The 64,409-nt window shown below is 32.3% G+C and overlaps 6 protein-coding genes across 9 annotated transcripts; 3 read left to right on the top strand and 3 right to left on the bottom strand.

The window, feature by feature from the left end:
* Window positions 1-4,976: 4,976 nt before the first annotated feature.
* Window positions 4,977-7,873, top strand: LOC129303312 (cell division cycle 20.1, cofactor of APC complex-like). The gene is made up of 5 exons (XM_054942537.1): window positions 4,977-5,349; window positions 5,565-5,828; window positions 6,187-6,456; window positions 6,552-7,133; window positions 7,241-7,873. The coding sequence occupies exons 1-5, from the start codon at window positions 5,251-5,253 to the stop codon at window positions 7,379-7,381; spliced, it is 1,356 nt and encodes a 451-aa protein (XP_054798512.1). The 5' UTR covers window positions 4,977-5,250; the 3' UTR covers window positions 7,382-7,873.
* Window positions 7,874-11,008: 3,135 nt separating this feature from the next.
* On the top strand, window positions 11,009-13,633 carry LOC129303047 (protein ACCELERATED CELL DEATH 6-like). Its single transcript, XM_054942047.1, has 2 exons — window positions 11,009-11,707; window positions 12,545-13,633. The coding sequence occupies exons 1-2, from the start codon at window positions 11,135-11,137 to the stop codon at window positions 13,220-13,222; spliced, it is 1,251 nt and encodes a 416-aa protein (XP_054798022.1). The 5' UTR covers window positions 11,009-11,134; the 3' UTR covers window positions 13,223-13,633.
* Window positions 13,634-14,422: 789 nt separating this feature from the next.
* Window positions 14,423-16,565, bottom strand: LOC129303049 (cysteine proteinase inhibitor A-like). Its single transcript, XM_054942048.1, has 3 exons — window positions 16,402-16,565; window positions 15,864-16,071; window positions 14,423-14,843 (listed from the first exon to the last, which is right to left on the bottom strand). The coding sequence occupies exons 1-2, from the start codon at window positions 16,500-16,502 to the stop codon at window positions 15,864-15,866; spliced, it is 309 nt and encodes a 102-aa protein (XP_054798023.1). The 5' UTR covers window positions 16,503-16,565; the 3' UTR covers window positions 14,423-14,843.
* Window positions 16,566-21,838: 5,273 nt separating this feature from the next.
* Window positions 21,839-24,360, top strand: LOC129303332 (feruloyl CoA ortho-hydroxylase F6H1-3-like). 2 transcript variants are annotated; one of them, XM_054942588.1, is made up of 3 exons: window positions 21,839-21,907; window positions 22,097-22,532; window positions 23,572-24,360. In XM_054942588.1, exons 1-3 carry the CDS (start codon window positions 21,904-21,906, stop codon window positions 24,143-24,145), a joined length of 1,014 nt encoding a protein of 337 aa, XP_054798563.1. In that variant the 5' UTR covers window positions 21,839-21,903; the 3' UTR covers window positions 24,146-24,360. The 2 variants fall into 2 exon arrangements, with proteins under 2 accessions (XP_054798563.1, XP_054798562.1); XM_054942587.1 differs by having other exon boundaries at window positions 21,851-22,532.
* A 9,949-nt stretch (window positions 24,361-34,309) lies between these two features.
* LOC129302780 (uncharacterized) lies at window positions 34,310-39,229 on the bottom strand. The gene is made up of 3 exons (XM_054941664.1): window positions 38,747-39,229; window positions 37,967-38,302; window positions 34,310-34,789 (listed from the first exon to the last, which is right to left on the bottom strand). Exons 1-3 carry the CDS (start codon window positions 39,227-39,229, stop codon window positions 34,310-34,312), a joined length of 1,299 nt encoding a protein of 432 aa, XP_054797639.1.
* Window positions 39,230-45,151: 5,922 nt separating this feature from the next.
* LOC129298175 (uncharacterized) lies at window positions 45,152-47,355 on the bottom strand. 3 transcript variants are annotated; one of them, XR_008590316.1, is made up of 4 exons: window positions 46,390-47,355; window positions 45,676-46,103; window positions 45,476-45,592; window positions 45,152-45,367 (listed from the first exon to the last, which is right to left on the bottom strand). XR_008590316.1 is itself a non-coding variant. In XM_054936584.1 (3 exons), exons 1-3 carry the CDS (start codon window positions 46,705-46,707, stop codon window positions 45,333-45,335), a joined length of 981 nt encoding a protein of 326 aa, XP_054792559.1. In that variant the 5' UTR covers window positions 46,708-47,355; the 3' UTR covers window positions 45,152-45,332. The 3 variants fall into 3 exon arrangements, 2 of the variants coding, with proteins under 2 accessions (XP_054792559.1, XP_054792564.1); XM_054936584.1 differs by having other exon boundaries at window positions 45,476-46,103; XM_054936589.1 differs by having other exon boundaries at window positions 45,152-45,592.
* Window positions 47,356-64,409: the final 17,054 nt, after the last annotated feature.

The raw sequence follows: 64,409 nt of genomic DNA, 5'->3' as shown, positions 1-64,409 counted from the left end.
ACCATTAATATAATACAAGCATCAAAACACAATCTTAAGAGCCCAAATTACCTTTCATCCTACACAAAACCCAAAGTGCAAATGGATCAAGAATATATTATCCTAATTGGCAATAGCATAAACTAAATACACATAGCAACATAAAAGGAGAGAGGCCTACAGAAGTGATTATTATCACTTGGCCTAATGCTCCTTTCCTCTGTTCTTCTCAGATGAGCTAGTTCCTGTAATATGTTAAAAGAGATGGGTGAATACAACCACTCATAACCAAGTATATCTAAGTTATACAAATAAATGATAATTAATCATGAATGCAAGTGACCAATAAATTTATCAAGGTGACCATTCAAACAATCACATTAATAACATGTTAATCACATTAACATTAACTCATGTGGAATAATTTCAAGAATAAAGTTAAGTATAAAATTGCACAAATAAGCCACATATACATTATTCGTATAATTACTACATGTTCTCATTTCTACAATTACAATCATATTCTCAACATAACCATCAATCACTCAAATGGCATGATAATAATAATATGCATGATCAATCTCTTCCTTATATCCCCCCTTATTTTCCTCTGACATGAAATCCGTGGGCCAACAACCAAAAGGGATCATCCATGTGGTGAGACTACCCAAAGCCTTAATCATATCATGAGGGGCTACCGGGCCAGGTTACCTTACTCACTTATGAACACGGTTTCCCTCCAAATCACACACTATGGGTGTCATACCCAAAACTAGCTCTACCCAAAACTCCAAGTAGGCCAGTAGGGTCAAGTCCCTTAATAGGAACAATGCTACAGTACCTTACAAGGTAAGTAGTGGCTATAACCCCTAGGATTATTGGTTAATAGTCAATACCATATGAATTTTGTGCAATCGCTAACTCCTTCACTAAGGCGAACTCCCACCATATGATCATACTAATAAAAAAATACATTTTAAAAACTCATATATATAATTCATAATTTATAGTCAAGATTGTGCACATCATCATCAACATCAATCTCATTACTTATACCAAGTCACAATTAACTGGTCACAAATCATAAGGTCTCAACAAAACACATGCATTACAAACAACTATTTCAAATTTAAATATATATATATATATATATATATTCTTTTTTTCATCACCACATATTGTAATTAATTAACATACAAATGTATAAAATAGATTTCTCTCCTGGTTACCTCAACCTTTGAAAGGTCAAAGGTTAACCCCTCAAGTTACAACACTTCCAAAGCTTTCCAAATCTTGAATGGTGTCAAAAGAAAATTAATCTACAATTGATCATATCCCAATATGTCAATAATATTATTAACACAATTTTCCACTCATACTCTAACACCTAAGTATTTATTTTATTTTAGTTTATATTTATTTATTTATTTTTAAGAAATTAGTCTTAGTCTCTTGAATTCTAAAATTTAATTTCATGTATTTGAACGTATCTACTGGTTTATAGTCTCCTTCACACAATAATTTCATTCAAATATTTTCTAATATTAAAATTCTCTTTTTATTCCAAAATTCGCACATAAAAATACCCAAAAATTGCAAACTTGATTTCAAGCCTAGAATCATTATTCTATAGCCATAATAATTTATTTCTCATCTCAAATAATAATCTAAATACCAATAAATCAATTTATATTTTCAGATTTAACTAAAATTTACCCATAGAAATCTAGGAATAAACTCAAATGCCTTAAATTCTAATTCTATCAACAAAATAATACTCTAGAATATTTATTACACTACTAACAACCTCAAAATCATATTTATTCAACATAAATTCATCCCTCTTCCAAATCCTAAATTTTCTACCACCACAAAATCAAAAACCAAAGAGAAAATATGACTAAGAAAAATATTTAGAACACTTACCTAGTTTTAGAATACTTAAAAATCTCATATGAAGTATCCTATTATGGAGCTTCACCTTCTAAATCAGTCAGCCTCTCCATCAATGTCGCTCGCTCTCTTGCTCGCTCTCTGCCTCAGCTCGCGTATAGGGATGAAATGAAGAAATGAAGGAAGGAGTGATTTTATAAAAAAAATACCGCGGGTCCCACATATTTTTTTTTCTCCTCTTTCCTCTCTCTTCTTTTTTTTATTATTATATATATATGTGTCATGATTGCCGTGGGAGAGCGCCGAAAGCGATTTCTTCTTCTCCTTCTTCTTCTTTCTTTCTTTAGACATTTTCTCTTTTTTTTTAATAATAATAATAATAATTTAATATTTTTTTTAATTAATTAATTAATTATTATTATTATTTTTAAATTTTAATTTAGAATTATATCCTGATTAGATTTAATAATCATCTCCTTCTAATTTGCTTACCTCTAAATATTTTTTTAAAATTTCTATTAACCCAAATTAACTATTAAAATTTAAATTGGGATGTTACACTTCAAGTGCATGTGAAGGCTATTGAGCATCATATTCTTCAAAGTCATTTCACATTTAGGGTTTTGTGAAACTTCAATTTAAAAGAGATCAGAGTTAATGAACAATTATTGGAGGATTGGTTAAAAAAACAATTATTAGAGGAAAATAAACAATTTTAATATGAAAACCTTGTAATTTCATTTGCCATGATAACAATAATAAAAATAAAATCAAGTGAAACTATATACATAACTAACTTTTATAGAAAAATTAACTACTTTGATAAGGGAGTTGTTTATGAATATAGTTTTACTTGATTTTATTCTTAGTGTTATTATTAGGGTAAAAAGAGTTGCAAATTTTCTCATGCTAAAGTTGTTCATTTCCGACACTGAAGTGATTAATTTTCTACATGAGTTGTTTGGGCACATAACTTTACTTGATTTTATTCTTAATATTGTTATTATGATAAAAATAATTATAAATTTCTCATATTGGAGTTGTATATTTCCCATACTGAACTAGTTAATTTTTCTATAGGAGTTATTTGTATGAATAATTTTACTTAATTTTATTCTTAGTACTATTATCATTGTAAAAAGAGTTGTAAATTCTTTATATTGGAGTTATTCATTTTTCATATTGAAGTGGTTAATTTTACTACAAGAGTTGTTTTTACATAAAGCTTCACTTGATTTTATTTTTAGTGTTATTATCATGGTAAAAGGAGTTGTAAATTTCTCATACTATAATTATTTATTTTCCCTAGAGTAGTTGTTTATTTCTCTACACAACTTATTTATCTTGTTAATGATAGCTGTAAATTCTCCTACAAGAGTTGTTCAATTCCTATACTCAAGTGATTGAATAACATAAACAACTCTAGTAGAGGGAATTTATATTTCTTTTTACTATGATAACAATACTTTGAATATAAAAAAATCTCATTGTAAAGTGGGATCTTGAAGGATTGATGCACATTTTTCCTCTTCAAATTAAATCCATCATTGCCAAGAATGTACGGAACCAAAGTTCAAAGACTAGGAGAAAAATAACCAGGGAAAAAAGGACAATTAGAGACCCCATAAGGCCATTAATTACAGTTGGGGATTCTAAATTATTGAAATACTAATAATCAACTATGATCCTTATTTGAAATTAAAAAAATATGAATATTCTAAAATGTCTTATAAAAGTGACTTTAGTAAATTTTTAAGTGACAATTGTATATTCACAAGTGTTATTGAAAAGTTTTAAAAGTGAATTTTAGTTTTATATTAGGAAATCCATTTCTAACTATTGTTCCTTAATTTCCCAACTGAAATGAATAATATTCTCATCCCATGATAGTAATTTTAGTAGTTTCATTTTTCTTATTTTTCAAGAAATCTACCTATATATTAAAAAACATAAAAATTCACAAGTCATTGGGTTCATATTCAAAAATGACTTTAGTAAATTTTTAAATGACTATTGTATGTTCACAAATGCCATTGAAAAATTTCAAAAGTAAATTTTAGCTTTATATTGGAAAATAATGCATTTTCAACTATTATTTCTTGGTTTCCTAACTAAAATTAATAATATTTCTATCTCATGATAGTCATTTCAGTAGTTTCATTTCTTTATTTTTAAAGTGGAGAGAAACTTTGTAAACTTATATATGTATTTAATTTTAAGTAAGGACCATGATTAATTATTGAGATTTTTAATAATTTAGGATCCCTAATTGTAATAAATGGCATTATGGGGTCTCTAATTGTTATTTTTCCAAAAAGTTATGGTGAAGAAGATGGAAGAGATGGAGCTAGCTCAAATTGATGGAAGCTAAACTACAAAAATATGTTAGAACTTGGAGAATTGGAATTGTTGTCCATGCATGAGAGATAGAAGGGAGTGAGATTAGGTGGGGCATCAATTGCGTCAATGACAGTTTCAAATAAGAGAGGAGGAAAGGGAGAATATTTTCTTTTTAAATTTAAAACAAGGTTAAACTTGTCATTTCTTTTAACATTTTAATTTTATTTTATTATCTTTGACATACAGTGAAGTTTCATACTTTAAGGGGTTTTTTTTTTCATTATGTTTGGTTAAGGGTAGGCTAAAATGAAATTTTTTCCAAAATAACATTCTTTTCAAGATTTCCATCCCAATTTCCAATTAATTCTTTTATATAACCATATTTTATCATTAATATTATTAATATATTAAAATTTACATATCTTGATTTGATTAGATAGTATTAAATATATAAGGTTAAGTATATAAATTTTACCCAAAAGGTAAGTTGGGTTAAACAGGTTTGGAAGAATCACATATAATGTATTGTCATTTTTAAAAATTCAATTGTTAATGAATCTAAAATTAATTAATTATATTAAGTGGGATCTTATTGTAAATCTTCTTCCCTCTTTTCCCAAAGGGAAATTCCAAAACCTCCACGAGAAATTAAAAAAAAAAAAATTACACACACACACAACTGGTAACGGCTACTTCCAAACATAGCCGTTATTGCGCCTCCTGCCCTCCGAAGGCAAACCCTATTTTTTCCATCGGAAATGCAGAAACACTCGTTATTTAATCTCACTGAATCCCTCTCATCTGCCACATTCATTCTTCACTCAGCCCTCTATTCACTGCAGCGCGCTCAGCAACGATCAGCTCTCGCAATTTTTCTCATTATTCTCTTCTATTATTTCTCCTCTTATCATCGTTTTTGCAGGGACTTCTTTCAGATTCGTCATCAGTTTTTTTTATCTCTTTTTTCTTTTGCCTATTATTTTTTTCAATTGTATTTTCTGCTTTGTATTTGTTGTGTTTCGTTTTGTGTTTTGGATAATGGATGCAGGATCTTTGAGTTCCTCCGCAAATTTGAAAACACATTCTCGATGCCCTCTTCAGGAGCAGTTTAGTCAAAGAAAGAATTCCCGAGAAAATGTAAGAAACCTTCTTGCAATTTGGGGCTTCTTTCCATGTTATTTTCCGTAAATCATTTGCATTTTCTACGATCCCGAATTTTAAGCGATTAAGCTGTTGTTTCTTTCCATCACTAAGTCAAGGATTTTATTTTGAAGAAATTGGGGTTTTTTTTCGTTAAAATATAGTCTCTGATGGTTTTTATTCTGCTTCCTTGTCGATGTGAATATCACCAGTTGGATAGATTCATACCAAATCGTTCAGCCATGGACTTTGATTATGCACACTACATGCTTACAGAAGGGGCAAAAGGTAAGGAAAATCCCAATGCGAACTCGCCCTCAGCCTACAAGATGAAGCTTGCAGAAGCAATGAACATGAACCGGACGCGAATCTTAGCTTTCAAGAACAAGCCACCTGAACCAGTTGAATTTTTCCCACGCGAGTCCTCTCCAACTCTTCACAATAAATCCGCTAAGCCCCGACGGTTTATTCCTCAGGTGCATTCCTAAGATCTGATTAATCTACAATAGATTTCAATTAAGCTCGGGTGTCTTGAATAAACTCCCTTAGAAAACTTTAATTCTTTTTGAAACTCTAGCAATTTATACGACTCAATTTCACATTTCACAAGGGGTTAGGTCTTCTTTGGGCATGAGAAAAGGTATAGTTCATTACTATAGTAGTTAATCACTAATCTGGATTGTGGTTTTCACTAGGCCTCATATTTTCCCTTTATTATCTTAATTCTTATCAACTTTGTTCCGCGTTTCTGTTCGCTTTAGCGGATTTCATGGGTCCGAGTTATCTTAATCATGTTCCACGTTTCTGTTCTGATATTGATTGTTGGTTAAGCAGAGTTCCGAGAGGACATTGGATGCTCCAGATCTTGTGGATGATTACTACCTCAATTTACTTGACTGGGGAAGCAGCAATGTTCTGGCAATAGCACTTGGAAACACAGTGTACTTATGGGACGCTAGCAACGGATCTACTTCAGAACTTGTCACTGTTGATGAAGAAAATGGGCCTATCACTAGCATCAGCTGGGCTCCAGATGGAAGGCATATTGCTGTCGGCTTGAACAACTCTGAAGTGCAACTTTGGGACACCACTTCAAATCGACAGGTTTTTGTCTTATGAGAATCACACTTGTTTGGATAACAAACCCGTGTGTTATATCTGTGCTCCTTAGCCTAAATCTCACTTGTTTGTTTCTGCAGTTGAGAACTTTGAGAGGTGGTCATAGGCAGCGAGTTGGGTCTCTGGCATGGAACAATCACTTGCTTACAACAGGAGGAATGGATGGTAGAATTGTGAACAACGATGTAAGAATTAGATCACACATTGTTGAAACCTACAGAGGGCATGAACAAGAGGTTTGTGGGCTGAAATGGTCAGCCTCAGGTCAACAATTAGCCAGTGGAGGGAATGACAATCTGCTTTTCATATGGGACAGAGCTGTGGCATCTTCTAACACAGCAACACAATGGCTTCACAGACTTGAAGAACACACATCTGCTGTAAAAGCTCTTGCCTGGTGTCCTTTCCAAGGAAATTTGCTTGCCACAGGGGGAGGTAGTGGAGATCGATGCATTAAATTCTGGAACACCCACACAGGTACTTGCTTGAACTCAGTTGACACTGGGTCTCAGGTTTGTGCCTTGTTGTGGAACAAGAATGAGAAGGAGTTACTTAGCTCTCATGGATTTACCCAGAATCAGCTAACACTTTGGAAATACCCATCAATGGTGAAATTGGCTGAGCTTAATGGTCATACTTCAAGAGTTCTTTATTTAGCTCAGGTGAGTTTTATATATAATGGTTTTTTTAAGCGCAAAACTTCCTTTCATTTCATTCTTGCAAGATTATTATAGTTTTTTCTCTGATTATGTTACATTTCGACCTGTAGAGCCCAGATGGTTGTACAGTGGCATCAGCAGCAGCAGATGAAACATTGAGATTCTGGAACGTGTTTGGAGCTCCGGAAGCAACTAAACCCGCTCCAAAAGCAAGATCTGAGCCATTCTCAAATGTCAATCGAATTCGTTGAGTTTCTCAATCATGCACCAAAGTGCTCGCCATCCAAGGAGCACGTATACAGAGACACAGCACAAGATGCAAAAATGAACAACGACATTGCAAATACAACATGATCCGCTTCTTCACTGGGTGTGAATGCTTTATAGTTTGAAGATACAATTTCGTACAGCTGTTATGAATTTTGATGTACTCCATTAATATTCTTTTCTGTTAATAATCAGTACAGGTCTAAGTTGGCAATTACAACTGTTTGTTGTGTGTCATGTGATGAGAGGAAAGCCAAATGAATGTAATAAGGTTGGCTAAATTTGTGTACATCCTTGTGTAACTTTGACTGTGGGTGTGTTCACTCATGTTTGAAACTTCTGCGTATCTTGTAAATCTTGTTATTCAAGGAAATTTGGAAGGTTTCATACTCACAGCAAGAATCTTTCAGTAGTGATCAGCGATCACCTTAAACTCTGCTAGCTTACAAAATGTATTTAGTATTTCTTGTTGTGGACTGGTGAGTGTTTCTTACTGTTAGCTAGCTAAGGTGCTTTAATATTACTATTACTATTATTAGGATTATTTTCTCACTGGAGGTTTTTTTTTTGGTTGCTTGCATATAAAGTTTACGAGGGAACAAATAAGTGGGTTTTGGATTATATTCGAAATAATTTTAGAGGATTATATTCGAATCATATTTAACTGTTTAACTGTTAATTTGGATGTCTGTCTAAAACAAAAAGCTCTACAAGGCAAAACATGTTATTTTCAAAATACGATTATTTCTTGTTTTTAGGCCAGAAAAATAGGCTTGGCTAATAGATCTTAGGCCTCTTAACCCATGAGGCCAGGACCCACACTACACCATGTGTTTTGTTTCTCTCTCTCTCTCTCTCTCTCTCTCTCTCTCATTGGTCGGCTCATGTGGAAGTTTTCATCGTTCATATGAGAATGAGAAAGGAATTTCTTCTTCTCTTTCTTTGTTTCATTTTTCTTTCAATAAAAAGGAGATTCCTTAAACCTTACATCCTAAATTAAGGAAAGGAAACCCAAAGAAGGTTAATTCTAGAAATGGGCATTGGAAAATGTAGTTAATTTTTAAAAATAACCTTCATAAGATTATTTTTCGGTAGTATCTTCATGAGATTTTATACTTTTAGAATGAAATATTAATAAAAGCATTATATGTTTAAATTTTGTCCAATTCAATTATCAGATCACTCACACTGAAGAAACCCAATGGTGATTCCTGTTCAAAGGAGGGAACTGAGAGCTCAAGGAAGAGGTAGCGATTCCACTTTTCATGAAAGTGCGATTTCTTAACGGTATAATATGATATGACCTCTAAACACAAGTTTTTCAATAGGAAGATCTGCATTTACTCTATGTGAACATCTTTCTTGATAATTTTGTCCTACTACACATTATCCTTCATGTGAACAACTTTTTACATCTTGGCAATTGCTGAATGTATATTTTATCTTAGTTGAGTGATTTTGAATGCTGTCTCACTCATTTTTAATCAAGGCTGGTGAAAAGATTCTAGATACCAAGGTATTCATTTATTATTATATGTGATATTTTTTTTGTTGGATTTTCATTTGTGTCAACTGCGAATTTAGGTAACATATTATGAGGATGAACGTTTGATGCATGAGTTGGCTGAGTCTGTTGACTTATTCTTGCTCTGTATCTGTATATTTGGGTTCCCTGCCCGCGAATTGTTGATCCCGCAACAAAGTATATGTCTTTAATAATTCCTGCATTTGATGAGGAACATAGGCTTCCTGGAGCTCTTGATGAAGCTATGAAGTAAGTCAAAGCATGCCTTTTTATCAACATTATGATTTCAACAAAAGAAATTGGATTAGATTATTTTAGCTTCTTATTGGTCCACATAGGTCTTCCTGTTATTTATTTTGCTGCTATGCATGCGTTGTAAAATACAATCCACCTATCTTATGAGTCTGCTAACGTGTCTATGCTAATCAGTATTGTTGAATTGGTTTACATGTCACTTGTCACTTGATATGATATTAGTAACACATTTATTTCCTAGCCTTCCAGTCAAAAAAGCTTCAGAAAGATCAGTAAGATAGATAAGCAAAAGTAACTAACAAGGGGAGGTTTATAATTCATAGAAGATAATAAAACATTTAAATATCTATGTGCTTTCTCGATTATTTCAGATGCCTATTATGTTGCACTGGGTTTCTTCAAACATGATTACATATTTGTGTAGTTTTGTGCTTGTTAGAATGGTATGTTTTGTTATTTAAGGCACCTTATTCTGAGAAGTATTGGAGTCTCCTGTTTACAGCGATTGCAGAGAATTGCTATATGGAACTAAAGTGATATTTATGCCTTTACTTTGTAGTTATCTTCAACAACGTGCCTCGAAGGATCCTTCATTTTCATGAGGCATCACTAGTTTACGACTATCCCTGGAAGGCTGAGTTACTGACAATATCTTTTAGATAATATTGTTTGAAACTCTGAAATGGTAGGTTGAAGTGACTGATCTTACTTCTCATAACTTGAAAAAAAAATCTCTCTGCATACTGCTATTCCAGTTGGTGTATCTCACTTCTGATGCATAGTCAGTTTCATGTTTATTTTTAAAAGCTTTACCTCAGGAAGCAATTTTCTTCCAATAATGATATGTATAGTCAGTATTACCATAAGGGGTTGGACATGTGCACTGTTTAACTGTCCGCTCTCTACTCAGGAGCGGTGAGAGCATAGGGGTGGTTAATGGAAATAAAGTTCACTTTATAATAATTAATAGTGAGGACACTAGTGGTTGTGGAATGGTGTCTTGTATTATGATAGAGCTCATGATTTTACTAAGACCTACCAGAGGAATCCAAGGAAGAAGAATAGCTCAGTAGGGACAACCGTGACTGGTTCAGATGTTTATCCTTGGATCCTAGCCGTAAGAGGGAAAAAGTCATAATCTAGTGATGTGTTAAAGTCTATTTTGGGGAGTAGGAGCTGTAGGAGAGCTCTCTTTTGAGCATTAGAAGTCTTTTGTCTGAAGATGAGAAAGATAATACTTTGTGTATTGGGTGTAGTGGAGAGTGCAATCTATATAGCTGACCCATTTAATAGGATAAAGTTTGTTGTTATTGTATAGCGAGAAGAGTCTGGCCTCTCAACTGTGAAGAATAAAGTTGAAGGGTGGTTTTGACATGTGCTTGCTGAACTAACAAATACCAAAAAGTCAGTTTTCCTATAAGTTTGGCTTGTTTGTTGCATGATTGCAGAATTGACTACAACCAACGAGTCGACTGTTTTAGTAATCTAATCTGAATCTGAACATGACATCTAGAAGAGTTAAACCACTTGGTATTTTTCTTTTTCCTCAATCAGTTTGGTATTGATTTCTCCGGAAACTCTAGAAACAAAATCTTAAATGCATAATGTCAATTAAAAAAAAATCCTTTTAGGTAATTGAGAAATATGACTTTTAGGCTTTGTTTAGAATAGGAAGAAAATAGATAAATAGGGAAGAAAATTAGGGGGGAAAAAATTCACCCTTCTCTTTTCTTAATTTCTTCTAGAGAGAGGAAAAAACTAAAGGACAAAATTTTTACCGGGAAGGAAAAATGCATGTTACGCTTACTTTCTTCCTCTAATTTTCTCTTCTCCCTATTTTCTTCTCATTCAAATGAAGGGTTAACTTTCGACAAAGCTCTGGAACATCTTTGATGCCAAAGGTTATATATATACAACTCGTGCTTTAAAACATAATGCTTTTCTTTGTTTTATCCTCATGGATCCAAAATTGGTAAAATCTGCTCAATTGGGAGACACTGACGCACTTAATGAATTACTGGAAGGCGATCCCTTGATATTAGACAGAGTTGCTTTATCTCAGATTGCAGAAACTCCATTGCATATCGCTACACTTGCAGGGAGAGCCAACTATGTAAGAGAACTTCTGAGTCTAAAGCCTTCTTTCACAGAGGAGCTGAACAAAGATGGCTTTACTCCTTTGCACATAGCAGCAGCCACAGGAAACACTGAGATAGTGAGAGAGTTATTATCGTTGAAGCTTAGGCCTAACCTTTGCCTTCTCAAGGACAAGTTTGGGATGAACCCACTTCATCATGCAGCCATAAGAGGAAGGGTTGGTGTCATTCAAGAGTTGGTTTCTTGCTGTCCTGATGCGGCCAAACAAGTCACTGCTCAAGGTGAGACTGTTTTTCACCTTGCTGTGAAGAATCACCAGTTTGAAGCACTTAGGGTTTTGGTGAAGCTTTGTGATGATGATGAGATTATGACCTCTAAAGACAGAGATGGAAGAACCGTCCTAGATATTGCCATGGCTACTAAACAACTCCAAGTAAGCTTTCTGTTTCATATGCAGTTTCTAATTTTTGGGACTTATACTCTTTGGGATCAAACAAAATGAATTAAATCATTAAGAGAAATGAGATTGTGATTTAAATAAAAGGTATAGATTCTAAGTTTCTGTGAGCATATATAGAACTGTATTAGCAGAGCTAAGGGTTTATTGTTCAGAAAGATAGCTTCGCTTTAATACATACATATTGAATTTATCTTTTTGGCATGGATTAGATATATTGAGCTGAATTTATCTTCATGATTCTGTTTCTTTTTTCTTCTTATTCCTGTTATTCTAAATTGTCATAGCATTAACACTAAAAGAACAACTCACTGATATCTGCTTAAAGCAATCCTTGTTTTCTCACTGGGTTGACCAACGGGTGCAACTGAAAGTCAACAACTAATGGTCAATGCCTGCTAAATAAACAATCTCACACACTCGTGCGTATTTATGTACTCCCTCCGGTCAATAATATAGGGTAATTTAAAAAAAGTTAGTTGGAACCTAAATCTTTTAAAAATTTATACATCTTTGTAAGTATATCTTCAACAAATGCCTTATATGATTGTTTTAATAATAACAATTAAAATTTTAATGGACCATTTTTCTCAAAAAGAATAAATGAAGTAGGGGTAGTTGGGAAAAAAATTATAAGAAACTACTAAATGTCCTATATTTTGAACCAAGCATGATTTCTAGAGTACTCTATATTATAGACCATAGGAAGTATTTATTAACAATAACAAGTTATCAGAGAGGCCCATCTCGCTAGAGACATTCTGATTGCTAAATCTAAAACAATAATTGTGAGAAAACTTAATAATCTTGCAGGTTCTGGAGTTGTTGGGTTTCAAAGGCAAAACAGACAAAGACAGTACCACCTTAGAGGTCCTCACAGAAAACCACTTAGAGACACCTAAATCCATAACACACAATGGAAATGCGGACACAGCTCAGACTTCTCAGCAAACAGGAGAGAACTCTAATAAGGGCATATGGGAGAGTTTAGAACAAATGGTACTAGTTGTGGCCAGTTTAATAGCTACAGTCACTTACCAAGCTGGCCTTTCACCTCCACAAACAATCTGGAAGGAAGACATGAAGAACCATCCCAAGTGCATCTTCCACAGAACCAACCAATCTTATTCTTGTCCAGATATCACTTACTATCTATTCATGTCTTTCAACACATCTGGGTTTTTCGCTGCTGCCTTCCTCATATTCTTCTACAGAAACGGGTCCTATGTCAGGGTGTTGCTGCCTGTTGCTCTTGTTTCTATGATGATAACTTACATAACTCTCTCAGTTTCTATGTCACCTAATGTTTTGTCCTTGTTCATTCTTTACCTAATAACACTGGCCATTTTCCTTTACTGCATTCTGGCAATTGAAATGGTTAGGAAGCTTATTCACAAAATCTTCAATTATGCACATGACAGAGCTAGTAAGCTAGCAAAGCTAGCATATGAGAGATATAAGTCGGTTGGCAGTTCAGGAGAGCAAGCATGAGGACTTTGTCCCGTGTGAAAATTCTTATACACATACGAAGGATAACGTTTGAGGAGTGACTGGATTTTGTATGCTGCAGATTATGATTGTACATCACTATTACTATTTGGGGAAGTGTTTGTGTTAATTTAAGTTTAGCAGCAGGTTTGTTCATACAATACAAGCACGAGGACTTTGTCCCATGTGAGAATTCTTATATACATACGAAGGATAACGTTCGACGGGTGACTGAATTCTATATGCTGCAGATTATGATTGTACATCACCATTACTATTTGTGGAAGTGCTTGTGTTAATTTTAGCAGTAGGAGTGTTCATACAATCCTTGTCCCATGTGAGAATTCTTGTATACATACGAAGGATAATATTTGATGAGTGACTGAATTCTATATGCTGCAGGTTATGATTGTACGTCACTACTACTGTTTGTGGAAGTGTTTGTGCTAATTTAAGTTTAGCTGCAGGTGTATTCATACAGGGCTTGTTTGGCTTTTAAAAAGGACTTGGTTATAATTTGGCAAAAGCAACAAGTGTTTTTTTTTTTTTTGGGCAACCGCGAAAGTAAGAGTTATGTGAAATAGGGTTCGGCTCCATGCTTAGCCCGCATATCTATAATCAGTGGAAATAGGGAAATTGGATTTTACAAAGTGTGACTTGTTTAAATTGATCTTTAATATTAAATTACCAGAGAAATAAGAAAGCCAAATATTTTCATGGTAACAAATGATTGTTAAATAAATCATCTCTAAAAGAGAAACATGAGAAAAATTATATTCAAGGACCCGAACCTGACAAACAATTCAAATTATTTTCAAGGACTAGGCAGGTACCCTTAATATTTGGCCATCAATAGACAAAAATACGGACTCAGAATGTAACTTGATAATTTTTTTTATCACTTCACATCACAAAAGAATTAGAATTATTATTCCCAAATTCTAAATTTCTTGCTTCATTACTTCTCAACTCTTGAGATTAGAAAATCATAGCTTGAATTTCTCTAGGTTATAAGAACTTCAAGAATTATTACAATAAAAAATTAAGATTTTATCATAAAGACAGTATGTCTATCCATTACAAATATTAAATCCTTCAGATTTGATAAATCATTTGTTTTTAAAGATTTTTGTTATCAATTTGTTAAATTTATATCCTTAAATGTAATAGACAGTTAGTCTGAAGATTTACAAATAAAAGAGATTGAGCAATGCTGTGTGTGACTTGTACATAATATGACTTGTTACAAAATTTGAGATTACAAATGAAATACGGATATGGATTTTCCTAAAAAAAAAAAAATATACATATAATCAACACTAGAGATGATGATATGGATGGTGCCCTTTAGAAGCGGCCCCTAATATAGGCATTTTCAAGTCGTCCTCAATTTCTTGCTTCACAAGGAGCATCAGTTATAAATATTAATACATAATACACCATATTTCTTGTACTTGAATTTATAAAAAGATTACAAAAGCATCCATCTTCCATAATAAGTAAAGGCTTGAATATAAATCCAGATGGTAATCAATTAGCTACTTTTATTCCTTATATATCATACTTTTGACATCCTAATAACTCCACCTTCAAGCCAAGCTAGCCACCTAGAATCTTCATTAACCTATAAAAGTAAAAACCAAATCATATTTTTAGCAAACCTTACTAAACAAGAGGCATTAAAGGCGCATCAAACCCCAAATTCAGATGTGAAGGAGAAGTTCATTACAAAACAACCAGAAATTCTTTGTTCAATAATTAAAATTCAGATGTCAGAGATGTGACGGTAAAACCAAAATCAATATACCTGAAATGGGATTATTAAATGAAGAAAAGCAATGAAATGAGGGGAAAAAAAAAAAAGCATAACAAAAGGACAATACAACTAATATTGCTTAAAGCTAAATCATACAGGTCCTGTTAATGAGCAGCAGAAAGACATACAAAAGAATGGGTGAAGGGTGATTAAGAGCATACAATGAGATTATTCAATTTTAAGGCAGGTGTAATTGTCTAACTTGTCCTCATCAAAAGGATTCATCTTTTGGCGTAAATACTATTTCAACCTGTAATCATCAATGAGCCGTCCTTTTGGCAATCTCAAGGCCATCACAAGATCAAGTTCTAAGCTTGTCCCTGCTTTGGTACAGCAAAATCAGAAAATTACAAAAAGTGCTTATTTTCAATAACTTCTGCTCCTGCAAGTTAAAGCTCTAACGGAGCAAAGCATAATAAATGACAAGGTTATTCGTCTGGACGTCATGAACACCTAGTCAGTCCGGGGATAGAAACTTATAACAGAGGAAAAATATAGTCTACTAGCATATGGAATTGAGCTGTTCTTACTTATTCCTCATGTTCTTCAACCCTTTTTGGTTTTATTCCATTAGAATAACAGTTCCATATAACAACCGAGAATAACAATTCCATATGCTTTCGTTCTTCAAAAACGTTCTTCAAAACACTAAACATTAGAGGGCTAAAATTTGAACACTTTTAAAACAAGATTTAGAGTTCCTTTGGCTAGTTCTAAATATTAAAAACAAGCAGAAATTGTGCTCCCTCAGAAGACAAACGTGGATAACAGTGAACATTTCAAACTTTTAAATCCGACCAGAGCACATACTGCAGTGTAGTCAAATACCTAGCTAGAAGACTCAGAAGGGGCATCACCAACGAGCTTAAACTCTTGCACCTGTTTGAAGTTCTGCCATGGCTTCACCCAAATTTTGGTTTCATAAACCTTTTTCTTCCCACCATCAGTTGCCTCCAGCGTGATGTAGTACATAGTGCCAGCAACCACCTGCTCTTTTGCACCTATCACCTTTCCAAATTCCAAAAGAGTATTCTGCAATCGTACAACAAACACAATCAGAGGGGAAAAAAGACGATTATTACTCAACTAAATTGACCTGGAACAAAATAGAGAATCCCAATAGTGCTATTAGAAATGCGAACGACAAATTTAAATACCATCAATCGCGCTAGTTGGAGAATACAAGAATAATCTGGATTAAGAAATTTGATTCAACAAGAAGTTAACCTCATCAAATCAATTAATCAAAGCCGAAACACATCATCAGTGGCCAATCCAGTTCCAAAATAACTCGCATATTTAACTTTCCCCCACGAATTTCAGTAAGGCAAAACCGAATGGAAAATAGTGTAACGACGAACCTGCTTTTTTGTTGTGATCTTCAACAGCAAAGCGAGCAAGACTATCGATCTCAAGGCTGTTCTGGCTGCCTTGAACGTCCTGAATACCACCGGATAATCCCGCCATTTCTCTCCTATATCACCCTCTCGTTCTCCTTCAATTCAATACACACGCAGAGTCGATTCCATTTCCGCCTCGTTATATACTGGCGAGAGGGCAGGATCGATCGCATAATACTGGTCAAAGTCGACCCGTTGGATAGGATCGTATGATGTGGAAACATTTTAAGTCCATTACTTTGCCAGCGTGTCACCAATCAAATTTCACAATCACGATTGTCAAATGAAAAGTCCACTTTGATTCAAGCTGGATAAGCTGAGGGAGCACACAAAGTGTAATTTCCCAGCTGGATCTTTATCTTAAGCCCTAAGCATCGAAAACATGCGAGGGGCCAAGTGGTTCTAAAATCTAAAATCTAAGGAAGTTTATAATAAAAAATTGAATAATTATTTATTATATTTTTAGAAAAACAAATAACAACGTTAGATATGATGACATATCAAGTATCTTAAGACAACTTAAATTTTATTATTTTTAATGAACCGTTTTTAACATGCAAAATTTTCTTGAATTCTATCGTGACTTAATTTCTTTAAATTTTGCATGGTTATTTTTTTTTTCATGTCCTTGTAATAAAAAAAAATTTATGGATATGAAATGTTGAAAATGAGGGTATAATTCTGTGATGCACTCCCTTTGTCATTTTGTTGGCACGTGCTTTATGATCATTGGACATTAGGACGGGCAGTTGCAAATTAGGACAAAGAGGTTGCAATTGGGTATTTGTAAACCAGATTCCCTTCTGTCCTTTCCTTTGATTTATTGAATCATTTTTCACTCCAAAATAATAATAATAATAATAATAACGAAGGGGACAATGGGAGATGATTGAATACAAAGGTGATTTCAAAATACAGTGTTCGTGACAATAATAGTTTTTTAGGCATGCCCGATATGTAGAGTTTCATTATAAATGAAAGGTTTCCAAATTTCTTTATCCCAATTTGTCCAAATATAAAGATGCACCAAATAAAGAGTAGAAAATAGCTTAATTAATGGTGTAAACCTATTGAGTTACATAATTACAAAAGAAAAAATTAAAAAGAATAATTAGATCCTAAGTACAAAATGATATAAAAGATAATTGAGTTATAAAGTGTCTGAGTTGTGTTATTGTTCCTTCTTTTTACTACCTTAAACCCTATTTATACTATTCATCTAAGGTCATTATGTCTACAAAACTAAGAACTCAGATGATTCGTGCTGAAAAATCTACTCTTTTGTCATATCTCGGTACTGAGGTTATGATTGACACGTAATATGAGATAAACTCACATTCCATAAGCCATAATTAACTAAAAAATCAATTCAAAATAACAATATAAATTTACATCTAAATTTAAAATTCATAAAGTTTTAACTGTTCTATAAAATTTTTGGCAAAGTTCCTCCTCTAATTAGGACCACCAAATATTTCTACAATAATAAAACTTGTCAGCTAAATCAGACTAGGACTTAACTACGATATACGTGAAACTCTAACTTAACATCTCATAAAAAAAATTTATTTACATCAAAAGTATCTAACACATACTTCCACGATTTCAAAAAAACAACTATGCCGCTCAATGATTGATAGGAGGTGCAGGGTCAATCTCAATACTTGAGACTAAAGAAATTTTTTTCGGTGAGTAGCATCCCAATTCACAGTTAAAGGAAACAATGGAAAGCAATCAATAAGCTAATTATAAATTTACTAAAATAATCAATTAAAAATAATATAAACCAAAAATACATAAATACAAATGAAATTATTAAAATTTTAAATTCTAAATTATTAAATTTCTACACATGCTTAAACATCTTGGTGTGTATATATGATTCAATATAAAACCCACATGGAGTAAGAAAATAGTAAAAAAAAAATAAAAAAAAATATAGCAGTTTACTTCCTGAAAGCAAATTTAAAGAAAATAATTTCAAAATCCCTTCTTTAACAGGACTTAATCAAAATGATTAACAGACGTGGATGCATAGTCCATGAGGATAAGTAACATATCTGGCGTGGCAAGAAGCTACGAAAAGTAGGCGCAAGCATAAAGCTCATGAATAATAGGCGTAGATTATATCCACGAAACTACATCCTTCATTCTATGTGTGTTGGCCGGCACATGAGGCTCGCATCTCCAATGCACCCTACTAGCTAGGTGTACCATGACCCGTCAAGGGCTAACGGAATTGCTGTTAACATCCAGTGTTCTGAACTCAGTCCTTTTAATTAAATTAAGTGTGCATGGGGTCGAAACATTCATTGAAAATCATTCCTTTTAAAATATAATATTCAACTATCATATTTTTTTTTGGTTATTATCCATGCACAAATCATCATATTAACAACTGTCATATAAATTATAAAATTTAAACAATAGAAATGTTTAGAATAAATAATCGGTCAATAATGTACTGGATCCAAATATCCTTTAACAATAGCATAATTCTTGATGAAAATAAAACAAATTCTGTAATGAACCAATTAATATAAAAATTTAAATAAAGAAATTTTATAAACGCTTTGCGAGAAATTATTTGAGACACTATCCATTCACCTGAGAGTTTTTTTTTTCAACAACTCTAAAGCTTGCTTCACTTCAGTTTCTCACTTACTTCCGAGGGTGCCATTAATTTTCCTAGTAAATCAATCACAATCAAAAATTACTTATTCATTCTTTTCTTAATATAAATAAGTAAGCGTTTTAATATCCTAATAATCAACAATTAACAAAGTTTTTTATAATCTAACAAGTCCTCAAACAATTATTGACATTTAAATTAATTCCAAATAACGTCACAACTATACATGTTCACCCAACAACTTCCTTATCATATTATTAACTTAACAATAATCCCACTAGAATAATAAAAGAGCTTTCTTAATTATTTCAACAAACACTCTATGCACATCCCAAGTGAAATTAAGAAACAAGCACCTTGATATAAATAGACAGTCTCGCTGTCAAGCTCAAATGTAATTTCTTAAAGTTTCTCAACATTAACAAAATCTCTTATCTCAGAATATAATTTCCTCCTTCCCATGAATAGGTTCCAAATTAAATTATGTCAATTGGTTAACACATCACTCTTCTCATAAGCATTTAAACAAATATCTTGAGAGCATTTCCATTGCTCACTACAACCAATTCACATATATTCATTCCAACTTCTCATCATCAGTAAATTCCTAAATCAAACTTTCGAACACTACTCAAGCATCCTTAAGAACATAAAACATCTCAAATTAAATCCCAATCAAACATTTGAATCATATTAGGGAGCAACTAAAATGAGCATCTTCAACTAAAAATTCAAATATATATAGACTCATTCAACAAGCTTCTTCCTTCACTAACAGCTAGCTAAAACAATTAAAACAAAATTCCAGCTCCCTCCTTCAACAGCCACAGCAGCTCAAAGAGGAAAAAGAATGCATCCATCGGTCAAGTGAGGAAAAGAATAAGCTTACCACATACACCATGAAACCTCCAGTAGCTAGGAAGGAAAATAAATTGAAGCTCACACACTCACAAACCATACACGCCGACAATGAAGCAAGAGAAGATAAAAAATGAAGCAGGGCAAGTAAGAACAGAAAATCCAACAACTCCACTTCACCGAGGCAAATCGACGCTAGCTGTAGAAGGATGGCGGACGACCTATGATAGCGAAAAGGGCAGTCGACAGTGAGGAACAGAAACGCAGACCAACGGTGAAGAATCAAAAGAGCTTATGTCGATGAAGAGAAGGAAGAAAATGAACCGAAATGGAATGCTCTGTTTCACGCAACAGCTGAAAAAATTCTGAACAAAAAGAAAAACTGTGAAAACTACAAAAATTGACACAAGAAAAATTACAAGACAGAGCACAAAGTTTTTCTATAATTTAAAACAAAATAAAACTAAACTTTTACTTAATAAAATTCTAACTCTGGACCTTCAAATAAGTTATTAGCATAAGTTTTTCTAAACTACCATCCTTCACTTGTTATAAATTTAATTTAAATAAAATATCAATTAAAAAATTTTAATTTAATTTAAATTTAAAATTTAGAGTTATTATATCTTTTAAGCACGGTCTTGCAAAATTTGGGAAAATAATCCCATGTCTAAGTAATGGTTTTCCTGACTCAATCTTTTCAAGTGTTAAGGGTCAGGTTCTCTTCATAAATCAGTATTTACTTAGTTCGGAAGATATATTATAAATGAACCAAATCCCTCTTCATTATCATACCTAACTTTTCACTTTCCATCATTTTGAATTTTTATCTAAATGTAAACATTTTCTGGCAACCACAAGTTCATTTTTATCCGAGAATAATATTTGGATAGCTTGTTGCTAGGCTCTAGTAACTAGACGACTACCAAAACCCAATCATTTGCTACTATCGCTAGCTAACAAGTCTCCAACAATCGGCTGGTTTCCAATGACGAGTCTTCGAAGAGGACATTTTTGGTAATGAAAAATATTTTTAATTACAATTAAGTATGAAAAAAATTATATATAGATCCCATAAAAAATTATTTATAAATAAGTTCTACAAAATTCAAAAACTATAGCAAAATTCTTGAGGATTTGAATGTAATTTTAAATTAGAGTTAAAAGACAATAATGCCCTTGTTAGAAATACATTATATCAATTAAATAATTTATAACTATTTCATTAGTAATTTATAACTATCACTTTAACTTTTTACTTCACATATTTAATAGTTTGTTAAACCAATCATGCATTATTAAAAAGTTTAATAATAATTATTTACAATTATTTCATCATTAATTTATAACTATCATTTTAACTTTTTATAACTGTAACTTCACCTATTTAATAATTAAAAAGTTTGAATATTTGATATAAAAAATTAAAGTTATAATTGTAAAAAATGAAAGTGATAATTGTAAATTATTGATAAAATAATTATAAATTATTTAATTAATGTGATATATTTTTAATAGGGGCATTATTATTTTTTATTTTAATTTTAAATTACACTCAAGTCTCAATAAATTTAGTTGTAATTTTTAAATTGTGTAAGATTTATTTATAAATAAGTGTGTTTCATAAGATTTACACATAATTTTCCCTTGTTTATTTTAATTAAACCTTAATTCGAGGTGCTAGGTTGTAACTGTGATTTTCATGTGGTCATTATTTGTCAGTTTCCCTTTCCTTTTCTTAACTGACCACGATGGAAAGTCAATTCCATTTGGTATACTGGCTCAGATTTAGATTCGTTAATTATAAATATTGAATAACTGCGTCATTTAAATTATTAAAATTTATATCACTAATTTAAATAAATTCATTATTTATTCATTAGAATATGAATTTAAAAGCCAGAGTTTCCAATGTCGTAGTCGCTGTATCCAAATCCCGTTGGCGCTGACTTGAGGGAGCAGACTATGTGATAGATTTATGGGTTTGCTTCTTCTATCCGCTCTCTACCATTGAAACATCTGGAAATGATGTTCAATGGTTTTACTTTTACAGCTTTTACCAGATCATCTTCTTAAACTTGCTACTTATTATTTTTCCAAATTATAAATTAAACTGTTGGTTCCAACGATGTCCATCCCCTCCAATCTAATCGATTTCGTTGTCAATCAAGGCCATGGAGTGAAGGGTCTTTCTGATTTGGGCATACAAGCTGTTCCCAATCAATATATCCAACCCCTCGAACAAAGATTCGACAATCGCAAAGTGGTCACCAAGGAATCCATACCCGTTATCGATATCAAGAACTGGGATGATCCGTATGTCGCAGAATCAATTTCCAATGCTGCAATCAAGTGGGGGTTCTTTCAAATCGTTAATCATGGAATACCCATGAAGGTTATTGAGAACCTGAAAGCTTCGGTTCATAGATTCTTTGAATTGCCAGCGGAAGAGAAGAAGCATATCAAAGAGAACTCTCCAAGTGAAGTTGTGCGATTGGCTACTAGTTTTAGTCCTCACGCTGAGTCAGTCTTGGAATGGAAGGATTATCTGCAACTTGTGTATGCTTCGGAGGAGCAAATTCAGGCATACTGGCCTGCCATATGCAAGTAAGTAAGAGACAGTTATAATAATCCCTGATCTTTGAAGCATCAGATACATGTTAAATCCTGAATGCATGTGATACATTCTGATAGAGATAGACATTCTTGGAGGTATGAGAGAGATGGAGAGAAAAGAGAGTAGAAGTACAGTAATATGATGTTATTGATGTGAACCTCAGAGATATTTACATTCTTTTGAATTTTGAATATCTTTGTCAGCAGGCGTGAGTGAATGTGTGTGCCGTGTGGGGATTCAATTTGGTTGAACACTCGGTAAAATATAATGTGGCTCTTTAAATTACATGTGAATCAGTGCTGCATAGTGTGCGGTTTTCATGCTTCTTAATTTCCTATTTATTTGGGGCGTGGCTTGATTTCGCAAGGTATTCTGAGTTCAAAGAAAGCTCAAATTATTTAGTCAGAATTTCACGTTTTGTGCTGGATATCAGATTCACAGGGTGGAATGGAATTTTTAGGAGTAAAAGATGGACGTAGTGGAACTTATTTTTATGTTCTGTTTCTGTGCGGGGTAATTTTTTGGCTATAACAAATGCTAAAGTAAATAATGAAGTTTTAATGTTTTGTTTCATCAAAAGGAATCATTTGATGTATCTTAGTCTTCCTGGACCAAGCTGACTGTGAGAATTAGTTCAAGAACTTATTGATGAAAACCATTTTGAACACCAAAAATAAACACGCTATTCATCATGATAGAAGCAAGTCTTCACGAGTTCACACATGACTCAGTGTTCTTGTCCAGGAGAGAGTAGACACTTGAGAAGCATCAACAGTGGCAATAATACAGTATGGAGTTGTGTACATGGACACAAACTGTTAACTTGTCTGTGCTACAATGGTGAAAACACAGAGTGCATTGAATACATTTTCTTTTCAAGGTTATGCATTCATAAGCATCCCAAATGTAGGTTGATGTGTTTACACGTCTCAATAGCTAATGGATAATGTTATAATTGCATAGGTTTGCTTTTACCAAGAAGTCATAACTGGTGTCTAAATCTACCTTAATTGATTATCATTCTTGCAGAGAACAATCCCTGGAATATATGAAACATGCTGAAGTTCTTATTAGAAGGTTATTAAACGTGCTCCTTAAAGGCCTAAATATCAAGCAAATGGACAATGAAAGAGAATATGCATTAATGGGTGCGATGATACTTGACTTCAACTACTATCCTCCTTGCCCTGATGCTGAAGTTGTAGCTGGTGTAGGTCGGCATTCTGATATATCATCGATCACTGTCCTACTGCAAGATGAGATTGGTGGGCTTTATGTAAGAGCCAGTGATGGTGATAACTGGATATTTGTACCTCCTGTTGATGGTGCATTGGTAATCAACATTGGAGATGTACTGCAAATAATGAGCAATGACAGGTACAAAAGCACTGAGCATCAAGCGGTTGCAAACAAAGCCAAAACCCGGATCTCAATCCCAATTTTTGTGAATCCAGCGCCCAACGCTGTTATTGGTCCTTTACCAGAAGTTCTGGAGGAGGGAGAAGAGCCAAAGTATAAGCAAGTTGTGTACTCAGACTACTTCAAGTATTTTTTCAGCAAGCCTCATGATGGGAAGAAAACTATTGAGTTTGCCAGGATATAGTCCGTGTGCTTGTTGGCATTATCCTAAAAAGGTCCTTCCACTTTTTAAATTGAGATCCTCTGGAATGAGGAGAGTTGTGCAAAGGAAATGTGTACCTCATATAGTATTATATTCATGTGTTCTCCTGTCTTCAAATGTATGACCGATATAGAATTGAATTCATTGATTTCAATTGAGTTTCTTTCTATTTAATTCACATGACGGGAAGGATATTATCTCGCTTGTCTTACTAGAACTACAAAGTTTTATGCATATCAATGAAGGAGCAAATGCATTTGATTGAATTTGATAACAGAAAAATTAGTTTCATTTGAATTGATTTTCTTATGATGATGAATGTAGATTGCTGCAAGACTTTGGTGGAGCTTAGTAGAATTCATAAACTATTTCTCTCCAAACAAAGGACGAAACATATATTGTGGATCAACTAAGGTCTCTCGAAGAATTACTTGAAAATAAGAAAGAGGAATCCTATGTTAATACCATAGAATTAGGTTTGGTCCTATTCATAGGGATTATATAAATATTTCATTCCAAAAAGAGAAAATCTGACATAATTGTGATTTTTTTTTTTAAAGATTGGCTGCCATTACCAATTCATGATCTGGCACTTTCAAGATGAAAATAAAAATTCAGTTGTTGCTTCTTCCACCATAGTACTGAGAAATTTCTGAACTCAAACCGTAATACAGTATAGAGAAATTCCTAGCTTTTTTTGGTAAATGAGAACTTCTTAGCTTTTGTTCTTAGAAGAATGTTACAAGGAAGTGGATAACGTTACTATCATCTTCCCCTGTACTTTTTCTTTTTAATCTTTCAATGGAAATCATGGGATGGGAAGCGGGATTGGGTTTTCTGCTGCATGCATTAGGTTTTGTATGCAGAGAGATGGAAACATGTTTAGTGTGGCAATAATCACTGAATTTTAACTTCACATAATCATTAATTATCATTCATCACTTTGAAACACCAACATCAATTACAATCAACATTAATATTCAATACATGTAAATATAAGAAGTGAGACTGTTGATAAGTTATGAACATTACAGTTCATTTTGAACTATATAAAAATGCACAGGTTCCACTTTATTGGTAGCCAAGCCACTCAGCAAACTCAATTAACCACTTCGAGGGATTGTTTGGATTCGCATGCATATCTGGCAAGAAATGCACCTTGTAGTACAAGGAGCTGGAATAACAGAACAAAACCACCCAGTAGAATAGCAACATCTACAGTAGAGTCAGAGGAAGCCACCAGTAACACACAGTAACTCCATGTGAGGGTTAATGTCAGTGATTGCAGTATGAATTGGAATATGGCTCCACCACGCTGGCAAAAACTCAAATTCCGAAGCAAGACACCTTGGAGGAAGATTGTGGTATTGATCCACGAGAAATAGAAAGGCAAGAAAGCTGGACACTGCTTGAGGTTGTCTGACACACCGAATGCACGACTCTCTGGTGAAGTGATCAGGAATCGAAAAATGCATTCCCATTCTATCTCTTGAGTGCCATGTTTGAAGAAGCTTGATGGAGGATTCACTAAACTTTGGTATGTCAAAGTATGGCATTCTTAAACTCATTGTTATCTTTCTTTGCTTCCTTCTCTTTACCTTTTGTCGCCTCGGGCTCATCGTCCTTCACCTCCATGGGTATACTAGTTTCCTCTTTATCCCATTCGTCTCCTCTTCTTTCCCCATTTCTAGTATTACCTGCCACGCCACAATCATATGCATTCACCACAAACACATTGCGATACTATCAAAATTCAGTCATGAACGTATGTAGATGCTGCAAAACTGGTAGTGTTCTTATCAAGTTTCTCTAATGCCCCTTTCACTTTCCGATTTTTCCCCTTTTTTGTTGTTATTCTTTTTTTTTTTAATCCAAAGCTTATAAATGAAAAAAGAGAGGACATTTTGGAGTCTGTAGTCATACAAATAAGAAAGAAAATATAAGAAAAACTGTACTGTTGCATAATTGCAGTACTCCAGAATTTCTATGTTTTTATCAACAAGATTAGGTTAAAAACACAAGGAGGGAACAAAAATAAAAGAGAAGGAGAGTTAGAGAGTATCAGAGAATGGGGCATTAGAAAACCCAAACTGATTTCTTTTCGTTGGTGGTTTCCCAGAACTGTTTCTTTGCAGTTGCAAGATCATAGACGGTCTTGCCTTTCTTGTCCTTTGCTCTAAGAAGTGTCTAGAAATTTGGAAGCCTTTTGGTGCTCCCAAATATCAATGTTAGAGCTTCAAATTGGTTAGCCTTCATTGCTAAATGAAGTACTGTCTCTCCTTTTCCTGTGGCTTCTTCCACCCACTCAGGACAGTATCTAATTAACTCTGCAACCACACCAACTCTTCCTCTAGAAACTGCATAATGTAGGGCAGCTCGACGTTCATCGTCCTTCACAAGGCACTGGTTCATTTCATCGTCGTCGTCAGTTTCACCTTCAAGAGCTCCTCCACTGTCTCAACATGGCCTTGTGCAGAGGCCATGTGCAATGAGATCAAACCTTGCTGATCTGCATGCAAGACTAATGAAGGCATTAGGGTGATAATCTGCTTCACAAACCCTCCTCGTACTGCTATAGATGAAGTGGTGAACCTGCAGATAGTGCTAAAGAAGCTTTTTCCAGTATTTCCAATATTCTGTGCAATCTAATCACATCTCCCACTCCTGCAGCTTCAGCCAATCTCCGATCCATGTACGATTTTTTTATCGCACTTGTTTGATGTTGAACTTTTAATTTTGGAAGTTGTCCTTTCCCAACTTCCTAATATAAACAAATACAAACTGTACTATGCTGTAATCCTATTTATAAAACAAGGAGAAAATATTTATTTGATTCTATTTACTTCACCCAATCTACTTTATTAGTCATCTTCTAAAAGAGTGAAGTAGTTCACTTTATAAATCATTTGATTGATAGTGATATTTTTTTTAAATAAAATGTCTAAACTATCCTTAAAAAGTAAGAGAGAAAGAAATAAAAAATAATATTATATAATTTATTTACTTTTTGAGGGTTATGTTTGTCATTTTACTAAATTTTATTCTTTGTGCATTTTTTATATTGGTATTAATGAGGTTGGTTAGAAATGACTTATAAATAGGACTCGAGGGGAGTATAGGTTATGTTTATGATTTTTGTGTCCATATTTACTTTTTTGCCTTTATTAATGCTTGAAAAGTTATTAAATGTTGGAGCATTTTATTTTTGAAGTATATAAATTTAATAGGGATAAAGTTAAAAATTTGTTGATTTTTTAAACAAATTTAATGAGATTTAATATTTTTCTTAATTTTAGTAAAATATGTTAAAAAAAACTTATAAATATGACCAAATCATATCAAAAGTTGCCCTAGAGCTTGGTAACTCTTAAGACTTTTCTGTTCTATTTGTAGGCATATTCCTTATTCCAAGAGTAGCTGATCAATCTTTTATATATTCTCTCAATCCTCATTATAAATCATTTCTATCAATTTCATTAATATCAATACAAAAAATATATAAAATAAAAGTATATGAATTTCAACTATGCCCCATATAATAAATTTAAAAAATGATATCATGTTTCTCTCTCATAAAAAATAATTTTGAAAATACCTTTCACATATTACTTAAAAGCCGTATTATGACTTATAAATAAAATTAAATAAATATTATAGAATGTGCTTTATAAATAGGATATGAGAGAGTATACACCTTCCTCCAAGATCAATTTATTTCTTACATGATTCGAACATGCCATTCAACATGTTACGTGTGTGATTTATTACGTTCTGTTATAGCTTGTCTTTGCTCTTGAAAAAATAATTAAATATTAAAGACTTCAAGTAATGAATAGTTTTCATTATATAAAATAAAGTTCATTAAATATAACATCACTATATATAAAGAGACAATTAGCCTGCTTTTCTATAGTTTTTTAAGAACATGTGTTTTTACATAAGCGATATAATATAAGGTAGATGAACAGAATTCATGTCAAAATAAATAAAAAAGGAAAGGAAAGGAAAAGTTGTGCACATCAAGGACCAAATGATTGAAAAATTTAGAAAGAAAGGATTAAACGTTGAATATTATTATTGGATGTACATTTCATATCTGTAATTGAACCTCAAGAATTATCAAAACAAATTCTTGAAGATATCTTAAAACACGTACAACTGCAGATTTTGAAATTTTTAACGATTCTCAAAACTTAGGACCCTTTGGATTTCAACTGGTTATAATTGATTATAAAATTAATTGATTAATATGATTGATTTTAAATATAATTGATTATATTATAACGCAATTTGTTTGGATACTGAAATTAATTTTTTTATACAAATTACTATAAATGACATTGCTTTTCAAAATTAAATTATTGATAAAGTTATATTTAATATTATTAAATTTTCTAAACTTTATTTAAAAAGTAAAATATATTATTTAACAGTAAAATTGAATCTATAGACAACCTTTAAGAGGTTATTTCAAAACGTAATTCTGACTCAATACTTAATTATTAAGCTTTTTGATTGTTTGGATAACTTTCATTAAAAAATAATTTTAGCTAAAAAATTAATTTTATATCTTATCCAAACAGGCAGGTAGTCCTTCCTTTCAAATATTTCAATCATTTGTCACTTAAAAATGACATTTCAGATTTTGCTTCCCCCCCCCCCTCTCTTATAAAAAACATTTGCTTTTTGTTTGAGTATATAGATTTATCAAATATATTTTTTTAAACATTTCTAATATATTATATTTATATAATAAAAATTATAAATGATAAAAATCAATATCTTTTAAATAATAATACATTTAAAGAACTTTTAATTTTAAAAATTTAAGCAACTTTTAGTTACTAATCCAACTTTTTTAAAAATATGCAAATATAAATTTTATTACAATAATTGATTTTGTTAGATGAGCTTTTTTTTTTGTTAACCACGGGTATTTTTTTATTAGAGGCAATTAATTTTATTCGAGATATTATTAAGTACTAAATGTGGACACTTTTTTTTAACATATATTCAAATCTTAATTCATCACATTGTAAGCAACTAGCTTCTTCTTGCTCCCATTATCTCAACCTTCATTAATTATTAAATGAACTTTTGGGGGAACAGAAAACCAAACGGTCACTTCAATTGCCTTGAGCACATTCAACACCACAGGACCTTTTTCATTTCCTTAAAAAAAAAAAAACAAGAAGAAGCAGAAAAGAAAATAAAAAAGAAGAAAAAGAAAACAAATAAAGATGAAATATAATTCATGAGAAAAATTATAACGATTACATATATTTAATTAAAACAATTCACCGGAAATAACGACTCCTTAGGAGCTTCCAATATTCCTTCCCAGATATCAAGACTATGATTAAAACAGCCAAGCAACAGAGTGGAATAGCAACATAAGCAGTATAATAAGAGAAAGCCATGAGCAAGATGAAGTAACAAACAGTGAAGTACATTGTGAGACCCGTCAACAGAAATCCACGACGGCCACGCAGAGTCAAGAGCAGGACAAGGATTGAATGCAAGAAGATCAATGTGTTGAGGAACAAGAACGCAAAGGCCAGTTTAGCAGACAGTTCTTCATGTCGTTTATCAAACCTTGTTTCCTGGAAAAAAGGCATCCCCATTGTATTTCAGTTCCTTGTTTGAAGAGTGTTGATGGAGGATTCAACAAAGCTTGGTATGTCAACGTTATGATTAATGTCACCACAACTAGTATTGCATTCTCAAAATCTTCTTCCTTTTCTTTCTTTGCATCTCTTCTTGTTGCTGGTTCCCTCCATACTTCCTTGTTCTTATTTTTGGGGGCTTCAGAGTTGCTGTGCATGGTTATACTAGTTTCCTGCGTAATTGTAAACATTTTTTGTAACCCAAAAAAACAATTGTACACAAATTTTAATCATTTTCAAAACATTACGTGGATGCAATATCCAAAACTCGATTAAGACAGAAGTTCACTTGGCTTGTTGCCGGTTAGAATCTTCCGTGCCTATAAACATCAATAAGGGGCTAGCTTTTTGGGTCGCTCATTTAGGCCCTTTATTTTTATTTTTTTATTTTTTTTGAGGGCTGAACTTGGAAGAAGAGAAGAAGTTTTTGTATAAAAAGACTTAGGCCCTTTTTTAGGAGGGCTAACTTGGAAGAAAGAGTAGTTTTTGTATAAAAAGACTTAGGCCCTTGTCCTTGTAAATTTTTTCACTTTTCAATCAACTTGTGGTTGAAATTGTTGATTTAATTTTTGAATTAATATATAAAATGACACAGTTTGTTAAATTGTGTATTATAATAACTAGAAACTTAAATGAAAAAAATAAAAAAATTAGGGAGAATTACATCCAGGTTCTACACAAGAAAATTAATTACTATAAAATTCATTGATAATCAAACTAAAGAGATTGACAACTGCTTGTGTTCTCAATTTTCTTAGTTTAGTTATCACTGAATTTTATAGTAATTAATTTTTTTATGTAAATTTCATGTAATTCTCCCAAAAAATTAGGCAAGCTTTTGGTGCCCACCTTGAACCTTGACAATGAAGGTTAGTTTTGAAAAACACAATTAATTTAAAATATGTGGGCCTATAGGTTTAGGCCCTTCAAAATAAAACTAGCCTTGATTAATAACTTTACCTGTTTCCAATGACAAATGATGAGGGAGAGTATTTGTGTGTGATGCATGTCCTTGACATAGGACCCGTAACATTTTCTCATGGAATTGAAATTTTTACTGTAATTACCTTCTTGTTACGGGAATATTCTTGCTTTAGAATCTCCCATGCGTGGGTGGATGTAGTTGCTGATGCAATGAGAGGAAATATTTCATCATGTAGAGCTTGTTGAATCAAAAACAGGGCCTTTGCATCCTTCTTTCGATTCTCTCGCAATGGTTGATCAGGCTCCTCAGTTTGGTTATCTATGAATCCTTTCTCCGCCATATCCCATAGCTCTCGAGACTTGAACATGGTCTTCATTTTCAGACTCCAGAAATCATAATTTGTTCCTTTTTTCAACATTGGAACGAGGGACTGAGCTACTGGATTAGTTGCATCGCTCATAGGGGAAAAATAAGAAGAAGAAACGGATCAAAACTTGTTGGGATGAGAAATGAAGAAAGTGGAAGACGCAAGGCTTGATTTTTAGTTTCTCGAGAGAATCACAGGCTCTGATCTTTTTCTGCTGCAATGGAATCAAAGAGGCCAACTTTAGAATATGTTAGTCCCTTTCTTCTCGCCATCGTATATGTTTTGCTGGTTGGAGGGTCAACATCGACGCCTATACTACATTTAATAGAAATGTAGATGTATGTATTTGTGGCGCTGGATAAATGTTGAATTTTCGAAGAGGGTTCAGAGTCATAACTTGTCAAAGTAGATATGAAACGGCACATTGCCTCTTCCACAAGAAGAAAATCCCTATCATTGTTAGCAAGTTTTGTATAATGCGCCAAAATTTTACCCCTGGATATGCCAATGCCTTTCTTTTTCTTGGCAATTTTGGGCCAAGTTTTGTATTCTTAGGCAGTATTTGGATACATGAGAATTTATATTTAGATTTGGATTTGATTCTTCCATTCAAATATTAAAAGTTTATGAATTTGAATTTTATTCAAATTCAAATCCATATTTTATTATAATTTTAAGTTCTCTTGATTTTAATTATTTCAAATTTTAATTTTCAACTATTCTAACCTCTTCCTTTTCTTCACGCTTTCATTATTGGTGTCTCTCTTACTCTCTCCTCTTCTCTCATTCTAAGTCTCTTATTGATTAAAAAATTAAATTAAGTTCATTACTTTCAATCTTTCATTTTTATTTCAAATACTAGCTTGTATCTCTTCTTTCTTTAAAAATTTTTATACTATCCAAATAAAAAATTTTAAATGCATAATATCTAAATGTGTAATTTGAAATTTTAAATTCAAATTTAAATCCAGCCAAACACTACCTAAGCAAATGAGAATAACAAAAAAAAAAACATAGCATACTTTGAATAAAATACAATATTTAAATTGGAATTTATATTTGTTAAAGAAAAAAGTTAAATATAATGGTATGGCACTCCTCCATCCTGTAAGTTTCGGCTAAGATTTTGACACAAGGATAAGGAAACACGGCCAATAACTTAATAAGTGATCATAGCTGTACTAAATAGTCCTCATTAAATTTAAAGTTTTCGCTTGGGCTAATTGATGTCAAAAACTAATAATCCGTTTGGTTCATAAAATCAATGGTAATGTAATGTAATGACAGGAAAAATGTTGATTTCATGAGTTTGTTTGGTATGACATTTGGAAAATAATCTATTTTACTATTTAGTTAAATCCAAATAAAATTAAAAATACAAAAATACCCTTTTAAAAAAAGCCAAAAGAAAAACCTCCCCCTCTGTTATCTTCACCACCATCGCCCCCGTACAAACATAAACCATGGTTTCCTTGCATGGAAAATCAGAAATCATACGTACAGCAACAATGAAGCATTTGGATGATTGAACAAGTGTTGTTGGTTTGCGTGCAGGTCGCAAATCAGTTTTGGTTCAGATGGTGTGTTGTTGATGGCGGTTGCCGATGGTAAGAAGGAGCGAAGGTTGTCGCCGGTGAGGTTGAGGAGAGAGGCACACCAAGAAGGAGTTTTAAGTTCAGTGACGGTGGGAAGGAAGGAGGGAGAGGTTGCCGATGGTGTGTTGCGGCCATACATCTCAGCGTCCCTTGGTGGCCAAATCTAGTCCATTCAAATGGTCAAAATCTTATCAATGTACACATTACATGACTATTAAAAATACACGTAAATAATTTATTTTTAAATAGTAAAAAACATATTTTGAAATACACGGGGTAAAAGTAGGCCAATTTTAAATAAGATTTTACCTAAATAGGTTATGCCTGTTTATATAAATAAGTGTAATTATAAATTTAGGTATGATTTTTTTTGTTAAATAGACCAGGCCAAAATTTAAACAGGACAAGCTATATGTTTCTACAAGGTTATTTACTTATTTTAATAGAATCAGCTTTGTTTGTTAAATAGACTTGAATTGATCTGCAAAGACACACAGTTTATGTTATTTAAATTTTGGCCTGGTTTGTATGTTTAAGAAAAAAACCATGCTTTATAATTAAGCTTATTTATATAAATAAACTTAGCATGTTTAGTCAAAATCTTAAGCCTAACCTATTTCCACCGTATATTTTAAAATATGTTTTTTTTACTATTTTAAAAATAAATTATTCACATATATTTTTAATAGCCATGTAAGGTGTGTATTGATGGGATTTTGATAATTTGAACGGATCAGATTTAGCCAGGGACGCTGACAATTCTCGCTGCTAATAGTCAATGGCCCCACCAAACAACATGAATGAAAGGAGTGTATCAGAATTACATGTATTCTTCTTGCATTGCATTGAATTAAACGGGCCCATAAGAAAACGCTGCCTTTCTCTTGGACTATTAGTTTATTAATTACAAATTTTACGATAGGCGAAATACCCTGATTTGATTAACTTCTTAGTTTATTTGATATCTTCTCCACTTTAAGTTAATAAAATAAGCTATAAGTGCTGGATATTATAAATATTTTGAGTATTTCAAAAAAAATTATTATAAATTAATAATATTAATTATTATTTAAGTTTATTTATTATTTTATAACATATAATTTAAACAACATTATTATTTAAAATTGTTTTTTAATTATGATTAAGATGATTTTATTGCCTATGAAATCTACCTACAAAAAGCAATGTTTGCCATAGGTTTAAGGAGAGCTTTGGTACTCTTGGCCTTTCTTTCCTCTTCTATTATACTAGTTTATTGGGTAGTTACCTGAGTATATTCTGTGAATTTTTGTTGTTCTTGTCCCTACTTTTAGTAAAAAGAGTTTGTTTAATCCTGAAAAGTTGCTGTGCGATCAATCCGGTGTGGCGAAATAGCTTTTAAGGACAGTGTCCTTAAACACAACTTAGACTAAATTTCATCAGCTATTGCCAACAATAATAAATTAAAATATTCAACTTGAACGTGTAGAAATTGTAAAGTGACCCTAGCTCACATACTAATTTTTGAGTTAGTGATCCATTAATCCTATATTTAAGCTGGCCAAGTAGTAATTAGTAACACATCATTTACCCAAAACATTTTGGATATCTTCATTAAAAAAAACACATGAGTAAGATGCTGTAGCAGATTGTGAAGTATAGTGTGAGCAATCGCAGTTGAAGAGCTTGGCGGCCACGCAAAGTGGTAACCACAATCAAGATAAAAGTGAAGAAGATCAAGGTGTTCATTATCAAGAACATGAAAGCCAAGAGAGCTGGACAGTTCTTGATGAAATTGATCAAGCTACTTCTGTGATTCTTTCTCGATGAGAAATCAAAAAGGCATTCCCAATTTATTTCACTGCCTTCTTTGAAGAGGGTTGATGGAGGATCACCCAAACCTTGATATGTTAAGGTCAAAATGATGGTGGCTACTAGTAGTTTTATGTTCTGAAACTGCATTTCATTATCTTCTGCTTTTGCCCCCGATTCCTTGGGTACTTCAGTGTCAGTAATCCTCTCCACGTCCACGGTTATATAATTTTCCTCATTGATATCATTGATCTTCACATTTTTATTCGGTACCTCTGGTAGCTGCCAAATCATTGTTATATGCTTTCAATGTACCCTCTTCTCGTTGCAATGTTCTAACATACTGGAGTAGAAGACAAATTGCAATAGATTTTGTTTAAGTGTGCAAGTGTAGTAATTCGTCTACCATCAACTTGTAAATGCTGGAAATTCTTTACGGTTTTGTCCATTTTCTGACATCATTTATTCATCTATCAAAATTGTTATTAATTCGTTTTTCATTAATATTTTTCTACTGGATCTGATTTTAAAACATATATGTATGTATGTATGTGTATATATATATATATATATTCATGATCCATCTGAACTGTAAAATTTGTTATATATCCTTTTGCTTACCAAACTTTATAATCAATTTTTTCCTTGGAATAAACTACAAACCTTTCTCAATATTAGAAGTTATGTCATATAGAACTCCTCTTACTTTTAAGATTTCGTTTCATTCATCTAACCATATATAATTTGAACTTTCAATCACAATTTTAGATTAAAATATGCTTTCTAAGTTACCAAAAGTATTACTTGTAGTGCTTCTCAAAATTTCACGCAACCGTTTATGTTATTTAAGATTTAAACCCTGTTATACCAAAAATAAAATAAAAAATAAAAATACAGTGTTAATAGGTTGGGCTAAAGTATAGGTTCTCGAAATACAGAGGTGGGTTCTATAATTGAAGTGAAATGGAAGAGCTGAAATTTTGTGTATTAACATTTTTTTCTGAAAACTTTTATATCATTGTACGTGATTTATCTAATGCTTATCTCTCACCTTATACAATTACATTAATGTACTATGTTTTTTCCTATTTCCTATACATTATGGTATATGGACCTTTTGCCCTTCATTCCCAACAATAAATAAATAAATAAAACAACTATTTGTACACACACTTACCTGGAGTTGTTTCTTGTTGTCACGTCTCGAAAAATGGGAGTGACCGGCATGGGATGTGAACTATATCACACATCCCTTAAGCCTCAAATCAAAAATATTCCATTTCTCAAACATAGTTAGATTTATATTGTAATTCTGACATCCTTAAAAATATTCATTATAATAAAAGCTTCAACTTTTTTTTTTGAAGAAATTTTGACAAAAACCTCCCCCATACATAGGGTCTTCCGAAATCTATACAGCAGAAAGTATTACAACATGTATTCAATAGTTCAAAGTTACGCTCCCTAACAACAGACAGTCACATAGTAAAATAAAATTAGGATTCTTTCTATAGTTAACGTGGATCCTCTAAACCATAATTTCAAAATAAATCACATAATCGAATATTTACATCAAAGAAAAGGCATTTCAAAAAATAAAATAAGATAAAAATAAAAACAAAAACAGAAACAAACAGACATTCACCTAACATAGTTGTAGGCCCCTCAATGACAGGCAAGAGGTTCAACATCAGCTAATGAATTTGAGACCAAAATATTTTTCAGTGAATAGCATCCCCAAAAATAAACTTTAAAAGAGTAACATAATAAACTCAAATAATTAAGTAAAATAATTGAAGAGATGATAAATCAATATAATAAAATCAATAAATCTCTAAGTTTAATCATAACCATCAAATGAGAGTGAATTGAAAATTTCTTTATTTTATCTTGAAGAAATCAAATTATCTACATGTAAATCAAAGTAATAAATTCACTGACTGAAGTCATTGAAATTTCAAATATCAAATGTTAAGTAAAAATTTAAAATTTTGAGGACTTAATAGAACAAATAACAAACGTGGACACACAGTTCACGAGGATAAATCACCCAACGTGGCTTATGCCACGAAAACAAACGTGGATACACAGTCCATGAGGGTAGGTAACCAGGTGCAGCCGAAGCCACGAAACAGACGCGGACACATAGTCCACGAGGGTAACTAACCATACATGGTCAAAGCCACGAAACAGACGCAGGTACAAGACCCACGAAATAACAAACGTGAGAACAGAGCTCACAAAAATCAAACTAGCTAGTCATTGACCAAGGCGCGCCAAGGGCTAACGGAGCGACCGCTAGCAACCAGTGTTCTGTATAAAGTCCCCTTCAAATTCATTTTCAAACATGCGAGAAAATAATCACTTTTCAAAATATAAAATCATCTTTTCAGTACCAAACTCGCATGAATCAATTCAAAATAATCAATCTTCTCAATGTAAAAATTCATAACTAACATCTCATAAACTTTTCACCAGTTTCCATGATTATCTTTATTGAATAAGGAACATTAAAGTTTGTAAAAATCATTTTCGTCAATCTTTTAAGTATGTCTCTTAAGAAAAGTACTAACACAAATCATAATTTAATTAACAAAGTAACCAATATTCATCATAGTTGTTAATAAGAATAATATGCATAAAAAATGTAATAATTTCAATGAAAGACTTTTATTGACAAGTTAACTGGGATGCTATTCACTTACCTGAAGGGTTTCAAATTATAATTTGCTTCCAACTTAATCCTCTTGCAACGATACTAGATCTTTCATCTCCTAGTGTCCAAATAATATTATAGTCAATTTTTTCTACGAGTTCAATAAATTTACTTCTAACACAACATAGTTGATTCCAACAATTCACATTTTCCCAAACATCATCATTTATATCGCAAAGCTTTTCCATATGTCTTTGACCATTGCTAAATTATTAAATGGAGAGAAAATCCTCTCATAGATCTTTTAACAAACACCTAGTAGGTATCAATTTCCAGTTCATTCAATGGATCTTCCAAACCTCAATCACTGGCCCAATAATTTGCCAGCATCAATAATCAGTCCAACTTTAATTAAATTCAAAACCACATCATCATTTCATTTTTTTTATTAAAAAAATTCAGCTTAAACCAATTTCCCCTTCATACTCAAACACAGACGGTAGCACAAGGCAAGCAAAAAAAAAATAAAAAAAATAAAAATTCTACAGCCTCAATCATTACAGCGCACACACGCCCCATGGATTCAAATCTCCCAAACACTACAGCATTCCAGGAGTTAAAGGAAACACCGAAGCCCCATTGTCAGACTCAGAAATTCCATAAAGTGGAAGGGAGAAAAATTTGAATCCTCACCACAGACCAATCACGATGGAGCAGGAAGAAAAATTCAAATCTCCTTTTAATCAGTTCAGCGACAGTGAAGAAATAAAAGGGGAAAGAGTCGGTGCACCACAGAAACATACCAGAACAGGGACGACGCAGAACAGGGAGAGACCTTTGGCGAGCTGCACGAAGAGGAAAAACAGAGGAAAGAAGTCGAAGCTCCCTCCACGACGACCGCACAGCACAACGCAGCATCTAAAGAAGGAGGAGGCCTGCGATGCAGAAGGAGGAGGAAGAAGAAGACTCGATAGCAACACAGGGGCGGAGAAAAATCCATGAACTCGACAGAACTCCCTGCTGCAGACGAACGGCCACTTGCAACCACGCTGACGACGGCTGAAGCCGGAGAAGGAAGGCGAGAGAACAGAGGTGTGATCGGAGGTCTCTCTCTCTCTCTCTCTCTGTGCCACTCGGTTCTAGAAAAGTCGACAATGGGTACGAAGGAGACTGAAGTGTGCGTGCGTTTTTGTGCGTGCGTTTTTAGATATATATATATATATATATATTTTTTTTTTTTTTTTCAGAGCTGTTTTTTTTTCTAGTAATTTTTTTTTTGCCATACTAACAAAATAAAATATTTACTTTCTAAACCCATAAATAAAGACTAGGAAAGATTTTCATGAAGCTACTAGTTTAATTTATTATAACTACCCCAAAGTTTATATAGACACAATCAAAAAATATATATATTATTTTTATTATTAATTGATTAATTGATTTTATATTTTATTATTTATTATTATTATTTTAGGGCTATTACACTTGTTATCTGCAAGTTGACTGAAGGTCTTGCCGTTGTTGTCCTTGACTTGTAGAAGGAGTGTGTGGAAGTTGTAAAGCCTGATTCTTTCCTCTAGTACTCGCAGAGCTCCAAATTGGTTAGCCTTCACTGCTAAGTGAAGAACTGTCTCTCCTTTCGGTGTTGTCTCCAGCATACACTCAGGAATGTGGCTGACCAGTTCTTGAAATGCTTCAACTTTCCCTTTCCATGCTGCATAATGCAGCGGAGTCCATCCATCGTCGTCCTTGAGAAGGCACTGTTTCACTGAATCATCATCAAGCTTCACCTTCAAGAGCTCTCTCACTGTCTCATCATGGCCTTTTGCAGAAGCCATGTGCAATGGGATCAAACCTTTCTGGTTTGGCTGTGTTGCTAGTGAAGGCATTAAACTCAGAATCTGCTTCACAAAATTTGCTTTCCCTCCTAGTGCTGCAACATGAAGTGGCGATTCTCTATGATAGGCCAAAGACGCTTTGTCCAGAATCTGAGGATCCTCCTCCAACATTCTAAATAATGCAATGACATCTCCATTTCTTGAAGCTTCAACTAATCTCTGATCCATGTATTGCGCAAGAAATAATTACAAGTTTGATTCGCCAATGGAAATTTATCCGAATCAACGATCCTTATTGAAAATGGACATGTATGGCTTTGGACAAATGTAGAATTTTCAACAAGAGTTACAGTCAAATCACTTTGAATGAGTAGTTGAATGAGATTTCATTTTCAATGGCCAGAGAAAAAAGAAGGACATCACATCATTCAGTTATTGCATTCAGAGGAAATCCCTTTGTCTATCTTCACGCATGAAAGACACTGATTAAATCATTAAATGTTCATATTCACAAAATAAAATATTATCTCAATGTCTAAAATAGGAGGATGATCAATTGCTTATTAGACAAATCCAATTCCTCTCCCAAAACAAAATATTATAACTAAAGTATTTCAATTAATAAAAGAATAATAAATATTGATATTATAATGCATACATGTGAATTTATTTAACATTAAAAATATAGATAAAAAAATTGCTTATAACTTAATTAGGATACTACTCTGATATACATTTTCAAATGTATATATAACTTACTCTTGTTCAGTCTCTTCTATAATGACTTTCACTTCTTACTTTCCTAATGTACAAAGCAACACTATTATCATTCCCTTTTTCACAAAATTTATAAGAATTTAGAAATTCAGTTGGTAAAATCCGTCAGTTCACATGCTTAAGGATAACAATTTTATAACTACGATTATTAACATTCAAGTGTCAGCCCTACTTAAATCATTTAACAATGAATAACTTTCAGGAAGCCAATGAACATATTCACCATTTTAATTGTATGTCAGTTTTAAAAAAAAAAATAGAAAAGAAAGATATAAGGCATCAACCTTCCTCACATAATTTATAACATTGAATTTAATCAATAATATATCAGGAAAATCACTATAAAGGTCCCATGCAACAATTTTAAATACTCAAAAGTTCCACCAAATTTATAAATAATTCTCAAATCTTTTGGGACTTAAATGTCAATAAAATTACAACTACAATTACTAAAATCCATGAATAAAACAAAACGGACCCTGTACTGTGAAAATAACCCATGAAAAGCTCTAGCGCATGCATCTGCGTCTCCTCCGATCCGTCTCCTTCTTCCCACATAAGCAGCAAGTCAAGCGAAAAGAAGCAAGCCAGAAGGGCTAAACGCCGGCGTAAGCAATGGGGAACGAGCAACAACCAAATTCATGGGTCTACTCTGCTTGAACCCCAAATTCTTCTTTGTTCCATCCTCGCAAATGGTGGAATTCTCCGGAGTGAAGCTAGGCCTAGTGCCGAGAGCAAACGGTGAAGCCATAGGTCCGGCAAACAGCTGAGACAGAGAGAGAGAGAGAGAGCGGCAACCGGAGTCAAGGGTAGCCATCGGAGAAGAAGCTGGAGACGCGAGTCATGGGCCCATGTCTCAGACAGGGTCCACCGGTGAAGAAGGCGTCCACGGGAGGTTGCACAAGAGAGTGACTTTCGGACGATGCGGCGGTGCCACGAGGGACTGACCATTTTAGGTTGCCATTGACATTGATGGATAAGAGCAAGGAAGGAAGAGATAAAAGAGCAGTGAACCTAGCCAACTGTAACAGAGAGTTGTGTTTGGTAATCGCGTAATTAATAATTTTGTTTCGCACTACCTCTGACTCTGAGAGAGTGCAGATTCAGAGGAAAGTCCACGATGCAATGAAAATGATTTCTTACTCTTCGTTTTTTAATTAAAAATGAAATCTCTTCTATGTACTTTGTACAAAATCTCTTCCATGTGCACAGAGATAGGAGGAAGGAAACAATGGAGATGCAGATGATCGAACGCAGAGGAGGTGATCCGCTGAAGCTTTTCATGGGTTAGTTTCGGGATTGGATCTCATTTTCCTTTCTCTATTTTTCTTCTTCTCATCCTATTCTCACTTTGAATTAAGAATTGAACGGTTAAAATTTAATGTTTTTTATAAAATTATTACAATAAAAACATATAATTAAATAAATAGATCAAAACTATTAAAATCTGATCTCAACAGTTCACAACGTAACTGTAAATTATAATTAAAATAAATAAATAAATTTAATTAAATCTCAATCATTGACTTTTTAATCCAAAGGCGAGAATGGGATGAGAAGAGAAGAAAAGGAGGGAAGGAAAATGAGAGGATCCAGATGTGTTTGTTTTAGAGTGAACTCGGGCAAAGTGTGCTTTGTTCTATTTAAAATCATGGGCATTTTGGTGATTGTAACTTTAATCTTATTTACATTTAAGTCCATGGAACTCGAGAATTAATATTTATATATTTGGTGGGACTTTAAAATATTTAGAATTGTTGTATAGGATCTTATAATGATTTTTTCTTTTATATATATATATATATAAAATAACTTACTAACAATTTCAGCAACAATCAAATCAAGTATAAAAGAAAATCCCTCATTTTTCCTTTATAATTGCATCAAGATTCAATTTAGTTACCCAAAATTGACCACTGTAATACATATAATACCTTTCTAAGGTTCAACATGGGGATGAACCACCTTAATCCCACCTTTTTTTCGTTCTTAATGCATTGATTACACTAAACTATCCCATACCAACAGAAGTCGTCTTCAACACATTTTATTATGCACTTATATCCATTCTAGGACCAAGTTATAAAGCAAACATCATAGACCACAAATCAACAACAAACATCATAAGAATTGTTTAAACTTTTAAAAATAATTAAAATAAAAAACATATTTTTTATTGTTTAGGAAATTATTTTGAGTGCTTTTGAAAATAATATAATGCAATAGATAAAAGAAAGTATTTTAAAGGAGTATGACACGTGAAGATATTATAAAATTTTAACATAATAGAATAATAAATTATTTTTTATAAAACAAAATGAAGAAAAATATCATAAAATTTAAAAATAACTAATTAATAATTACTTCTTTATTATTGTAACCAAACGTAAAATAGTATCTACATTTTATAAATTTTTACAAAATAAATATCTTTTTATAAAATCTATAAATTATCTAAAAATAATTTTTTTTTAAATTTTAAACGAACAGACCCAAGGGTTTTCATACCCAAATGATTATGAATATGTGGAGCTCAATATTTAGTACAAGATCTTTTTACATCAAAGGAATTAAGGAATATGATGAAATAAGTCTTAGAAAGATTTTGGTTAATACTCTTCTGATTTTGTTTATAAGTCATTTCCAACATATTTCACAATTATCAAGAAAAATTTTAAAACTTATTAACTCTGTCTTAAAATTTCATAAGTTATTAACTTCGTCCCTATTAAATATACATATTTTAATAACATATTTTCTCTCTCTAAAATTGAATGGAGAATAAAAGAGAAAAATTTGTGATAAGCGTGACTTATAATAGTACCAAAAAAATTCTTCCCTCTATGCTCTATAAATATAGGACAAGAGAGAGTATTAGATAACAAACCATTGAGATATTGTGAATCAAAGGCTCAGGAATTATCAAGCGTTCATACTGATAACAATGTAACTTATGAAAAAAATGTTAGACATAAACATTGATAGTTCCATTTATATCTTAATTTTCCAATCCATGAGCATATTTTATCCAGTTAAACAATTTTTTTTTTAATTTGTTATCATTAAAGTCAGGTTTAACAAGTAATCCTTAGAGTCAATATATTCCACAAGCACCAAATGCCTCCTTTGTAACCACTAGCATCAATGATTTCGACCCTACTAAAATCCAACGTCTCAGTCTCAGAGACACGACCGGCTCTCTCTCCACAGCTCCTCATTTCTAGAATGGGAATGAAATCCAATTGATAATTCTTCTTAATTTGGTTAATGAGGCTCGGGAAGAGCTTCGCTCCCATTTCCAAAAGATGGAGTTCATTAAAAACCAGTCTGGGCAATATTGGGGTTGAGGCTCCCTTGTGTCCACATTCTGGGTATCCATTCCTGCATCATGAATGTGCCCTTCCACAAGCCCATTTCCCTCTTCTTTGTGACTAGCCATATTATGGCCCAAATCATCTTGGGCTGCACTTGACAAACCATCTTGGGCCCACGACCTTTATGGCCCAAGTCTGTAAATGGGTTGAAGGTAGTAACCATAGCCCTACTCATAACATCCAGGCCTTTTCTTTTTTCAGATAGTGTCCCTTGAGCCCGTGAGATATTCCCTTTGCCACGTGGCTTTCCCTAATTGAGGTCAATTATTGTTTTAGGGGGGAGAATTACATCCAATGATTACTTAAAAAAATTATTTGCAAACAATGATCAATACAAAATGTATTATTTTTAAAATAAAGATGAGACTTTTTTTAAAATGAGATTTATTATTAGTCCTTATTTGTGATTAATTTGCTTGAAAGATCCTCAAGTGTGATTCTCCTTACTTTAATTGACATCAATGCATAATATTTAATGGCTATTTAAATATATTCTTCTTGAGTAAAGTGTTAAATTATCATCTTCATATATTCAAGAAATTTAAGTTGCACTTAATTATTTTCAAATATGAAAGTAATATATTGTGTTTTATTTTTTAAAATCATAATGTAAAAGCTGCCAGTGCAACATACGAGAAAGAAAATGCTAAAACCATTGGTCATAATTCATAATAATTTTAGAACAATAAATAGTTACAATTTTATAGGACATGATTATTTATAACTAAAAAAATTATAATATGAATTTTATCACTGAAAAATTAACGAAAGCTTTAAATTTACAAAATTTTCAGTTTTGAAAGTGCTTTTTTTAAAAAAAAGTTTAAGTACTTTATTTACTGAGTATAAATTATTTTTTGGGCATGGAGAGGAAGTTATATTTTTTCAGAACATTAAACTATAAAATAACATGCAGTCTTTTTTCTTTGATGAGAAAATGCAATGCTCTTTTTATTTGTCTTTATATTCTTCTAATACTTTACTAAATTATTATAGTACAAGACATTGAATAACTCACTTGATACTTCGTTAATGAAATATAAAATGTTGACTATTATGAGTTGCTCTTTACATGCAATTAATTTAGTCAAATGCAAATAAGTTAACGCACAAAATGCCTAAAGCTACTAATTCATGACAAAAATAATGACTATAAGGCATCTTCAAGAATGATCAATGTTGTATTCTAGGAGATATTTGAGCACATTAAAAATGGACTATAATTCTTTTTTCTTTTAGTATTATACTCTACACAGATTATTTGCTTCTTCTTCTTCTTCTTCTTTTTGGCTATGGGTTACTCCTCTATTAGAATTTGCAAATTAATGTAGTCCAGCTAAAGATGACATGCTTAGTAAAAAAAAAACCTAAAGTAACACATCAATGTTGTTGTTGATTTCAATTACATGGTATGTAATAATAATAAAGATGCTCTACAATATAACTTATCCTACAAGAAAATAACTTTAAGAACATATGTAAACTAATTTAATTAAATAATATATCACCCCGTGCATTGCACAGGACATGGCACCAGTTAATTACTTAAAGAATAAATTGAAAGATAAGTCCTATCAAATTGACCTATAAGTTATATTATGATAGAATTCAAAACTAATATATAGCTAATTCTCAAAAATTTAATATGATATCATAGTTATTCCATTTAGGACAAGAGAGGAAAAAGAAGAAAAGGAAAGGAAGGAAAGAAGATTGAAAAAACAAAAAAAGAGGGGAAAAAATGAAGATCGTTGACCGCCAACAAAGCTTAATATCTATGAAATAGTTAGAAATACCTTTTCTTTTTTAGTAAATCAATTATAAATAATACATCCTACGCATACTTGCATACCTACTCTTCTCCTATAGAAAAAATGACTCCCTTACTCTAAAGGAAAGAGTAACACACACCACACCTATACACTCTCACCTCTTAACTGCACGGATGGGAGATATAACCTACAACTTCTCTCTCAAGAGGGTGCAGGGCACTATTAAACCAAAAGGCTATGGGCAAATAGTCAAAAATTCTTGACCGACCCAAATGATATGAAAATAAAGAAGAGAACAAAATCACATTTTATTCGCCTTCCTCTTTCCAGCTTAATATGTATTATTCATACTCTGTGCAGTCGTGGTTGGTCTCTTGCAGCCACCATATTGATGTTAGGGTTGAACATTCAACTCCACCATTCCCTCACGTACCTAACACATCCTTTTCAAAAGAAAGCAAATGGCGAAAATATTAAATACATTATTAAATAAAAAATTATAATTATCAATGTATATATAATATTTATTTATTTTTTTAACATCAACTTACCTCTCATGAAGCATGCCCCAAACGCCGCAAAGGGATTATTGTGGCGTCTGATTTTTAATATATCAGTTATCATCTCTCTATCCGTTGCAATTATCAGTACCGTTATTACAAAATAAGCTAAACAACAGAGAGGAATGGCAACATAAATAGCATAATTAGAGAAAGCCACTAGCAAGATGAAGTAACAAATTGTGAGGTACCATGCGAGCCCTCCCAGCAGGAATGCACGACGGCCACGCAAAGTCTTGATCAGGTGGATGATGGATTGAAAGAAGATTAGAGTGTTGAAGAACAAGAAAGCAAAAGCCAATTTAGATGGACAATTCTTCATGTCTTTTATCAAGCCATGTTTTATTCTATTGGTAAGGCATGCCCATTGTATTTCAGTACCCTCTTTGATGAGTGTTGATGGAGGATTCAACATAGCTTGGTATGACAGCGTTATGATTAAAGCCACCACAATTAATACTGCATTCTCAAAATTTGTTTTGACATCGTTCTTCTCCGCTTCTGCACCTGTTTGTTTAGGTGCTTCATGCTTACCCACATCAGAGTGATCTACCATGTTTATACAAGTTTCCTCTTCTATCTCTTTCTTCTTCTCTTCTTTCCTTGTGCCTAGTTTAACCTTCCATCCCACAAATTAATATATATTCACTTCGTGCACATTTTTTAATCTCTACCGCCTCTAATGCTCCAAATCTTAGCCCTTTTTTTAGAAAAGGCGGATAAAATTTCTCTATCCATTAGTTGAACTGAAGGACTGAGATTTTGGATATTAGAAGCAGCCAAGGGGGAGAGAGGGAGCAGTTGACACTCCATAACTGTGTAAGTGCATGTGATTTTGTGTGCAAGATGCAACAGTAGATCAATTGTTTTTTAACACAAAACTTTAATTTCACTTTAATCATTACCTTACTGTCAAATTCTTGCTTTAGAATGTCCCATGCTTTTTTGGAGGTAGTTGCTGGTGCAATGAGACGGAAACTTTCATCATCTAGGGCTTGTTGAATTGAAAACAGAGCCTTTGCATCATTGTCACGATTCCTCTGCAACTTTTTATCAGGCTTGCCAGGTTGGTTGTCTTCAAATCCATTCTCCACCAAGTTCCATAGCCTTTGAGACTTGAACATGGTCTTCATTCTCAGACTCCACAAATCATAATTTGCTCCTTTCACTTTCAACATTGGAATGAGAGGCTGAGTTACTGGATTGGTTGCGTTATTGCTCATATTGCTTGCTGTCAAAGCACTTGGGATTTATCTTCACTTTGCAGACCCAAGAAAGCTTTTTTGAGAATGACAAGGAATGGATCAAAATATTTGCATTCTGAAACCAAAGCTTCTTGGGAAAGAGAGAAGGGAAAAATTAAAAAATGTGAAAGACAGGCTTTGGTTTCGCGAGAGAATCACAAGCTCTTGAATTTAAAGAACGTCGCAAATAATTAAGAGGCAATCTTTAGAATATTTAAATCCATATTCTCTTACCAGCCCACTTGTTTTTGTGTTCGGGGTGTCAACATTGACGTCTTATTTCTGATCGCTACCACAAGTGTATCGATCATAATAATAAACTATCTAACATTTTAAAAAAAAATCAAATTGCTAATTGCATTACGAAATATGGACAAGGAATGAATATGCCTTCCCATCTCAACTACAAACCATTAATATAATGGGATATGGTGCAGTTTTATTTTTGAACTATTTTTTGAAGAGTACCTGATATTTTATATTATTTATCATAATAATTTTATTTTTAAAATAATTAAAATATAATATATTTGCTCTATCATCGTTTAATTCATTATTTGTCGGTGCTTTCATTGGTACAGGCTCTCTTAGGAGGGAATTTTGGATCGTATTTACTAACAATGATGGGGATTTTGTTTTTGTCCCGCGCCATCAAAGAAATTTTGGTTCCTTTTTTTTTTTTGGTGGAAAAGGCAATGCACCTTTTCACACAAGTGGCAACCCTGAACTCTCGTGGAAGATTCATTTATGATCCATCCTCCATAGCGATATATTTCTACATTTATGACAATGATGGCAGCCGTCAACGTTGATCCTCTCGATCGTAACAGTGACAGTTATAAAATGCTAACTGAGGCTCCAACATTAATTATTAAAAAATTAAACAATAAAGATAAAAAATATTTCATTTTAAATACTTTACAAAAAAAATTATTTTGACTAATAGTTTAAGATATAAGGTGCTTTTGAAAGAATACTTCAGAGGTAAAAATAAAAATTTATTCAAATTAAAAAGAAGTAATATAAATGTTAATTTTAAATTATAAATATATATTTTAAAGTCTAAATTCAATTTAAAAATGGAAAGTATTTTATTCTTCAATGGCAAAAAAAAAAGGACCTAAACATATTACATAAACCTAAGCACCATTTTAGAGGATTTAAAAAGACTTGGCTTAGAAGCCTGGTCACACTAAAATTTCTTGATTTTCAAGCTTGAGCACAAAAGGAAAATAGGTTTATATAAGTGGCCTACCAAGCCTAGATCAATTTAGACTTAATTTTTAAATATATATATATATATATATATAAAATAAAAGAATAATTATAAGATGTATACATTCCAAATAAAATAAATTAATTTTATCTATCTTCACATGAATTTAAATATTTAAAATTCAAAATTTTATGAAATATATAGATTTAAATTTGGATAAAATTACATAAAATCTAATATTTTTGAAAGAGAAAGATGTTCAAATCAATCAATCTTTTAAATATTTTTCTATTCAAAGTCGTGTATTTATTTTTAAATTTTACAGAATTAATCTCACTTTTTGATATTTAGTTTAATTCGGTAATTCCTTGATCTAAGTAGTATCATTAAATACTTTGGGTCAATATATAAATATTTTTGCTCCGTATAATCAAATTAATGTATTTATGCATGCTACGTTGTATAATTAATGGACCGGTATCCAATACCATTTAAAACACTTAATATTTGCTTCAAATTTGAATTATGAGCAGCTAAAAGTATATCTTCTAACTATGTACACTTAATTCAATGACTATTCATTTAAAAATATATATTCAAACTAGATATGAGAAACAAGCAAGCAAGATCAATATGGGTTCGGGCTTATAAATCTAATTATCTCAAAATCAACCTTTATTTTTTTTAAGCTCAACCCTTATTTAACGGGCTAAGGATTAGGCTCACAAATTTTAAAATTTTATATTTTTAAAAATTTAATTTTTACATTTATAATATTACATTTTTTTCTAAAATATGAATATGAATTACAAGGTTCAAAAATTAAAAATAAGTAATATAAATATTAATTTTAAAGTATAAATATGTATTCTAAAGTCTAGATTCAATTTGAAAATTGAAAGTATTTTTTTTAAGGAAAAAATAAAAATGGGTTTAAATAGTCTCCCCAGATCCTTTTACAAGGTTTAAAAGAGCTGGGTTTTAAAAGCCAGCTATGATAAAAATTTTTAATTTTCAAGCCTGAGCTTAAAAACAAAGGCTGAAACCAGTGGCCCATCAAACCTATCCATATTTCTAACTCTAATTCAAACTACCATATACCAATTCTTTTTATGTTGTCAATTTAAATCCATAAATATGCATCTTATTTAATCAAAGAATCTTACTTAGTTTGAATTTATTCAAATACATGTTTCAATTTTTAGGTCAATTTAAACTTATGTATTGATTTACAAGTGAGGTTATGTTGATTTCAGTTTAAACTTTCTATTTAAAACCCAATTAAGACTTAAAAGTAGGCTTAATAGGCCTAAGGCCTATTTAAGGTCTTAAAACTTCCTAAATAGCCCTATTTAAAAGACCTACTTTTTTATTTGCTGTTAGTGAAAAGTTAATTTGATAAAAGTCAATTTAATAAAAATTATTTGTGATAATAAAATTTGTGTTTGTATATATTTTTCAAAAATTAATTTAATAAATTAAAAGTTGTTTGAATTATATATTGAAAAGTTTTTTTGAAAGTACAATTATTGAAAAAGGACATTGATTTTCATGATTTGTAATTTTTATTATACAAATGCTTCATATTAGATTAAAATGTCTTATGAAAACAATTAGGATTATAAACTATATTCAATGAACTTCTTTGATATGTATACTTTTATAGAAAAAATGTTAAATAAACTGGGATAGGGGGAGTATGAATTAATAGATTTCATGAAATGTTTGGGATAAATTGTAAACAAATAATATAAATATTTAACATAGTAATTATTAATAACTTATTTAACTCAAACTCATTATTAATAATTTTAGTAAAGTCCATTGTTAATTCGACCTTCCCGAATTTCCTTGCCAATGTTTATAATTCTTCATATTTTAGAGATAGAGCTATAGTAGCTTCTATGTTAGTTGTTGTTAAAGAAATAAATAGATACATGTTGTCCTTGCTCCTTGAAGAGAAAGTTGTATACTTAAGCTTTGATAGTGTTATTAAAGATGATGGGACATGAATTCACTTATGCTGTGTTTGGATATACATGGATTTGGATTTGACCCAAATCTAACTCCAAGTTCTATCTCAATCTCTTATTGTAATTTAAAATCCTGTCTAAACCCCTATTATTTTAAATCCTAACTTAATCTCTTTTGTAATTTGATCCAAATCTATGAAGGATTATCGATTTGCCAAAGGCAATTAGACTGGACCATCGAAGTTGACGGAAACAAGCTGCCGCCATTGTTGAGATGGGACGGCCGACTTCTACTAGGACTAGATCGATGGCAACAACCTAGACAGGATGGTTGTTAGGACCGAATTGATGGTGGCGATTGAGATCAAACTAACAGCGACTATAGGGATGAGAAATTCTAACATTGAGACCTGACCGATGGTGATAACCGAGATTGAATTGATGACGATTACTGAGATGAGACTGTCAACTTCTACCAGGATTAGACTAATGGCGATGACGGGTACTAGACGCCTAACTTCCACTAAGACTGGACTGACGGTAACAACGGGCACCAGATGGCCAATTTTCATAGGGATTAGACTACCAGCAACCACCAAACTGGATGATTGACTTATATCAGGATCGAACCAATGGTAACCATCAAAATGGACTGCTGACTTACACAGAGATTGAACCGATAGAGACGATCAGGACCAGACGACCAATTTCAATAAGGATTGAATTGATGGCAACCACCAGATTGGATGGTCGACTTACATTGGGACCGGACCAATGGTGATGATGGGGACCGGACTATCAACTTCCATCGAGACCAAACCAACTATGACGATGAGGATTGGACGACCAACTTCCATCGGATAGCACCAATGGTGACATTGGGGACCTGATGGAAGATAGATTAGTTTTTGTATAAAAAGACTTAGGCCCTTGCCCTTGTAAATTTTTTCACTTTTCAATCAACTCGTGGTTGAAATTGTTGATTTAATTTTTGAATTAATATATAAAAATGACACAATTTGTTAAATTGTGTGTTATAATAACTAGAAACCTAAATGAAAAAAATAAAAAAAATTAGGGAGAATTACATCCAAGTTCCACACAAAAAATTAATTATCATAAGATCCATTGATAACTGAACTAAAGAGATTGAAAACTAATTGTGTTCTCAATCTCTTTAGCTTAGTTATCACTAAATCTTATAATAATTAATTTTTTTATGTAAGACTTTAATGTAATTCTCCCAAAAAATTAGGCAAGCTTTTGGTACCCACCTTGAACCCTCACAATGAAGGTTAGTTTTGAAAAACACAATTAATTTAAAATATGTGGGCCTATAGGTTTAGGCCCTTCAAAATAAAACTAACCTTTACCTGTTTTCCAATGACAAATGATGAGGGAGAGTTTATTTACACTTATAAATCACGTTTTTTGTGTGATGCATGTTCTTGACATAGGACCCGTAACATTTTCTCATGGAATTGAAATTTTTACTGTAATTACCTTCTTGTTATGGGAATATTCTTGCTTTAGAATCTCCCATGCTTGGGTGGATGTAGTTGCTGATGCAATGAGAGGAAATATTTCATCATGTAGAGCTTGTTAAATCAAAAACAGGGCCTTTGCATCCTTCTTCCGATTCTCTCGCAATAGTTGATCAGGCTCCTCAGTTTGGTTGTATATGAATCCTTTCTCCACCATATCCCATAGCTCTCGAGACTTGAACATGGGCTTCATTTTCAGACTCCAGAAATCATAATTTGCTCCTTTTTTCAACATTGGAACGAGAGACTGAGCTACTGGATTAGTTGCATCGCCCATGGGGGGAAAATGAAAAGAAGAAACGGATCAAAACTTGTTGGGAAGAGAAATGAAGAAAGTGGAAGACACAAGGCTTGATTTTTAGTTTCTTGAGAGAATCACTAGCTCTGATCTTTTTCTGCAGCAATGGAAGCAAAGAGGCCAACTTTAGAATATCTAAGTCCCTTTCTTCTCACCATCGTATATGTTTTGTTGTGGAGGGTCAACACTGACGCCTATACTACGTTTAATAGAAATGTAGATGTATGTACATGTGGCTATGGATAAATGTTGAATTTTCAAACTGAGTTCAGAGTCATAACTTGTCAAAGTAGATATGAAACGGCACATTGCCTTTTCCACAAGAAGAAAATCCCTATCATTGTTAGCAAGTTTTGTACAATGCACCAAAATTTTACCCCTGGATATGCCAATGCCTTTCTTTTTCTTGGCAATTTTGGGCCAAGTTTTGTATTCTTAGACAGTATTTGGATACATGAAAATTTAGATTTAGATTTGGATCTGATTCCCTCATTAAATATTTAAAAGTCTATGAATTTGAATTTGAATTTGATCTAGATCTAAATACGAATTCATATTTTATTATAATTTTTTTATAATTTTAAATTATTTATATTTTAATTATTTAAAATTTTAATTTTCACTGATTTTAACCTTTTCCTTTTCTTCACGTTTTCATTATTGGTATCTTTATTACTCTTACCTCTCCTCTTATCTTTCATCCTCATCTCTTGCTGATTAAGAAATATAGGTAAGCTTGATATTTCCAATCTGTTTCACATGTTAGCTTGTCTCTCTTCTTTCTATAAAATTTTTTTTATAACATCCAAATAAATAATTTTAAATACATAAAATCTAAATGTGAGATTTTAAATTTTTAAAGTTAAATTTAAATCCATCAATCCGGCCAAACACTACCTAAACAAATGAGAATAACAAAAAGGAAACATAATATTCTTTGAAAAAAATACAATATCTAAATTCATCATATCTGTTAAAAAAAAAAACTAAATATAATGGTATTGGCATGTACTCCCTCCATTCTGTAAGTGCCGGCTAAGATTTTGGCACAATGAAGGAAACACAGCCAATAACTTAATAAGTGATCGTAATTTTACTATATAGTCCTTATTAAATTTAAAAGTTTTCTCTTGGGCTAATTGATGTCATAAACTAATGACCCGTTTTGGTTCACAAATTCAATGGTAATGTAATGTAATGATAGGGAATGAAATATAATGTAATTTTAATTACAAGAGTTTATTTGGGATGACAGTTGGGAAATGGTAAAATAAAATATATTTTAATATTTAGTTAAATCCCAATAAAATAAAAAATACAAAAACACCCCATAAAAACACGAAACAAAAGAAAAACCTGCCCCCCTGTTATCTTCACCACCATCGTCCCGGTACAAACATAAGCCATGGTTTCCTTGCACAGAAAATCAGAAATCATACATACAGCAACAATGAAGCTTTTGAAAACCTCCAAAAGCTGGGCCTGATTGAACAATTGCCCTGTTGGTTTGCGTGGGAGTCGCAAATCAGTTTTGGTTCAGATGGTGTGTTGTTGATGGCGGTTGCCACCGGTGAGAAGGAGCAAAGGTTGTTATCGGTGCGTTTGAGGAGAGAGGCACACCAAGAAGGAGGTTCAAGTTTAGCGATGGTGGGAGGGCAGGAGGGTGAGGTTGCCGACGGTGTATTGCAGGCTTGCACGGTGATGAAGATCGATGAGAAGGGTAGAAAAGTCAGAAGGCAGTGGGAATAGGGATTACACAAGTTATAAGGCATTTCTTAAAAATCTTAATTAATCCAAAATACAAGGTATTGAATAATTTTTATATTTATGTTTTTTTAGTATACTCCTACTTTATTTATTATTGTTATATAATGATAAGCTGCCATCATTGCTGAGACGGGACGGCCGACTTCTACTAGGACCAGACCGATGGCAACAACCTAGATGGGATGACCGACTTTCATTAGGACTGGATTAATGGTGGCGATCGAGATCAGACTAATAGTGACTATAGGGATGAGAAATTCTAACATCGAGACTTGACTGATGGTGATAATTGGGATCGAATTGATGACGATTGCCAAGACGAGATTGTCGACTTCCACTAGGATTAAACTAATGGCAATGACGGGCACTAGACGCCTAACTTCCACCAAGATTGGACTGATGGCAACAACGGGCACCAGACAGCCAATTTCCATAGGGATTAGACTACCAGCAACCACCAAATTGGATGATCGACTTATATCAGGATCGAACTGATGGTAACCATCAAAATGGACTGCTGACTTACATAGAGATTGAACCGATAGAGACGATCAGGACCAGATGACTAATTTCAATAAGGATTGAATCGATGGCGACCACAAATCAGATGGTTAACTTACATCGGGACCGGACCAATGGTGATGATGGAGACCGGACGATCGACTTTTATCGAGACCAAACCAACTATGACGACGAGGACTGGACGACCAACTTCCATCGGACAGCACCGATGTGACAATGGGGACTTGGTGGCCGACTTTCACCAGGACCAAATTGATGGTGATGTTGAGGACTGGAGGATTGAATTCCACGGGGATCAGATGACGGTGATCACCGAACAATCAACTTCCACCAAGATCTAATCGATAGTGACAACGAGGACCCGACGGTCAATTTTGACCGAGTCCCATCTTGATAGAAGTCAGCCATCTTATCCCAAATGTCACTGTGGGTTTGGTCTTGATGGTCGTCGTTGGTCCAGTCCCAATAGAAGTTAGCTGTTCGGTTTAGGGAAGGCAACTGTTAGGTCCCTATCGCCACTGTTAGTCCAGTCCCAATGGAAGTCGGCCGTCCGAACCTCGTCGTTGCCATTGGTCCGGTCTTAGTGAAAGTTATCGTCTGGTCCTTGTCATCGCCATCGGTCCCATATATTACTATGTGTCCATTTGATTCAAAGTTATCATTTACTATGGGGAGGGGGCAATTTTCCATTATATTGGCCTTTGTTGTGACAATTAGTAAAGACTATAGTATCATACCCCCAGATCACGGGTAGTTTACTAGCTGAGTGAATAATTCATAGCCACAACCTATATATGCCGTCGGAATTGTTCTGTTGCAATTGCAGGAGTGCATTCAACGTGGTATGACCTGCAATTCGAATCTAAGACACCAACGGAATTCAACAGTGGTATTATTTAATCACAATCACTGTATTACAATCATGAGCCACAGGCTATGAAAATTACTAACAGAAAGGTACTCAGATTTGAATAACAGCATAACAGAATAGAAAATTCAGAGAGAGACTACAAAATCTTTCTTGAATTCCCCTATATTCTCCCGTGCCTTCCATGAGGACTTTGGGTTTCTTCAGCTGCGATGTAATGGCCGTTCTTCAGATTGTGGCCCGATAAGAACTTCACTTAGCCAAACATCCGGGCTGATGCTTCACCATGACAGAACGCCATTTGGCTAATGTCTTCAAAGCAATCGAGATATATACTCCTAGAATCTCTCTCCCCGCTACTGCTGCGACCAGAAATGCAGTTATCCAATAGAGAGTACAGGAAACATATGCGGTGTTATAGGAGAAAGCCATTAGTAAGACGCCGTAACAGATAGCGAGGGGCATTATTGAAAACCATACAACGAGTCCATAGCGGCCTCGCAAATTGAGATACACGAGGACGATTGCTTGGAAGAAGATCACTGTGTTTAAGAACAAGAACGAAAAAGCCAATGCAGCTGGACAGTTCTTTAATACGCTTATCATGCTGCGTGTAATATTCTTGTGTGAGAAAACGCATCCCCAATCTATTTCAGTCCCGTGTTTGAAGAATGTTGATGGAGGATTCAACAAAGCTTGGTACGTCAACGTTATGATTAACGTTGCCACCACTATAACTGCGTTCTCAATCTCTTTTTTGTCATCTTTCTCTGCCTTTGCTTCTGCTGCTGCTTCTTCCCCCGATCCTTCCTCCTTTTCAGGTGCTTCAAGGTCACCCATATCAGAGTCGGCCACGTCTATACTAATTTCCTCTTCTATCTCTTTCTTCTCCTCTTCTTTCCTCATTACCTGCCATCTCATACACATTTTTTTAGTCGCCATAGAATTATACAGTGTGCGCGTGTGTGTCGTACAAGATTTTAAAACTGGAGGATCTTTTTGTTTTTCTACCCAAAATTGTAATTTTACCGTAATACCTTCTTGTCGCCTAAATATTGTCGCTTTAGAATGTCCCAAGCTTGGGTGGAGGTAGTTGCAGCTGCAATGAGAGGGAAGATTTCATCATGTAGGGCTTGTTGAATTAAGAACAGCGCCTTTGCATCTTTCTTGCGGTTCTCTCGCAATGGTTGATCAGGCTCGTCGGTTTGGTTGTCTTCAAATCCCTTGTCCACCAAGTCCCACAGCTCTTGGAGACTTGAACATGGTCTTCATTTTCAGACTCCAGAATTCATAATTCTTTGCTTGCTTCAACATTGGAATGAGGGCTACTGCTTCTGGATAATTAGTTGCGTTGCTCGTGTTGCTTGCCATGGCGGATTTCGTTCGCTCAAAATTAAAAGTGGTTCGCTCAATCGGGGTTTATCTTCCCTCCTTTTTATTTCCCTGTTCAGACCCAATCATTGGTATATATTGTTGTCTGTATAATTAATCCACAGATTGTGCGATATACGATTAGATTTATATGTAACTAGACTGAATCCGTGAGTTGTACAGTTTGATTTAAGAAAATAATAAGAAGTAATATACATAACATTTACAAAATTTCAATTTAAATAATATTATTGTCTTATGACACAAAATGAAGATTTGTTTACATACATACTATATTATATATATTCAATTTCAAAGTTAAAAAAATGAGTGAATGTTAATTTTTTTTAAAATGGAACGTTCTGTTTAGAAATAATATATTTTTTGGTCACGACTCATGTTACAATGTAAAAGAAATATTTCATGTAATATTGAGAAAAATAAGAATGTCTTGAAATTGTTACTGGAAGATATTCAATTGGAAAAAAAAAAGAGTATTACTAAAATATATATCTATGTGCAAATAATCGATGTGCATGTGAATGTCGTGGGAATACATCTTTGGGATGCCCTGTGCAAAGCAATTATTATTTTGATCAAAATAATTTAATTGAACTATTAGACTCCATATGAAACATTACAATGCTGGTCAAATTATATATATTGGACAATTAATTGATGGCATTTGAGCTGTGTGTGTACAGTGTATTATTTACCGGCTACCAAGTCTTGGTTAATAGATAATTATTTAATCTCATTCTTATTTATAAATCATTTCTAAAATAATTATTATTTAATTATAAGGCATGCTAGTAAAAAAAAAAATAGAGCTATGATTTAGTGTTCTTTTAATATATTTATTAGTGACATTTTTTATAACCGTTCGATGTAATATGCAATTTTTGTAATATCACATGGGATACTCAATAAATAATACCATAAAAAAACATGTGCACAAGGAAGATCCAACTTTTCATTCCTCTAAAATTTCAAATTGCTGTTATAAAAAAAACAAATTACTAATTGCATTACAAAATATGGACAAGGAATGAATATGCCTTCCTACCTCAACTATAAACCATTAATATAATGGGTTAAAATGCAGTTTTATTCTTGAATTATGCTTTGAGGAATACCCGTTATTCTAAATTATTTATTGTAACAATTCTTTCCGTAAAGTAACTACAGTATAACATATTTGCTTTTGATGTTAAATATTGCAATGTTAACTATAAAAAATGTTGATTATTGAAACTTAATTTTGACCAAAAATACCACATGTCATGACTCATGCCAAGTGGATCCAAAAAATTATAGAAAATGACAAAAAAAATTATACTAAATTAATGACCCAAAAATTACAAATAGGAACCCAAATAATTAAAGAAAAGGATTAAGAAAATTTTATTGTAATTTTTATTATTCTTTTATGTCATTTTTTGGAGCATTTTATTTGAAGCTTGAAATTAAAGAGGATTCGGAAAACTTTGTCGTGTGGGATAATTAGAGTCACAATTAATATAGCCAAAAATTGGATACTCAAACTGCATATTTTTGTCATCTTTGTCACTTTGCTGATTTTTCATTCTCTATACTTGTTCACTTTCCTTTGTTACTAAGATAATAATCTAATTGATTTAACTTTGAAGCAATTAATGTCAAGTTATGATGTCTTTACAACTGAAATTCAGTACTTCTTGTCCCATGCATGTCTCACACTAAAATCTTAAAAAATATTAATTTGTCTTTAATATTTTTATGGGGTTCTTATTCATCATTCCCCCATGTTAATAGTACCATTTGAAGTATTTGCGCAGAGATTAATGAGTTAAAATGTTCACTTACTTTCAAAATGTGCCCCCTCTAAAAATTACTTGTAGTAATTAGAGTACTCCCTCTGGTCACCAATGGAGAACATTTTCTACAAGCTATTATCGGTCTAAAATATTATTAACCCTAGGTGCTGGTTTATGTGCGGCATATCGTATGGTAAGTAATTGTGCATTAGAAATTGTGGGATTATATATTGTAGATAAGGATAAATTTTTAAATGTAAGTCAACTTTTCATGAGATTTTAAAAAAATAAATTTATTTAATATGCGTGATTCCTTGATAATGTTGAAAGTTTCTTACACTGTGAATCGAAAGGAATATGTCATAAAGTAACTAAAAATAGCATTGATTAATATGAGTCTATATTTGGAACAAAATTTTTCCTCAAAAGGGACGTATAGAAAAAGGAGACGTTTGTTAATTTTGTGTAAAGCTTGGCTTATAAAGAAGTGTGGGGTTGATTCTTTGATGTCATTCTTTGATAGAAAGCTTGGAATAAGCAGGTGATGATTAATTAAATAATTTAATCAAAGTTTGAAAGGAGATTAGAATGTCAGCGTTATAATCAAGGGAGACAACAAGCCATAACAATATATATAGAATTAATGGATTCTCAAACCTTCTTCTTGTTTTTTTTTTTTTTGGGTTATCTCCGTCACCTTTGGTTGCTGATAGTTGTGAGGGTCACTTTCCTCTTTTAGTAAGATAAGAATATAATAATATTTGTTGGCAAAGTTAAGAAGACATAGCAAAGGACAAAATTTGAGAAAGTGGGGTTCTATATTATTAACTTAGAGAGGCAAAGCTTTTTAAAGTCAGTAAAGCATAACCAAGTAAGAGAAAATTAAAGTTAAACACCATATATCTATCTATTACTCACAAACTAAACAAATAAAAAGCGATAGCATAATAGGAAATAATTGAATCAATCGTGAACTAACTTTGACTGGCTCACTTTCAATCCATTTCAGAGTTAAAAAAAAAAAATGCTTCATGCATGTGTTTCTTGTAAAATCTAAAGATCCTGTCCATCACTACTGGTTTAATCAAATATTATACGTCTGATCCAAATTATATAAAAGACATTAATTTTTTTTTTCTCAGCCAGTCCAATATATATGTAGGATACTCAATATATTTTAAAATTATTTTTAAAATTTATCCTTGTTTTAATTAATGCAGGTGTAAGAAATATAATATGACTAAACACTTCTTGTCCCTCTTCATAATAAAAGAATTAAGGGGAAAAAAGGGAAAGACATGTCATATTTTCATGTAATTACAAAAAATATCTCTTTTCAGTTTGTCAAATATACATAGTTGGAAGTGTTTTATAATTTGAATTGAATGGAGTAATTTATGATATGATCTGTCTCAAAATGAATTTGTTTTGGGCTGCCAATAAACATCATTTTGAGTCCAATGGAGTAATTTATAGTTTATAATAGTTGGAAGTGTCTGATGGCTTTTTTTTATACACGTATTCCATTAGACCTATACATTTAATCATCATTAATAAGTATTCATTCAAATTTTAACAATAACTCATTCTAAATTAATAATAGTTCATTCAAGATTTAACAAGCTCGAAAAGCAACAGTCCATTAAACCTATGCTTTTAATCATCAACTACAAGTATCTATTCGGGTCGGGATTTAACAACAATTCATTTTAAATTAATAACAGTCCATTTGAGCTTTAACAAGCTAGGAAAATAGATAAGATGTGCTTAATTGTTTGTGTTAATCCTTCATTAACAAGTATACATTTAGGTTTTTACAATAATTCATTTGAAATTAATAACAATCTATTCTAGTTTTAACAAGTTATAAGAACTAATAGGATGGACTTAATTATACATGCTCATCATTTATTAACAAGTATCTGTTCAGATTTTAACAAAAACCTATTTGTGATTAACAACAATACATTCGGACTTTTAACAAATAAAATACGTGAAGTTTTCAAGCTCTCAATTTATAATTATCCATGTTAGATTAACAAGTAACATTTGTAAAATAACAAGTTCTGTTCAAAAATTAATAACACACCGTTATGTTATGACATAAAAGTAGTTAAAAGCTTAGCTTACTTCTTATATATATATATATATATATATATTATTTTTTGCTATACATAATTCAAAGGTTTGGTGGCCGCTAGGCCATCTAGCTTTTTAGGTGGTCAAGGGTCATGGGATCAAATCCTCCCTTGGCCACCTAAACCAATTATTTCTTAAATAAAAATATTACTAGCGCTAGAGATTTAGTGATCTGATGATAGCAACCCTGCTAGTAGCAAGGGCTTCAGCAACCTCACCTTCGATAGTGGTCCGACAGCAAGCGCCATCAATAGTGGGGGTTTCTTTTTTCTTTTTTTGTTTTTTAACTAAAGGGGTAGTTTGGACTTTTGGATTTAAAAATTAACATTAGTCAAGGACCAAGAGATTGTAGTGTAATTTTGAAGTCAATTGATCCTTAACTGATATTAATTTACTACTAAGGTCCCTGGTTGCTATTTTTCCCTTTTATTTTTACTCTAATTTTAGCAATAATAATTTTATTTAATTTAGACAAAATTAGTGTCACTTTCTCTTGTCTTGTGTAACAAAATTTCGAGAGCATGCATTTATTTATTAGCATTATATGAATTAAGCGACTTTAAAACTCATTTGCCTGAGAAATAATGTAAATATGTGTGCATGAAATAGTTAGAAAATTAAAATTTAATATGTTAAGGCTGAACATTAACCTTGGACTAATAATGACATTGTCAGTATTTAAATGTTATATATATATATATATATTTATTTATATATATATTTATATACCTATACCGGCCTATATATATATATATGCCTATAAATTTTTTATTTAATTATTACTCTCCTTGTTCAATATTATAAGGTACTTTTAATTGAATTATATACTCCAATGTCTTAATTGATTGTATTTAAAATTAAATACTCTTTCCATATTTATTACTATTTAATATATAGGTTATTTCAATTAAAAAAATCTTATTAATTATACCTTTAATTAAGATTATTTTTAAAAAATCATTAATTGCATTTTGAAAGACTTAAAATATTTTATAATTTTAAATATTTTAATTTAAAAAATACTTTATATTTTTTAATGAAAAAATACATCATCAGTCGCTACTGACTTTTTGGATTTATGATCCCATCCGGTTTTTAAAGACATTGAATGAATCCCTCGTACATAGGAAGCAGTGGCCTATGTTTTCTTAAATAAATTACAAGTTTAAATTTCCTATAGATTATAAATGGGTTCTCAATTGTTGAAGTAAAAATAAAGTTTTATTGAGGGGTAAAATTCATTGAAAAATTATCATAGATATGATAATATTTGAGCTTGACATTATTGTTTTAAGACCCAAATGGTTAAACTAGTTGGACTGCCACCCAGATATAAAAAATGGCTTGGTTTGACTCATTAACCTGTTCTATAGGTTGGATTGCTTTGCATTGCGGATAGCTTTGACAAAATCTAAGTTAACTCAAAAATTAGAATGGTTTAACTAATTTGAATTGTTTTTTTTGTTTTAATCTTATTTTTAATAATAAATTTGTTTATTCAATTTAAAAATATTAATGTCAACTTTTTCTTATTTATTATAGAAAAATTTTGAGTGCATGATTTGCCTATTAACATTATATAAATTAAATTATAGAGAAAATTGAAAATTTATTTACTTTAAAAGAAAAATAAGGTAAATTAAAGAACCATATATATGAAAAATTTAAAAAAAAAACTAAAGCTTAATATATTATGATCGAATGACTTTAAATTAAACATTACATATAGGACCAAAATTATTAAGAGAATAAATTAATGAGTATTTCCACTTATATACTAATTTTTTTAGCACAATTCTGTTTAATATAATGTGACACTTTTACGTGCTTTTTATCCACATTTGACATATTAACATTTTCCCCCTTAAATTTAAAGGCTTTCCATAGTCTGGAGATCGAGTGAATTAATTACTCCTCTATATATGGATGAGAGTTTCGTTACATTTTTTACCCTCTCGTTACATATTTTTTATATTTTATTTCTGCGGGAGATGGTTTAGTTGTTGTATCATCTTTTAATTCATTATTTGTCATCACTTTCATTGCTTATACAGGTTCTCTGAGGGGGAAATTTGGACCATATTTAGCTAACAATGATACGGATTTTATTATTATTATTATTATTGGTGGAAAAGGCAATGCACCTTTTCACACACGTGATAAGATTCATAGCCATTTATTTCTACATTTCTGAAAACGATAGCAGCCTTCAATGTTGACCCTCTCGCACAGAACGATGGGTCGAGAAAAGGGATATATTTATATTTTTTTTCCTGAAAAAAATATAACTTTTATTTCTATAATATATACAAGTTTTGGTACGAGCTTTTGTACATTATTTTCAATGTTCGAGGTTTCTTTACTTAGTTTTGTCTATAGTATTAGTTTTTCTATTTTTAAAAAAGCATTATCGTGACATAAATGACATTAAAAAATGATGATATGTCTGCTATTTTCGTGTTGAGAGGTTCAATTGGTGGTGATATAAACATTTTAATCAGCAAAATAAAAAAGGAAAAAAAGGCTACATCACATAAAATAAAAAATGCTGAACCACGAACTCGAACACATGAGAAGGGCTTAAAAACAGTGAGGGCATCAAAATGACGTGCACAAGATTAGGATCCTTATACCAAAACCAATGTTTAGAGAACTGGATCAACTATTAAACCGATTGATATACTAGTTTACAGTTTAAGAGTCAAACTGGGGTTAGACCAGTTGCAATTAAATTAATATATTCAAATATTATATATGGGTTTAAATTATTATTTTTTTCAAGTTTTATTTAGCCAACTTTTTGGTTAGCTAAATTTTAGTCAGTTTTTTTCCTTTTGCTGCTTTGGTTTCAAACATGGTCCGGTTCACTGGTTTTTAGCCGGTTCAGTGGTTTTAGGTTGGTTTTAGTTTACCTTGGTTATTAGTGTGTTTCAAATTGGATTAGGCACGGTTTTCAATTAAATTGGTGTAATCGGTCGGTTCAGTCTAGTTTTCTTAACAACAACCAAAATAGAACAGAGTCCCAATTGCTCTGCCCCTTAATGGCGTTGCTGCTGGCAGCTCAAATCCACTTGCCAAGCCTTATTCTTAATCAATTAAAATGTATTTATACATACACACGCGCATTCACACACATATGTAATCAAAAAGTACATGTGTTGAATCCTAAGAACTTTCAAAGACCCACCTTCAATTTAGAGTATCTTGCTAGATTTATTTTTCAACAATATGAACTTAAAATGCATATAATGTAATATGTTTTCAATTTTAAAATTGTAAAACAAGATGCAAGTTCAATAAGACAATATTAATTTTATTTATTAATTTAAAGGTTCATTTCCTCCATTTTTATTATAAAGTTATAAAATATTAAATTTTAATGGTGCAACATTTTGAAGGAAGAATATTAGTTAATAAAAAAATTATAAAGAATGATCTAAAATTTTTTAGGGAGTTAATCAATATTAATTTTTTATAAAGTCCTTTTCAATAATTTAATTATAAATATTATTTTTATTTATAAATTTTTACACACAATTTACAAGTCATCTATAAAGTTATGAGAAACTAGTTTGAACTGTTAAAATTCAAAAAATATTTATAAATTTCACAATATTTTTAACTTTTATTTTAACAATATCTTAAAGTACCCAACGCTATTGAATGAGAGTTTAAGAGTAAATTAACATCAAAAGACATGGTCAACAAGCGATCAAAATCCTACCTATCACTGCACTAAGCCCCAATCCCATGCCACATCAACAAAAAGGGGCCTTTTGCCCTTAAAAAAATGGCTTTGATTGAAAATCACCTTACTTATTAGTATAAAGTGTTTAGTATTCCTCAAAAAAATTAATAAAAAAACTGAACCTTTTATTTATCGATCACATTTCTTTGCAAGTTACTCTACACCTCTTCACAAAGTAATAATAGTTAAAAGCAATTAAAGTATAGTGAAACTTTTATATAAGTTTAAAAGACTTCATTTATTACATTATTAACAATGTTTGCTTGGCCAATTCAATAAGAAAATATTTCAAATGACACTCTCATGTCTCATGATACTAGCAATTATATAGGAGTTTGAATTTTATTAAATTTTAGAAGTTCAAATTTTGTTATTTATATTTTCTAAAAAGGCCACATAAGGATTTTTGAAAAAAACTGGTGGCGAAACATATATTTTA

This window comes from Prosopis cineraria, unplaced genomic scaffold (genome assembly GCF_029017545.1).
Source record: "Prosopis cineraria cultivar Desert tree isolate PC_DT_omini unplaced genomic scaffold, ASM2901754v1 PC2, whole genome shotgun sequence".
Lineage (NCBI taxonomy): Eukaryota > Viridiplantae > Streptophyta > Magnoliopsida > Fabales > Fabaceae > Prosopis > Prosopis cineraria.
The sequence above is the reverse complement of the archived record's forward strand: the minus strand, read 5'-3'. Positions and strand labels throughout refer to the sequence as shown.

Coding starts and splice junctions, on each gene's coding strand:
- LOC129303332 (XM_054942587.1), top strand. CDS start 22,054: ATGTCCATCCCCTCCAATCTAATCGATTTCGTTGTCAATCAAGGCCAT. Junction 22,533..23,571: donor TACTGGCCTGCCATATGCAA/GTAAGTAAGAGA, acceptor TCATTCTTGCAG/AGAACAATCCCTGGAATATA.
- LOC129303312 (XM_054942537.1), top strand. CDS start 5,251: ATGGATGCAGGATCTTTGAGTTCCTCCGCAAATTTGAAAACACATTCT. Junction 5,829..6,186: donor CCCGACGGTTTATTCCTCAG/GTGCATTCCTAA, acceptor TTGGTTAAGCAG/AGTTCCGAGAGGACATTGGA. Junction 7,134..7,240: donor GAGTTCTTTATTTAGCTCAG/GTGAGTTTTATA, acceptor TTCGACCTGTAG/AGCCCAGATGGTTGTACAGT.
- LOC129303049 (XM_054942048.1), bottom strand. CDS start 16,502: ATGGCGGGATTATCCGGTGGTATTCAGGACGTTCAAGGCAGCCAGAAC. Junction 16,072..16,401: donor GTTGAAGATCACAACAAAAA/AGCAGGTTCGTC, acceptor TGTTGTACGATT/GCAGAATACTCTTTTGGAAT.
- LOC129303047 (XM_054942047.1), top strand. CDS start 11,135: ATGGATCCAAAATTGGTAAAATCTGCTCAATTGGGAGACACTGACGCA. Junction 11,708..12,544: donor TGGCTACTAAACAACTCCAA/GTAAGCTTTCTG, acceptor ATAATCTTGCAG/GTTCTGGAGTTGTTGGGTTT.
- LOC129298175 (XM_054936584.1), bottom strand. CDS start 46,707: ATGAGCAATAACGCAACCAATCCAGTAACTCAGCCTCTCATTCCAATG. Junction 46,104..46,389: donor AGCAAGAATTTGACAGTAAG/GTAATGATTAAA, acceptor GTGGGATGGAAG/GTTAAACTAGGCACAAGGAA. Junction 45,368..45,475: donor TGGGGCATGCTTCATGAGAG/GTAAGTTGATGT, acceptor TCTTTTGAAAAG/GATGTGTTAGGTACGTGAGG.
- LOC129302780 (XM_054941664.1), bottom strand. CDS start 39,229: ATGGATCAGAGATTAGTTGAAGCTTCAAGAAATGGAGATGTCATTGCA. Junction 38,303..38,746: donor ACCAATTTGGAGCTCTGCGA/GTACTAGAGGAA, acceptor CGACTTTTCTAG/AACCGAGTGGCACAGAGAGA. Junction 34,790..37,966: donor TCTGCGTCGTCCCTGTTCTG/GTATGTTTCTGT, acceptor ATGATTTGGCAG/CTACCAGAGGTACCGAATAA.